This window comes from Nerophis ophidion, linkage group LG29 (assembly GCF_033978795.1).
Source record: "Nerophis ophidion isolate RoL-2023_Sa linkage group LG29, RoL_Noph_v1.0, whole genome shotgun sequence".
In the NCBI taxonomy this organism is placed as follows: Eukaryota; Metazoa; Chordata; class Actinopteri; order Syngnathiformes; family Syngnathidae; genus Nerophis; species Nerophis ophidion.
Genome location: NC_084639.1, coordinates 6,067,876 through 6,139,964, shown reverse-complemented (window position 1 = coordinate 6,139,964; position 72,089 = coordinate 6,067,876).

The window sequence follows — 72,089 nt, the reverse complement described above, 5'->3', positions numbered from 1 at the left end:
TTATTCCCTTTGAGGTTGCGGTGCCTATCTCCGCTACAATCGGGCAGAAGGCGGGGTACACCCTGGACAAGTCGCCACTTCATCTCGGGGCCAATACAGATAGACAGACAACATTCACACTATTTACAAAATATTTCTGCGTAATCAGTTCACATATTTATGGGGGGGGGGGGGGGGGGAAGCCCTAAAATGTAGTGGTGTGCTACATAGTTTGGGAAATATGGTAAACAAATATTGGTTTGGGGAAGCGGAACGTTAAATGTATCGGTATCATCTTAAAACAACAAATCGGATTATATTATATTGTTTGCATTGGTAATAGATGCGATCCTTAAGCCATAGGGGGGCTAGATTTTACTTTTGAACATGTGTATTATAGTAGCAATATGGTTGTGATTTCTGATCGTTTGTGAGGGCACCACAGATATTTACTGTATGTGCCACTGCAAATGGAGGGATTTATCAGGAGGGAAGTGGAGAAGCAACTTCAGCATTATGAACACATTGCTTTCACACTACATCCTGTACAGCTGTCGCCATTGTGTTGCCACTTAGCGAGGGGGAGAATAGCAACAAGCCAAACAGTGTTTCTGCAAAAGAGCCTGAGGGGTCGGGCAGGTGAAACTCAATCCGCCTTCGCCGCACTCCTGTTGGAAATCTATTAGGGAGCAATAGCGATGGCGAAGTGAGAGGGTTGGAGATATTTGGGGGGTCAGCCTCCGAGGTTAATTGTTCAGTCGTCTGTCTGGTCAGTGAGGGGATCACCGTGTGAAACCAATCCGAGAGGCGGGCGGGATGGCATTCGGGAGATTAGAGGCGTTGATGTGAGAGGTGAAGGGGCTGAGAGAGGAGCATGAAGTCCTCACATCTACACTTTCGCATGGCTGCCGCTGCAAAGTGGCTTCATATTTGTTTGCCAGCGTGTTAGCATCGGGACCGGCCAGGCAACGCAGTGACAACTCCAATACTTGCCAATACATGCTAAAGCTGCACAATGTACCGCAAACCTGGATTAAATATCTGCAATCAAGATGAATGCAGAGGAATCTCAAATCAAAACAAGGCATGTTTTACTGTAATAACCTTTTAAAATGCACGTTTGGAAAATAACATTGCATTGCGTGAGTGACAGGGAGAAAAGCTCGGACATGCAAGAGGATGAGGTAGTCTGGTTGCGACTTGTTCATTTACATATACCGTATTTTCCGGACTATAAGGCGCACTGAAAATCATTTTTTTCCGCTCAAAACTCCTTGTAACCCGGTGCGTCTAATGTACCGAATAAATTTGGTAGAGCTTACTCACCATTTTTAAATAGAAATAAAAACTAATAATAATGTAACTTGCTTTGAAATCATTATTATTAGTATTTATTTCTATTTAAAAACGGTTTGAATGTTTGATAGTACTAGATAAATAGTACTTTATTGATGTATCTAGTACTACTATCTATCAAACATTCATACCATTGTTAAATAGAAATAAATACTAATAATAATGTAAATTGCTTTGAAATCATTATTATTAGTATTAATTTCTATTTAAAATGGTTTGAATGTTTGATGGATAGTAGTACTAGATAGATAGTACTTTATTGATCGATCTCATACTACTATCTATCAAACACTCAAACCTTTTTTTAAATATAAATAAATACTAACAACATTGTAACTTGCTTTGAAATTATTATTATTAGTATTTATTCATGTTTAAAAATGGTTTGAATGTTTGATAGTCGTATGAGATAGTACTTTATTGAGCCATCTCAAACTACTATCTATCACACATTTAAACCATTTTAAATACAATAAATACTAATGATAATGTAACTTGCTTTGAAATCATTATTATAAGTATGTATTTATATCTAAACATGTTTAAATGTTTGATAGTCATACGAGATTTATAATACTTTATTGATCGACCCCGTACTACTCTCTATCAAACTATCAAACCACTTTTAAATAGAAATAAATACTATTAATAATGTAACATGCTTTGAAATCATTATTATTAGTATTTATTTCTATTTAAAAAATGGTTTGAATGTTAGATAATAGTCCGAGAAAGATAGTACTTTATTGATGTATCTCATACTACTATCAATCAAACATTCGAACAAATTTAAGTAGAAATAAATACTAATAATAATTATTTTAAAACAAGTTACATTATTAGTATTTTTTCTGTTTAAAAATGGTTTGAATGTTAGATAGTAGTCCGAGATGGATAGCACTTTATTGATGTATCTCGTACTACTATCAATAAAACATTCAAACAATTTTGAAATAGAAATAAATACTACTAATAATGTAACTTGCTTTGAAATCATTATTATTAGTATTTATTTCTATTTAAAAAATGGTTTAAATGTTTGATAGTCGTACAATATAGCTAGTACTTTATTGATCGATCTAGTACTACTATCTATCAAACATTCAAACCATTTTTTTTAAATAGAAATAAATACTAATAATGTAACTTTCTTTGAAATCATTATTATTAGTATTCATTTCTATTTAAAAATGGTTTGAATGTTTGATAGATAGTAGTTCGAGATAGATAGTACTTTATTGATTTATCTTGTACTACTATCTGTCAAACACCATTTTTTAAATATAAATACATACTATCAATATTGTAACTTGCTTTGAAATCATTATTATTAGTATTTATTCATGTTTAAAAATGGTCTGAATGTTTGATAGTCTTATGAGATGGATAGTACTTTATTGATCTATCTCGTACTACTATGTATCAAACATTCAAACCATTTTTTGAATAGAAATGAATACTAATAATAATGTAACTTGCTTTGAAACCATTATTATTAGTGTTTATTTCTATTGAAAAAATGGTTTGAATGTTAGATAGTAATACGGGATGGATAGTACTTTATTGATCTATCTCATACTACTATCAATCAAACATTCAAACCATTTTAAATAGAAATAAATACTAATAATCATGATTTTAAAGCAAGTTACATTATTAGTATTTTTTTTTAAATGGTTTGAATGTTCGATAGATAGTCGTACTAGATAGATATTACTTTATCAAAGTATCTAGTACGACTATCTATCAAACCGATAGATATCCGCCTCGACATCTCTGCGCTGCTGATCCGCCTCCGCTTGGGATGGTTTCCTGCTGGCTCCGCTGTGAACGGGACTCTCGCTGCTGAGTTGGACCCGCTTTGAACTGGACTCTCGCGACTGTGTTGGATCCATTGTGGATTGAACTTTCACAGTATCATGTTAGACCCGCTCGACATCCATTGCTTTCCTCCTCTCCAAGGTTCTCATAGTCATCATTGTCACCGATGTCCCACTGGGTGTGAGTTTTCCTTGCCCTTATGTGGGCCTACCGAGGATGTCGTGGTGGTTTGTGCAGCCCTTTGAGACACTAGTGATTTAGGGCTATATAAGTAAACATTGATTGATTGATTGAAACATTCATACCATTTTTACATAGAAATATATACTATTAATAATGCAACTTGCTTTGAAATCATTATTATTAGTATTCATTTCTATTTAAAATGGTTTGAATGTTTGATAGATAGTCATACTAGATAGATAGTATTTTATTGATGTATCTAGTACTATCTATCAAACATTCATTCCATTTTTAAATAGAAATAAATAATACTAACAATGTAACTTGCTTTGAAATTATTATTATTAGTACTTATTTCTATTTAAAATGGTTTGAATGTTTGATAGATAGTAGTATGAGATAGATAGTACGTTATTGATCTATCTTCTACTACTATCTATCAAACAGTCAAACCATTTTTAAATAGAAATAAATACTAATAATAATGTAACTTGCTTTGAAATCATTATTTTTTAGTATTTATTTATATTTAAAAATGTTTGAATGTTTTATAGATAGTCGTACAAAATAGATAGTACTTTACTGATCAATCTCGTACAACTACCTATTAACATTCAAACCATTTTTAAATAAAAATAAATACTAATAATAATAATTTCAAAACAAGTTATCCATCAAATTGTAGCAATATATTTAATGGTCAAATTGTGAAATCTACTGTGGTTTTTACATAATATATGTTTGCATAATTAGACAATATTTAAATGAACATAATCTAACATTACATGGACTACATATATACATTTTTTCTCCTAAAACAGAAAAATATAATACATTTAGTAAGAAAATTTTACAATACTTTGAAATATATTCATTCCAGGCTTTCAAGGGCCCAATAAAATGAAGTGGCGGGCCACATCTGGCCCCGGGGCCTTGACTTTGATACCAGTGATGAAGATGTTCATATCTACTGTTCATATTTACTTTAGATACGTGTTGGATAATTCTTGTTTTCTTATTTGTATTTGACTCTATTAAATGCTTGGGTTGAATTTTATTAAACAAAACCAGTTTTTATATTTTAAGTAGAAATTAATCAGAGCTGTTTAACTATTCTATGGAGCAGGGGTCACCAACCTTTTTGAAACCAAGAGCTACTTCTTGGGTACTGATTAATGCGAAGGGCTACCAGTTTGATACACACTTAAAAAAATTGCCAGAAATAGTCAATTTGTTCAATTTACCTTTAATAAATAAATCTATATTATAAAAAAATGGGTATTTTTGTCCGTCATTCCGTCGTTCCTTTTTTTTTTCCTTTTACGGAAGGTTTTTTGTAGAGAATAAATGATGAAAAAACGGTTTGAAAGAGGAGAAAACAGGAAAAAAATGGTTTATCTTAAAATAGTTTATCTTCAATTTTCGACTCTTTAAAATTCAAAATTCAACTGAAAAAAATGAAGAGAAAAATTAGCTGATTCAAATCTTTTGGAAAAAAGTAAAAAAAATAAATTATGGAACATCATTAGTAATTTTTCCTGATTAAGAATAATTTTAGAATTTTGATCACATGTTTTAAATAGGTTAAAATCCAATCTGCACTTTGTTAGAATATATAACAAATTGGACCAAGCTGTATTTTTTACAAAGACAAATCATTATTTCTTCTAGATTTTCCAGAACAAAAATGTTAAAATAAATTCAAAAGACTTTGAAGTAAGATTCAAATTTGATTCCACAGATTTTCTACATTTTCCAGAATATTTTTGGGGAATTTTAATCATAATAAGTTTGAAGAAATATTTCGCAAATATTCTTCGTCGAAAAAACAGAAGCTAAAATGAAGAATTAAATTAAAATGTATTTATTATTCTTTACAATGAAAAAAAAAATACTTGAACATTGATTTAAATTGTCAGGAAAGAAGAGAAAATAATTTAAAAGGTAAAAATGTTTAAAAATCCTAAAATCATTTTTAAGGTTATATTTTTTCTCTAAAATTGTCTTTCTGAAAGTTATAAGAAGCAAAGTAAAAGAATAAATGAATTTATTTAAACAAGTGAAGACCGCGTCTTTAAAATATTTTCTTGGATTTTCAAATCCTACTTGACTTTTGTCTCTTTTAGAATTAAAAATGTCGAACAAAGCGAGACCAGCTTGCTAGTAAATAAATACAATTTACAAAATTGAGGCAGCTCACTGGTAAGTGCTGCTATTTGAGCTATTTTTAGAACAGGCTAGCGGGCGACTCATCTGGTCCTTACGGGCTACCTGGTGCCCGCGGGCACCGCGTTGGTGACCCCTGCTATGGGGGAATGTAGTTCATCACAGAACCGGCACCCAATGTTATTAAACTATACATATGTATATATATATATGTATACATGTATATATATATATATATATGTATTGATTTTCATTCAAGAATCGATTCAGACTCGAATCGTGTGTTGCCCAAAGATTCAGTTGGCAAACCCAACCCACTCGTGGCCTTTATTGTTTTGATGAAGGTTAAAGTACAAGTCCAGTATAATTTGGGTCTGTCTGTTCAGATACAGTTAAATATGTGTCCTCCCCTCGTGGGCACTGCGTCTTGTCCTCCATGCCATTCCCTTCCCACCACTTGTTCTACATCTGTGTTAAGCAAACACACACACACACACACACACTAATCCACGGCGACAACGACAAGTCCGACATAGAGAATGTCCCTCGTCACCTTGCTGAGAGATGGATGACTTTTACTGCCGTCCTCAATCATTTTAATCACTTCTGTGGAAAAAAAAAAAAAATGCTCCGTTCCCCACTGCCTGCCAGCTATCTGATGTACGCACATTTTGTCCACAAGCCGTCTCCCCAACTACCCCAAAACACAATACCGCTCCCGCGCCGTGCACACACCTGCCCGCTGCACTGTCGAGTCTGAAAGGTCTTAGGAACTGCTACTATCCATCCATCCATCCATTTTCTACCGCTTATTCCCTTTCGGGGTCGCGGGGGGCGCTGGCGCCTATCTCAGCTACAATCGGGCGGAAGGCGGGGTACACCCTGGACAAGTCGCCACCTCATCGCAGGGCCAACACAGATAGACAGACAACATTCACACTCACATTCACACACTAGGGCCAATTTAGTGTTGCCAATCAACCTATCCCCAGGTGCATGCCTTTGGAGGTGGGAGGAAGCCGGAGTACCCGGAGGGAACCCACGCATTCACGGGGAGAACATGCAAACTCCACACAGAAAGATCCTCAGCCTGGAGTTGAACCCAGGACTGCAGGACCTTCGTATTGTGAGGCAGACGCACTAACCCCTCTGCCACCGTGAAGCTACTAGTGAAATAATAATGGACTGCAGACGTCTAACAGGTCATATTTGGCTTATGTATAATAGAACTAGTTGAAAATGGGTTACTCATTTAGTTATGCTGTGTCCTTTATTATTTTGTCAAAAACTATTTTTAAATTGCATTTCTGTAACAAAGTTCAATTTACACCATATGTGTCGAACTCTGGCCCGCCGTGTAATATCATTTGGCCCTTGAGGCCATATCAAATAACATTAGAGCTGGCCCGATTTCCCGGGAGACTCTCGAATTTCAGTGCCCCTCCCGAAAATCTCCCGGGGCAACCATTCTCCCGAATTCCACCCGGACAACAATATTGGGGGTGTGCCTTTAGCGTCCCCTACAACCTGTCATCAAATCTGTTTTTCCTCCTCACAAACAGCGTGCCGGCCCAGTCACGTAATATATGTGGCTTCTACACACATAAGGCATACTTGATCAACAGCCATACAGGTCACACTGAGGGTGGCCATATAAACAACTTTAACACTGTTACAAATATGCGCCACACTGTGAACCCACACCAAAAAAGAATGACCAACACATTTTGGGTGAACATCCGCACCGTAACACAACATAAACACAACAAAAAAACTTCCGGACCACTACAATATATACCCCACCTCCCCGCTACCAACAAACCCGCCCCCCTAACCCCGCCCACCTGAGCCCCGACATTAATTGAGCAGTAAAAAGGCCTGAATGCTTGATTTATTCATTGTTATTTTATTTTCAAATGTATTAGCCTCTGGAAAAAGTTAATGTTGAAATTTACCTCAGAAGGCTGCAAATACAAAAGAGGCATTCAATTTTTATTTAAATTTGATTTGATATGCCATTGATATGTTTTTAATTATTATTGTTATTGTTATTTGAAACTCAATTTTGCATGTCACTATAAAGTTATATAAGCTTTGCTTGTTCAATATTCAATGAAAAACTTGTTTGGGTCCCCTATTAAAAGGTTAATTTGTTCAACCTCGGCCCGCGGCTTTGTTCAGTTTTCAATTTTGGCCCACTCTGTATTAGAGTTTGAGACACATGATTTACACTTAAAAAAAAAAAAATATTCGGTTTTGCCTATTTCCATTAGTGTTGGGCGATTGGCAGAATAATTGTATCCGAGTTATCACATAACTTTGTGTTTCAATGAGTTCCCGGTGAACAGACAAAAGCTGTCTTTGATCCTACTAATAAAAAGGCTTGGAAAACGCCACTGAGTACAATAGGAAGTGACATGAAGGTGTCGGTTTCTTTCTTCTATTGTAATCTGTCATTTTCAAACATTGATAACATCTATTAAACAGGACAAGAAGTAAATTATTTGGCTCAATTTGAGGAGAAACATCTGGTCTGTACTCTTGTACAGTCTCCAGCACGCTCTAACCCAAAAAAGTTTCACGTCTCCTCTTTTATTTGGATTTTCCCTGACCACATGTAAACAGCTGCTTCCAAAGGGACGGGGGGTCGTAAACACTTCACAGAAAAGGTCGTAAAACAGTTCAAAAAGAGGTTCGTAAAACAATTAAAAAAGGAGGTTCGTAAAACAGTTCAAAAAGGGGAGTCTGGTCCTGCTTCCTCTTTGCTTTTGTAGTTTTTGGGTCAGACTATATCAGGGGTAGGGAACCTATGGCTCTAGAGCCAGAAGTGGCCCTTTTGATGACTGCATCTGGCTCTCAGATAAATCTTAGCCGACATTGCTTAACGCGATAATTATGAATAATTTCGCTGGTAATCACAGTGCTAAAAATAACGTGCAAAATATAAAACATTCTCATGCATTTAAATCCATCCATCCGTTTCCTACCGCACCTGTTCAAGAAGTCACATTAATGGTAAGAAGTATTTTATGTCACAATGCTGCAGGGTCGTTCTTCCAGGATGGCAGACGGACTACTCGGGACATGGCATTTAGGTAAAAACATGATTTAATTTAAACAAAAAAAAAGATACAAACAAAAATCGCTCACAGTGGAGGCACAATTTGGGCTAAGGAACAAAGCTAACGCATAAACAGACTATGAACATAAATCAAACAACACTTACTTGGCATGGCATGAAGCACGAAACTATGGCAAGGCATGAAACAAGTCAGCACAGAGCAAGAAAAGATCACATTGACTGGCAAAGACGAGCTTAAATACTGCCTCTGATTAGTGCTCGGGAAGCAGGTGAGCGGGCATTTTGTCCACCAGGGACAGGTGGAAAAATGAGTAACCAAGGAAACAAGACAAGGGAGTGGAAAAAACAGGAACTTAAAGAGTCCAAAGGACAAACAGCACATGGCCGAAACAAAAACATGATCGACATACATGACATTTGATTTATTATTGGTTAGCTTCAGAATAACAATGTTATTAAAAAGAATCAGAGACTTATTATACTCTAAAAATGTTGGTCTTACTTAAAAATGCACACATTTAGTTGTATTCAGTGTTAAATAATATGATATGGCTCTCACGGAAATACATTTTGAAATATTTGACTTTCATGGCTCTCTCAGCCAAAAAGGTTCCCGACCCCTGGACTATATCTTTGTGTTGATTACAATACATGAAAGAAAGAGAAACACCTTCATGTTGCTTCCCCCCTACACAGTGGAGTTTTACGAGCCTTCTTCTTGGTAGGTTCAAAGACAGCTTTTGGTCTTCTCGCTGGGAACTCACTTCAACACAAAGTGTTTGTGATCATTTAGATGGAATTATTCTAACATGATCCACAGGAAGATTTCGTCTTGACTACGAAGCAGAGAGGAAGCAGGAACAGATTCCCCTTCAGGCGACTTTTTCTTTTAACTGTTTTACAACCTTTTCTTTGAACTGTTTTGTGGCCAAAGGCAGCACCTGTTTACGACCCCCTTCCCTTTAGAAACAGCTGCTGCCATGTAATCAGGGAAAGTCCAAATAAAAGAGGAGGCATACAATCTTTCGTCAGAGTGTGGTGAGACACTGTACAAGAGTACAGGTGTGCGCGCTTTCCTCAATTGAGCCAAATTTAAATGTGTCTCAGTTTAATTCCTTGCTTCTTGTCTTGTTTAATAGACGTCATCAGTGTTTGAACCTGACATCGATACTACAAATTTGGGTTGTACGGTATACCAGTATTAGTATAGTACCACGATACTAATGAATCATATTCAGTACTATACCGCCTCTGGTACATCCACAGTAATGACGCCGTATCTAGTCGATACTACTACGATTACGTCGATATTTTTTGGCATCACAAAACCAGGTTCAGAGAATTTGGAGAAATCACTGCATGTATGCGATAATATTACGGAACTTGGATCCCTCAGGCGGTTCTGCATCACAAACCGACATCAGTGTGTAAAGGATATCACCACATTTGCTCAGGAACACTTCTTTGGGTAGGAACTAAGGTTGTACGGTATACCAGTATAAGTATAGTACCGCAATACTAATGAATCATATTCGGTACTATAACGCCTCTGGTCCATCCACTATAATGATACCGTATCTAGTAAATACTACTACGATTACGTCGATATTTTTTGGCATCACAAAAATAGGTTCAGAGAATTTGGAGAAGTCACTCCACGTATACCATATCACAGACCTTGGGTCCCTCAGGTGGATCTGCATCAAAAACCGACATCAGTGTGTAAAAGATATCACCACATGTGTTCAGGAACACATATTTAGGTAGGCGCTATGGTTGTACGGTATACCGGTATTAGTATCATACCACGATACTATTTAATCATTTTCGGTACTATAATGCTTCTGAAAAGTATCATTACATCCACTGCAATGATATCAAGTATAGGAGCGTATCTAGTCGTTACTAATATGATTACGTCGATACTTTTTGGCATAACACAAATAGGTTCTGAGAATTTTGAGAAATCACTGCACGTATGCGATAATATTACGGACCTTGGATCCCTCAGGCAGTTCTGCATCAAAAACCGACATCAGTGTGTAAAGGATATCACCACATGTGCTCAGGAACACTTCTTTGGGTAGGAACTATGGTTGTGCGGTATACCGGTATAAGTATAGTACCGCAATACTAATTAATCATATTCGGTACTATAACGCCTCTGGTCCATCCACTGTAATGATGCCGTATCTAGTCGATACTACTACGATTACGTCGATATTTTTTGGCATCACAAAAATAGGTTCAGAGAATTTGGAGAAGTCACTCCACGTATACCATATCACAGACCTTGGGTCCCTCAGGTGGATCTGCATCAAAAACCGACATCAGTGTGTAAAGGATATCACCACATGTGCTCAGGAACACTTCTTTAGGTAGGAGCCATGGTTGTACGGTTTACCGGTATTAGTATAGTGTCACGATACTATTAATTTTTTTTCGGTACTATAACGCCTTTGAAAAGTACCATTACATCCACTGTAAGGATACCAAGTATAGGAGAGTATCTAGTCGATACTACTACAATTACGTCGATATTTTTTGGCATCACAAAAATAGGTTCAGAGAATTTGGAGAAATCACTGCACTTATGCGATAATATTACGGACCTTGGGTCCCTCAGGCGGTTCTGCATCAAAAACCGACATCAGTGTGTAAAGGATATCACCACATGTGCTCAGTAACACTTCTCTGGATAGCAAATATGGTTGTATGGTACACCGGTATTAGTATAGTACCGCGATACTAATGAATCATATTCAGTACTATACCGCCTCCGGTCCATCCACTGTAATGATACCGTAACTAGTCGATACTACTACAATTATGTTGATAATACTACAATTACGTCAATATTTTTTGGCATCACAAAAATAGGTTCAGAGAATTTGGAGAAATCACTGCACTTATGCGATAATATTATGGACCTTGGGGCCCTCAAGCGGTTCTGCATCAGAAACCAACATCCGTGTGTAAATGATATCACCACATCTATGGTTGTACGGTATACCGGTATAAGTATAGTACCGCGATACTAATGAATCATATTTGGTACTATACCATCTCTGAAAAGTACCGGTTCATCCACTGTAATGATACCAAATACAGGAGTGTATCTAGTCGATACTACTACAATTACGTCGATATTTTTTGGCATCACAAAAATAGGTTCAGAGAATTTGGAGAAATCACTGCACGTATGTGATAATATTACAGACATTGGATCCCTCAGGCGGTTCTGTATCAAAAACCGACATCAGTGTGTAAAGGATATCACCACATCTGCTCAGGAACACTTATTCAGGTAGGAACTATGGTTGTACGGTATACCGGTATAAGTATAGTACCGCGATACTAATGAATCATATTTGGTACTACGCCAACTCTGAAAAGTACCGGTTCATCCACTGTAATGATACCAAATACAGGAGTGACTCTAGTCAATACTACTACGATTAAGTCAGTATTTTTTGGCATCACAAAAATAGGTTCAGAGAATTCGGAGAAATCACTGCAATTATGCGATAATATTACGGACCTTGGATCCCTCAGGCGGTTCTGCATCAAAAACCGACATCAGTGTGTAAAGGATATCACCACATCTGCTCAGGAACACTTCTTCAGGTAGGAACTATGGTTGTACGGTATACCGGTATAAGTATAGTACCGCGATACTAATGAATCATATTCGGTACTATGCCAACTCTGAAAAGTACCGGTTCATCCACTGTAATGATACCAAATACAGGAGTGACTCTAGTCGATACTACTACGATTAAGTCAGTATTTTTTGGCATCACAAAAATAGGTTCAGAGAATTCGGAGAAATCACTGCACTAATGCGATAATATTATGGACCTTGGATCCCTCAGGCGGTTCTGCATCAAAAACCGACATCAGTGTGTAAAGGATATCACCACATCTGCTCAGGAACACTTCTTCAGGTAAGAACTATGGTTGTACGGTATACCGGTATAAGTATAGTACTGCGATACTAATGAATCATATTTGGTACTATGCCAACTCTGAAAAGTACCGGTTCATCCACTGTAATGATACCAAATACAGGAGTGTATCTAGTCGATACTACTACAATTACGTCGATATTTTTTGGCATCACAAAAATAGGTTCAGAGAATTTGGAGAAATCACTGCACGTATGTGATATTACAGACATTGGATCCCTCAGGCGGTTCTGTATAAAAAACCGACATCAGTGTGTAAAGGATATCACCACATCTGCTCAGGAAAACTTCTTCAGGTAGGAACTATGGTTGTACGGTATACCAGTCTAAGTATAGTACCAAGATACTAATGAATCATATTCGGTACTATTCCAACTCTGAAATGTACCGGTTCATCCACTGTAATTATACCAAACACAGGAGTGTATCTAGTCGATACTCCTACAATTACGTCGATATTTTTTGGCATCACAAAAATAGGTTCAGAGAATTTGGAGAAATCACTGCACGTATGTGATAATATTACAGACCTTGGATCCCTCAGGTGGTTCTGCATCCTTTTGTTCCTGTGTTCAGTACTTGACAACGATCAAAACACGACTTTGGGATAGTAAAAAAATATCAATCTAATCACAGTATTATCGACCACTACTGTATACATGGCTTCTTTCATAGTGATATTTGTAACAACGCTTTGTTTACGTTTATTAACTCTAGCTTAGTAGTTAGCACGGCTTCTAGTATCCTCCTATGGTGTTTAGGTTAGCTGTTCCTTAGTCTCTTGTCCTCCAGTGATAATGGTACATGTAAGAAACAGTATATTGGAGGTGAGGGGGTTAATGACTTAGAAAAGGCTACACACTGTGGAGGGACATTAGCCACGAGGACGCAACATTTGTTTGTTGCAGTCACATTCGCAGGACAGAGCTGGAACTTGTCTAGTCTGCTAGAACTTCATCAAGAAAAAAAAAAAGGCAGAGGGTGCATCAAAAATGCGTGTTTCCGACTGAAATGGTTCAACCTATTATGTCTTTGTGACACATGGACCCGAATGGGACACAATAGGGTCACACCTTGATTTCCTCTTGTAATTAGCGGGGTTATTATTGGATGCATGAGATTTACGGCTCGCCCGCTTCTTGTTAAAGTAATGTTAGTTTAGACAAGGGAAATGGAAAAAAAAGGGGGAATAATAAAGGTATAGTATGTGTTCCGGCAAAGCAACAACGTTACTTTACGGACTACATTTAAAGGTTAAGCGCCGAGAAACAACAAATCCTACAAATACCTATGATCACAAAAATAGTTGTTGTCAAAAAAATGCTGTTTTTGCTGGTTATGATTGAAGGAAACGTTGTATTGATTGTTATGATTTTTACAAAAAATAGTAATAGTGTCAGGTTACCTCATAAAAAAAAAAAGATTATGCTGACACAAACTGGTGGGAAGGCAATGAAGAACATCCAAACTGAAACATATTTCATATTGTCGCATTATGACTTGTGGATCAAACAAAGCCTGGGGCACCAGAAACCACCAGAAACAAAAACAAACTGAATGGTTCAGGATACCAAAACATTTTGGACAAATCCATGCTCTCAACCTTGTGGGAAAAGTTTGGAGCGGGCCCCCAGCATAACTGTACAACAGTGCATCCTTAAAGACATGGATGATGGAGTCTGTTGTGGATGAACTTGACTGGCCTGCACAGAGTCCTGACCTGAACTCGATAGAACACATTTGGGATGAATTAAAACGGAGACCGAGAGCCAAGCCTTTTCGACCAACATCAGTGTGCGACTTCACCAATTCTCTTTTGGAATTATGGTGTGGGGTGGTTTTTCAGGAGTTGGGCTTAGCCCCTTAGTTCGGGTGAAAGGTTCTTTGAAAGCAAAGAAAGGTCCAAAATGCGTAAATGGTGTGGAATAACTTGACTGGCCTGCACAGAGTCCTGACCTGAACTCGATAGAACACCTTTGGGATGAATTAAAACAGAGCCAGGCCTTCTCGACCAACATTAGTGTGTGACCTCACCAATTCTCTTTTGGAAGAATGGTGGAAAATTCCTATAAACACACTGCACAACCTTGTGGACAGCCTTCCCAGAAGAGTTAAAGACATGGATGACAGAGTCTGGTGTGGAAGAACTTGACTGGCCTGCACAGAGTCCTGACCTGAACCCGATAGAACACCTTTGGGATGAATTAGAACGGAGACTGAGAGCCAGGCCTTCCCGACCAACATCACCAGTGCTCTTTTGGAGGAATGGAGGAAAATTCCTATAAACACACTCTGCAACCTTGTGGACAGCCTTCCCAGAAGAGTTGAAGCTGTAATAGCTGCAAAAGATGGACCGACATCAATTTGAACCCTATGAGTTAAGAATGGGGTGGCACTTCAAGTTCATATGTGAGTCAAGGGTCAAGGTAGGTGGCCAAATACTTTTGGCCATTTAGTGTATTTAGACACACACACAAAATAACTCTTTACCGTTTGAACACCTTGTAGGAACAGTTTTGAGCGGGCCCCTGTCCTCTTCCAACATGACTGTGCACTAGTGTATCCATAAAGACATGAATGACAGAGTCTGGTGTGTATGACCTTGACTGGCCTGCACAGAGTCCTGACCTGAACCCGATAGAACACCTTTGGGATGAATTAGAACGGAGACTGAGAGCCAGGCCTTCCCGACCAACATCAACAATGCTCTTTTGGAAGAATGGTGAGAAAATTCCTATAAACACACTCCGCAACCTTGTGGACAGCCTCCCCAGAAGAGTTGAAGCTGTAATAGCTGCAAAAGGTGGACCGACATCAATTTGAACCTTATGGGTTAGGAATGGGATGGCACTTCAAGTTCATATATGAGTCAAGGTAGGTGGCTAAATACGTTTGGCCATTTAGTGTATTTAGACACACACACAAAATAAACTCATTAGTGTTTGAACACCTTGTGGGAACAGTTTTGAGCGGGCCCCTGTCCTCTTCCAACATGACTGTGCACCAGTGCATCCATAAAGACATGAATGACAGAGTCTGGTGTGAATGAACTTGACTGGCCTGCACAGAGTCCTGACCTGAACTCAACTGAATGCATTTGGGATGAATTAGAACGGCGACCGAGAGCCAGGCCTTCTCAACCAACATCAGTGTGTGACCTCACCAAAACGCTATTGAAAATTCCTAAAAACACACTCCACAACCTTGTGGACAGCCTTCCCAGAAGAGTGAAAGCTGTAATAGCTGCAAAAGGTGGACCAAAATAATATTGCATCATATTCACACATAGTGGCATATTCAAAGTCATTAAATACGTTAAATACTAAATTTTTGTACACCGCTTTGGTCAATGTAAGGCCAAAATAATGTATTTTCAGACTGTAAGTTGCAACTTTTTTCCAAAGCTTTGAACTTACAAAATGGTGCGCCTATTTATGGATTTCTCTTCGCTTACGGTCATATTTTTTTATATTCAACAAATGGCTTTCACAGAACACCAACAGATACACTTGAAAAGGTTTGTTATTTTTTTTTGTGCTAAAGCGCCATCTTTTGGATTAGGTTGAAAACGCACATACTGTTTCGTGCCTTGAACCGGAAATATGTCCGTCCATAGCGTTCCTGCTCAAGAATATTCTTCATTCATCACTCCAAGCAACGTTTGTAAGTTTTACAATATAACTAAAACAATTCTTACTGACTAAACCGTCGCATGTGTGATGTCTGCAGCAGTATTTTCATGCATTTTTCTAAGCGCTACGGTAATGTATGGAAGCTAGCGTCGCTAGCATTAGCAAATAAGCTAACACGTTCACAAGTGTCTCTGTTGTATTAACTTACAATGGCATTATTTTTGTGTTGTTTTAAGTTTCGTAAATCGTAAACGTCACCGCATCTGATTGATTGAAACTTTTATTAGTGGATTGCACAGTACAGTACATATTCTGTACAATTGACCACTAAATGGTAACACCCGAATACATTTTTCAAATTGTTTAAGTCGGGGTCCACGTCTGCATGACGATGACTTCTGTTTTGTTTGATCAGCCGTTTTACTGCCGTATTATAGACACCGTTAATAATTAAGATACATAAATAAACAATTGCAAAATATTTCGTACCGGTTTATATATGTAGGTTATATTCCGGTGCGGCTAATATATGTCACAATATTTATTCTTTTTTTAAAATTTGGTGGGTGCGACTTAAATACCCGTGGGCTCTATAGCCCAAACGGTTAGTAAACGGGGCCTTAGACTACAGTAATGGCCTTCTCACTGGGCTCGCCAAACAGGCTGTAAATCAGCTGCAGTGCCTCCTGAATGCTGCTGCTCGAGTCCTGACTAGAACGAGGAAACAGGACCGTAAACGTCCAATGCTTAGGTCAATGCTAAGCTGAGAATCTGGAGAAATCACTCCACGTAAGCGGCATTGCCGGAAACCAACATTGAATGACCGTGACCTTCCATCCCTCAGACGGCACTGTATCAAAAACCGACATCAATCTCGAAAGGATATCACCACATGTGCTCAGGACCACTTCAGAAAAACACTGTCACTAAATACAGTTGGTCGCTACATCTCTAAGTGCAAGTTAAAGCTCTACTATGCAAAGCGAAAGCCATTTATCAACAACATCCAGAAACGCCGCCGGCTTCTCTGGGCCCGAGATCATCTAAGATGGACTGATGCATAGTGAAAAAGTGTTCTGTGGTCTGACGAGACCACATTTTAAATTGTTTTTGGAAATATTCGACATCGTGTCATCCGGACCAAAGGGGAAGCGAACCATCCAGACTGTTATCGACGCAAAGTTCAAAAGCCAGCATCTGTGATGGTATGGGGGTGCATTAGTGCCGAAGGCATGGGTAACTTACCCATTTCTATAGGCACCATTAATGCTGAAAGGTACATTCAGGTTTTGGAACAACATATGCTGCCATCTAAGCACCATCATTTTCATGGACGCCCCTGCTTATTTCAGCAAGACAATGCCAAACCACATTCGGCACGTTTTACAACAGCGTGGCTTTGTAAAAAAGAGTGCGGCTACTTTCCTGGCCCGCCTGCAGTCCAGACCTGTCTTCCATCAAAAATGTGTGCCGCACTATGAAGCGTAAAATCTGACAGCGGAGACCCCGGACTGTTGAACGACTGAAGCTCTACATAAAACAAGAATGGGAAAGAATTCCACTTTCAAAGTTTTAACAATTATTTTCCTCAGTTCCCAAATGTTTATTGAGTGTTGTTAAAAGAAAAAGTGATGTAACACAGTGGTGAACATGCCCTTTCCCAACTACTTTGGCATGTTTTGCAGCCATGAAATTCTAAGTTAATTATTATTTGCAAAAAATATATAAAGTTTATGAGTTTGAACATCAAATATCGTGTCTTTGTAGCATATTCAACTAAATATGGGTTGAAAAGGATTTGCAAATAATTGTATTCCGTTTATATTTACATCTAACACAATTTCCCAACTCATATGGAAACGGGGTTTGTACATTAGTGTTAAGTTTGGTCTAAAAAATAATGCTTGACGTGCATTCGACTCATAAAAGGGACATTTTTTGGGGGGGGTAATATGAACAAGTACATAAACAAAATATCGTATTTAAGAAGAGAATCCAAACTTTGCATCAAACCCTGCAAAGTGAACATTGCCTCTGTGCTTGTATCTATTATTATTTAAAGACCTGCAAAATAAGCAACAGTGGAGCCTAAAAAAAAAAAAAAACAACAACACATGAATGGTAGCCATAGAACAAGTTCAAACAGACATGACTCCTGGCCTTCTTGAAAGTCACGGCACGGGAAAGTGAAAAGAAAAAAAAAAAGTGGAAAAAGATATATGGTCTCCACTCTTTCAAACAGTGTTCTTACAGGCTGGGATTCTACAAGGCATCAAGACGGGAAAAAAAAGAAAGCTCGGGGATCAAACATAAATCTTCATCACAGAAAGTCAATTCAAGGTGGGCTGCCGGTTCAGGGTAGACTCTTGTATCGCACTTTGGTCCCCTTAGAGAGCGCCACCAATATTGTCTCATGTTATCCATCTAAAACTAGGGGTCTGGCAACCCAAAATGCGGAAAGAGCCATATTGGACCATAAATACAAAAAAAGTAATCGGTCTGGAGCCTCAAAAATATAAAGGCCTACTGAAATGAGATTTTCTTATTTAAAACGGGGTTAGCAGGTCCATTCTATGTGTCATACTTGATCATTTCGCGATATTGCCATATTTTTAGCTGAAATGATTTAGTAGAGAATAAAGGTCGCAACTTTTGGTCGCTAATAAAAAAGCCTTGCCTGTACCGGAAGTAGCAGACGATGTGCGCGTGACGTCACGGGTTGTGGAGCTCCTCACATCTGAACATTGTTTACAATCATGGCCACCAGCGGCAAGTGCGATTCGGATCGAAAAAGAGACAAGTTCCCCATTAATTTGAGCGAGGATGAAAGATTTGTGGATGAGGAAAGTTAGAGTGAAGCACTTAAAAAAAAAAAAAAAAAAGAAAGAAAAGGCGATGGCTCCAGGATAATTCTGGAAAATCCCTTATCTGCTTATTGTGTTAATGGGGGGAGGCTGTCCAAAGTTCGCTCGGGATGGTCTCCTGCTGGCCCCACTATGGACTGGACTCTCACTATTAGGTTGGATCCACTATGGACTGGACTTTCATTCTTATGTTAGATCCACTATGGAATGGACTCTCACACTATTATGTTGGATCCACTATGGACTGGACTCTCACAATTATGTTAGATCCACTATGGACTGGACTCACACTACTATATTAGATCCACTATGGACTGGACTCTCACACTATTATGTTAGATCCACTTTGGACTGGACTGTCACACTATTATGTTCGATCCACTATGGACTGGACTCTCACAATATTCTGTTAGATCTACTATGGACTGGACTATCACAATAGTGTTAGCTCCCCTATGGACTGGACTCTCACTATTATGTTAGATCCACTATGGACTGGACTCTCACAATATTATGTTAGATCCACTATGGACTGGACTCTCACTATTAGGTTAGACCCACTATGGACTGGACTCTCACTATTATGTTAGATCCACTATGGACTAGACTCTCACAATATTATGTCAGATCCACTATGGACTGGACTCTCACAATATTATGTTAGATCCACTATGGACTGGACTCTCACAATATTATGTTAGATCCACTATGGACTGGACTCTCACTATTAGGTTAGACCCACTATGGACTGGACTTTCACTATTATGTTAGATCCACTATGGACTGGACTCTCACACTATTATGTTCGATCCACTATGGACTAGACTCTCACAATATTCTGTTAGATCTACTATGGACTGGACTATCACTATAGTGTTAGCTCCCCTATGGACTGGACTCTCACTATTATGTTAGATCCACTATGGACTGGACTCTCACAATATTATGTGAGATCCACTATGGACTGGACTCTCACTATTAGGTTAGACCCACTATGGACTGGACTCTCACTATTATGTTAGATCCACTATGGACTAGACTCTCAAAATATTATGTTAGATCCACTATGGACTGGACTCTCACTATTATGTTATTATGTTAGATCCACTATGGACTGGACTCTCACAATATTATGTTAGATCCACTATGGACTGGACTCTCACCATATTATGTTAGATCCACTATGGACTGGACTCTCACTATTAGGTTAGACCCACTATGGACTGGACTTTCACTATTATGTTGGATCCACTATGGACTGGACTCTCACACTATTATGTTAGATCCACTTTGGACTGGACTGTCACACTATTATGTTCGATCCACTATGGACTAGACTCTCACAATATTCTGTTAGATCTACTATGGACTGGACTATCACTATAGTGTTAGCTCCCCTATGGACCGGACTCTCACTATTATGTTAGATCCACTATGGACTGGACTCTCACAATATTATGTTGGATCCACTATGGACTGGACTCTCACTATTAGGTTAGACCCACTATGGACTGGACTCTCACTATTATGTTAGATCCACTATGGACTAGACTCTCACAATATTATGTTAGATCCACTATGGACTGGACTCTCACTATTATGTTATTATGTTAAATCCACTATGGACTGGACTCTCACAATATTATGTTAGATCCACTATGGACTGGACTCTCACAATGTTATGTTAGATCCACTATGGACTGGACTCTCACTATTAGGTTAGACCCACTATGGACTGGACTTTCACTATTATGTTAGATCCACTATGGACTGGACTCTCACAATATTATGTTAGATCCACTATGGACTGGACTCTCACTATTAGGTTAGACCCACTATGGAATGGACTCTCACTATTATGTTGGATCCACTATGGACTAGACTCTCACAATATTATGTTAGATCCACTATGGACTGGACTCTCACTATTATGTAATTATGTTAGATCCACTATGGACTGGACTCTCACAATATTATGTTAGATCCACTATGGACTGGACTCTCACAATGTTATGTTAGATCCACTACGGACTGGACTCTCCCACTATTATGCTAGATCCACTCGACGTCCATTGCACAGGTCGCCCTAGGGGTCCCCACATCTGCGGTCCTCTCCAAGGTTCCTCATTGTCCCACTGGGTTGAGTTTTTCCTTGCCATGATTCGATCTGAACCGAGGATGTCATCGTGGCTTGTGCAGCCCTTTGAGACACTCGCGATTTAGGGCTAAATAAATAAGCATGGATTGATTGAAGAAGGAGCGGCATGAAACGGGTCTTTCTGTGGCAGCCTCGGAGAAAGTCGTACATGTAAACACAACGGTGAGTTCACAGGCCGCTGAAATTAGTAGGACAAAGCGGCGCCGGTCAAATAGTCTCATCAGTGAAGCATAAACATATTAAACGGTGGGTTTTACTACTACTCAGTGTTGTTAATGTTGTATGTTCTTATTGCTCTGTCCCCTCTTCAATTAAGTACTACTTCTCAGTGTTGTTAATGTTGTTGTTTTATTATTGATCTGTTCTCCTTTCTGTCCCCTCATCAGTGTTGTATTTTCTTATTGCTCTGTTCTTTCTGTCTTCCTCTGTCCCCTCTTCAATGAAGTACTACTAGTCAGTGTTGTTAACGTTGTTGTCTTCTTATTGCTCCGTTCTTCTTTCTCTCTTTTGTCTGTCCCCGAATCAGTGCATTCTTTCATTGCTGTGTTCGGACTTTTTTCCACCAGTCCCCTCTTAAATGAGGTACCGTCCTATCAACTTAGTACTGTTTCAGCTTTTTGCTGTGTTATTGTTTATGCCGTCTTTACCTCTTCTAGCTGTCCTTTTTTTTGGGCTGTGTTTTGCATTGTTGTATCCTCTTAAACTATAACCGTTATATCGTCGACTGGGAATTAAAAAGTGCCTTCCTGCAAATGTATTTTTTGTCTGAGTTCGAAACTTTTTGTATTATTTTCACAGTGATGTTCATCCATCCAGCCATCCATCCATCATCTTCCGCTTATCCGAGGTCGGGTCGCGGGGGCAGCAGCCTAAGCAGGGAAACCCAGACTTCCCTCTCCCCAGCCACTTCGTCTAGCTCTTCCCGGGGGATCCCGAGGCATTCCCAGGCCAGCCGGGAGACATAGTCTTCCCAATGTGTCCTGGGTCTTCCCCGTGGCCTCCTACCGGCTGGACGTGCCCTAAACACCTCCCTAGGGAGGCGTTCGGGTGGCATCCTGACCAGATGCCCGAACCACCTCATCTGGCTCCTCTCGATGTGGAGGAGCAGCGGCTTTACTTTGAGTTCCTCCCGGATGGCAGAGCTTCTCAGCCTATCTCTAAGGGAGAGCCCCGCACCACAGCGGGGGAAACTCATTTCGGCCGCTTGTACCCGTGATCTTATCCTTTCGGTCATGACCCAAAGCTCATGACCATAGGTGAGGATGGGAACGTAGATCGACCGGTAAATTGAGAGCTTTGCCTTCCGGCTCAGCTCCTTCTTCACCACAACGGATCGATACAACGTCCGCATTACTGAAGACGCCGCACCGATCCGCCTGTCGATCTCACGATCCACTCTTCCCCCACTCGTGAACAAGACTCCTAGGTACTTGAACTCCTCCACTTGGGGCAGGGTCTCCTCCCCAACCCGGAGATGGCATTCCACCCTTTTCCGGGCGGGAACCATGGACTCGGACTTGGAGGTGCTGATTCTCATTCCGGTCGCTTCACACTCGGCTGCGAACCGATCCAGTGAGAGCTGAAGATCCCGGCCAGATGAAGCCATCAGGACCACATCATCTGCAAAAAGCAGAGACCTAATCCCGTGGCCACCAAACCGGATCCCCTCAACGCCTTGGCTGCGCCTAGAAATTCTGTCCATAAAAGTTATGAACAGAACCGGTGACAAAGGACAGCCTTGGCGGAGTCCAACCCTCACTGGAAACGTGTCCGACTTACTGCCGGCAATGCGGACCAAGCTCTGACACTGATCATACAGGGAGCGGACTGCCACAATAAGACAGTCCGGTACCCCATACTCTCTGAGCACTCCCCACAGGACTTCCCGAGGGACACAGTCGAATGCCTTCTCCAAGTCCACAAAGCACATGTAGACTGGTTGGGCAAACTCCCATGCACCCTCAAGAACCCTGCCGAGAGTATAGAGCTGGTCCACAGTTCCACGACCAGGACGAAAACCACACTGTTCCTCCTGAATCCGAGGTTCGACTATCCGGCGAAGCCTCCTCTCCAGTACACCTGAATAAACCTTACCGGGAAGGCTTTTCACAGCGATGTTATTTATTTTAAATAATATTGTGTGGGGGGCAGGGAGTGGTGTGCCAGGACCTGTTGCCAGATCAGCGACAGGTGTTTAGACAAACAGGCCCAGCTGGGCCATCTACGCACCTGTCGCTGCATGTCCGCAGGCCACTCCCCCACCAAAAAATATATATGATTATATTTTATTCATACATTCTTGGTATTTCAATTTTTTTATGTTGTGTAATTATGTGCTACTTAATACCCATCTTCACCCACTGGGTTAATAAAAGTGCTACTGACTGGTTTACAGTACAGTTGTCATTCACTTCAATTTCACTCAAAAATTACTTGAATATCGAGTTGAAGTAAAAATATATCGAGATATACTTTTTCATCTACATCGCCCAGCCCTTGAAACCACATAATAAACGCCGAAAATGGATGTCAGTGTTTGGTATTTTCACTTAATTTTAAATACAACTTCATCAACAAAGTCTGCATGGCGTCGCAAGCCTCTCGGCCAATGTCATCAGCAGAGAACATCCTCCCCGATGTGTTTTGACAATCCTGTCCCAGCCCCTGACTGGCACGCAACGGCGGCCAATCCGCCGTCTGGAAACGGCGACAGGGGAACGGGAAAAACAAAGTGTCAAAAAATCACGGGCACTGAAGGCCTCATGCGGTGAGAAAAAGAGTCGGGTAGAGAAGGAGAATGTTCCCTCTCTGCATGACTCCGTCCCTGGGATGCGCATCACGCCCCCCCCCCCCCCACCCACGCCACACTGGGCGACTCTGACAAGACCCGGCCTGTGCAGCACACCCCCCTCTGGGTGATTGATGAGCCTCATTTTGCCAATTAATGGCGAGTCCCCTGTTGACTGCCATCAGATTGCCGTTTGTAATTGTTAGTCTTTCTGACTGTCACACATTCGTTTTAATTAGAGAGCTGGTTCCGGCCTTTCCCCCATTGTGCCTCAAAAATAAAAAAAAATAAAAACAACGTGCCAAGTTGAGTGCGGAGCGACACGCTCGGCGCCGTCATTAATCTCCTCGCAAACGGCGCTCGGCTAAAAAAAAAAAAAAAAAAAGGCCCTTCGAAGGAGCCCAGCCCGGCGCCGGCCCTATGGCGTATCTTGTAATCAATTAGCAAACGTGAGGCAATTAGCGCGCTTAATCTGCATAATGAAGCGCTTAATTGCTTCCAAGCGTGCAAAAAGCAGCCGATAAGATGTGTTTTAGCATCGGTCGAGCCCGCAACACCACAAAAGGCTCAAAATGCTGTTTTATGATAGCGCGGCCTTTTGGGTGCAATACCGCACGTCCTTTTGTTTCTACAACGCCATCCAGAAAAGAAAAAAAAACATGAAAAAATGTCATCCCCCCTTGGGTCTGAACGCTGAAACGCGCTCAGGTGAGATACCAATGAAACAATGACGGGAGGACCGTAACTGATACATGACTGACTACATGGATATCATTAGTGAATTATATTTATATAGCGCTTTTCTCTAGTGACTCAAAGCGCTTTTACATAGTGAAACCCAATATCTAAGTTACATTTAAACCAGTGTGGGTGGCACTGGGAGCAGGTGGGTAAAGTGTCTTGCCCAAGGACCCAACGGCAATGACTAGGATGGCGGAAGCGGGAATCGAACCTGCAACCCTCAAGTTGCTGGCACGGCCGCTCTACCAACCGAGCTATGCCGCCCCATCATTACAGGCTCTTAGAATGATCAAGACAAGCAATTAAAGGCCTACTGAAATGAGATTTTCTTATTCAAACGGGGATAGCAGGTCCATTCTATGTGTCATACTTGATCATTTCGTGATATTGCCATATTTTTGCTGAAAGGATTTAGTAGAGAACATCCACGATAAAGTTCGCAACTTTTGGTCGCTAATAAAAAAAAGCCTTGCCTGTACTGGAAGTAGCAGACGATGTGCGCGTGACGTCACGGGTTGTGGAGCTCCTCACATCTGAACATTGTTTACAATCATGGTCACTAGCAGCGAGAGCGATTCGGACCGAAAAAGCGACAATTTCCCCATTAATTTGAGTGAAGATGAAAGATTCGTGGATGAGGAAAGTGAGAGTGAAGGGCTAGAAAAAAAAAAGGCGAGGGCAGTGGGAGCGATTCAGATGTTATTAGACACATTTACTAGGATAATCCCTTACCTGCTAATTGTGTTACTAGTATTTTAGTGGGATATTATGGTACCTGAAAGTCGGAGGGGTGTGGCCACGGGTGTGGTGACCGCCAGTGTCTCCGGTGGGAAGAGGCAAGAGAGTCCGCAGCTGCAGGAGGACGCAAGCTCCGCTCATGTCTACAGTAAGAGCCGACTTATTACCATAATGTTCTTACCAAAACCTGCCGGTTGACATGTGGTCGGGAACCATGTTCGCTTGACCGCTCTGTTCCATTGTAAAGCTTCACCTTCGGGAATGTAAACGAGGAAACACCGGCTGGGTTTGTGTTGCTAAAGGCAGCCGCAATACACCGCTTCCCACCTACATCTTTCTTCTTTGACGTCTCCATTATTAATTGAACAAATTGCAAAAGATTCAGCAACACAGATGTCCAGAATACTGTGTAATTATGCGATTAAAGCAGATGACTTATAGCTTGGATCGGGCTGGGAAAAAAATGTTTGCTACAACCCGAGACTTCACGCGCACGCGTCATACCGCGACGTTTTCAACAGGACATTTCGCGCAAAATTTGAAATTACAATTTAGTAAACTAAAAAGGCCGTATTGGCATGTGTTGCAATGTTAATATTTCATCATTGATATATAAACTATCAGACTGCGTGGTCGATAGTAGTGGGTTTCTGTAGGCCTTTAACGTAACACCACGCCGTGTATTGTGTCAGTCTACTTTATACCGGCATTGTCCTTTCCATCCTTACCCTTTCCATCCTTTGTAACCGTGCCAATGTGTGGAACAATTTCCCTTGTGGTTAAATAAAGATTGTCTGAGTCTAAGTATTGTACAAAAAGTCCGATATTATGAAACCTGGTATACTGCACACTAGTGTGGTCCCGATACCAATATTTTGGTACCGGTACTAAAATTATGGTGATACTTTTCGATATTGGTTGGAGAACAATAACATGAATGTGGAGGCAAATGACTGTTTCCGTGGTGAATGTGGTTCGTCGCTCCGTGACGGAAACAAACACGCCCGTAAGTTGAGGTAAACGGTGCTTAAAATGTACAGTAAAATTACATTTCCAGTACAAACCGGTCTAAGACCAGACATTGGCAGAACGGGAACACCGATGGGTCTCCAACAAAGGGAGGACATAAGTAAGAAAGAATAAAAAGCAAGTTCCAGACTAAACTACTATGGGTAGAGGGTCCCAGTTTGAGACCTGGAAAAAAAGCACATATCTGCTTATTATATATACATATATACATACATATATATCTAGACAAAACGGCGGGATGTTGGGGGTGGGGTAAGTGTGGGTAAGCCCGACGAGTCACTTTGCTCCTCGACCTCGGTGTTATTGCGATAACACAGCCAGTCAGTCCAACAAAAGTCAACAACCAACAAGTGTGTCCGTGAGATATGGGAAAGGAATTTGCTGCAGTGTCCTCCGAAAAGGGGTGGGGGCGGGGGTGGGGGGGTCTTAAAGCGACGACCTTGCAACGTCCTTCCAGCCAGGGAAAACAATCTAGATTAGAATGTTTGTGTTTGAGGGCGCTTCTTCTTCGAGACACAATATCGGAGAGGGGCAAACTGTTGCGGGATCCCAAAGAAATATTTAAAATAGTTTAATAAATACAATAATATGGGTCTTTTAATCCCCTTATGTTTCCCTGATTATTTACACCATAATGTTTTCTTTGTTTTCCTCACGGAGAGCAAAGCATAACACAGCAGTGGTATAAGTATATACATTTTCCCTACGCTTTGAACCCTGCGGCATATAAAACGGTGCAGCTATTTGTTGGATTTTTCTTCGCTAACAGCCATAATTAAAGTTAAAGAACCGATGATTGTCACACACACACACTAGGTGTGGTGAAATTTGATGTTCTGTGTACCACACACACACATGTTTACCTTATCCCAATAAACATCTGTTCAGTATCATGTTAACATGTTTAGCTTATCCCAACAAAATCCCGTTCAGTATTTCAACATAAAAATGCTTGATTGTGAGGCATTAAAAGTCACAAAATGCAATGGGTCCATCAGACCCACAAACGCAGGCTGAGTAACAACAATATGAACGTTGCAAGGAAAATTTCGCTGTCAGTTTCTGCATCCCACGGGGACTCTACTTTTATGTTTCTGCAGCTGCGGTTCCCACACAAAGTTGCAACATTGGTCGTCAACACTGTCTGCTCTCAATTTCTCGCACATATGACCATCTTATGTTCTGTGTACCTACACTCTGTCCTCCCCTGTCTCTGCCTGCTGTGTGTGTGTGTTTTCATCTGTTCAGTATTTTAACATAAAAGTGTTTGATTGTGAGGCATTAAAAGCCACAAAATGCAACGGGTCCATCAGACCCACAAACGCTGGCTGAGTAACAACAATATGAACGTTGCAAGGAAAAATTTTCTGCCAGTTTCTGCATCCCACGAGGACTCTACTTTTGTGTTTCTGCAGCTGCGGTTCCCACACAAAGTTGCAACATTGGTCGTCAACACTGTCTGCTCTCAATTTCTCGCACATATGACCATCTGCTGTTCTGTGTACCTACACTCTGTCCTCCCCTGTCTCTGCCTGCTGTGTGTGTGTGTGTTTTCATCTGTTCAGTATTTTAACATAAACGTGTTTGATTGTGAGGCATTAAAAGCCACAAAATGCAACGGGTCCATCAGACCCACAAACGCTGGCTGAGTAACAACAATATGAACGTTGCAAGGAAAAATTTTCTGCCAGTTTCTGCATCCCACGAGGACTCTACTTTTATGTTTCTGCAGCTGCGGTTCCCACACAAAGTTGCAACATTGGTCGTCAACATTGTCTGCTCTCATTTTCTCGCACATCTGATGTTCTGTGTACCTACACTCTGTCCTCCCACTGTCTAGGCCTGCTGTGTGTGTGTGTGTGTGTGTGTTCATCTGTTCAGTATTTTAAGTAAAAAGTGTTTAATTGTGAGGCATTAAAAAGCCACAAAATGCAACAGGTCCAACAGCTTCTTTCAACATGCAATGTTTTGCGTCTGGATCCTTCCAGCCCACCATTACAGTTTTTCCCGGTGGTTGGAAAAAACAAAAATAGGTGCTGTTGTCTACATGTGCATCTATGTTGCAGAAACATTGGCACAAATTATAGTTGTGTGCGTGTCTCACCACATAACAAAAACACCAATGGACAGGTTGGAGAATAACATGAATGTGGAGTTAAATGACTGTTTCCATGGTGAACGCTGGCTGAGTTACAACAATATGAACTTTGCAAGAAAAAATTCTCTGAAAGTTTCTACATCCCAAAGGGACTTTACTTTTGTGTTTCTGCACTTGCGGTTCCAACAGACGGTTGCAACATTGGTCGTCAACACTGTCTGCTCTCATTTTCTCGCACATTTGACCACCTGATGTTCTGTGTACCTACACTCTGTCCTCCCCCTGTCTAGGCATGCTGCGTGTGTGTGTGTGTGTGTTCAGTATTTTAACATAAAAGTGTTTGATTTTGAGGGATTAAAAGACACAAAATGAAACAGGTCCATCAGACCCACAAACGCTGGCTGAGTGATAACAATATGAACGTTGCAAGGAAAATTTCGCTGTCAGTTTTTGCATCCCACAGGGATTCTTCTTTTGTTTTTCTGCCCCTGCGGTTCCCACACAAGGTTGCAAGATTGTTCGTTAACACTGTCTGCTCTCATTTTCTCGCACATTTGACCCTCTGATGTTCTGTGTACCTAGACTCTGTCCTCCCCCTGTCTAGGCCTGCTGTGTGTGTGCTTGTGTGTGTGTGTGTTCAGTATTTTAACACAAAAGTGTTTGATTTTGAGGGATTAAAAGCCACAAAATGCAACGGGTCCATCAGACCCACACACACTGGCTGAGTAACAACAATATGAACATTGCAAAGAAAATTTCGCTGTCAGTTTCTGCATCCCACAGGGATTTCTTATTTTGTGTTTCTGCACCTGCGGTTCCCACACAAGGTTACAAGATTGTTCGTTAACACTGTCTGCTCTCATTTTCTCGCACATTTGACCCTCTGATGTTTTGTGTACCTAGACTCTGTCCTCCCCCTGTCTAGGCCTGCTGTGTGTGTGCTTGTGTGTGTGTGTGTTCAGTATTTTAACATAAAAGTGTTTGATTTTGAGGGATTAAAAGCCACAAAATGCAACGGGTCCATCAGACCCACAAATGCTGGCTGAGTAACAACAATATGAACGTTGCAAGGAAAATTTCGCTGTCAGTTTCTGCATCCCACAGGTATTCTTCTTTTGTTTTTTTGCACCTGCGGTTCCCACACAAGGTTGCAACATTGTTTGTTAAAACTGTCTGCTCTCATTTTCTCGCACATTTGACCCTTTGATGTTCTGTGTACCTACACTCTGTCCTCCCCCTGTCTAGGCCTGCTGTGTGTGTGCTTGTGTGTGTGTGTGTTCAGTATTTTAACATATAAGTGTTTGATTTTGAGGGATTAAAAGCCACAAAATGCAACGGGTCCATCAGACCCACACACGCTGGCTGAGTAACAACAATATGAACGTTGCAAGGAAAGTTTCGCTGTCAGTTTCTGCATCCCACAGGGATTCTTCTTTTGGTTTTTTTGCACCTGCGGTTCCCACACAAGGTTGCAACATTGTTTGTTAAAACTGTCTGCTCTCATTTTCTCGCACATTTGACCCTTTGATGTTCTGTGTACCTACACTCTGTCCTCCTCCTGTCTAGGCCTGCTGTGTGTCTAAGTGTTTTCATCTGTTCAGTATTTTAACATAAAAGTGTTTGATTGTGAGGCATTAAAAGCCACAAAATGCAACGAGTACATCAGACCCACAAACGCTGGCTGAGTAACAACAATATGAACATTAAACCAGGGTTAAATAAGCGGTACTTTTCAAAGCCCGGAAATTACGGTATGTTCCTTCTTGAAAGCAAACTTATCAGATCTTTTACTCGACCAATTAAAAAGTCTGCTCTGCATGCAAACACCATTGTGCCAACTCTTTTAGTAATTAACTTAAGGACTAGTGCTGGTATTACTATTAGAAAGAGTGAATAGATATCACACCTGCACCCATTTTAATAATTGCCATCCAGTCTTTAAGCTATTCCGCTGGCCCGTTTAACTTCAACCACCCTCCACCGTCGCCGGTGCAAATCCTTAAAGGCCTACTGAAACCCACTACTACCGACCACGCAGTCTGATAGTTTATATATCAATGAGGAAATATTAACATTGCAACACATGCCAATACGGCCGGGTTAGTTTACTAAATTGCAATTTTAAATTTCTGTGACGTCACGCATTGTAGAGGACATTTTGTTACAGCACCGTTCACAGCTATAAGTCGTCTGCTTTAATCGCATAATTACACAGTATTCTGGACATCTGTGTTGCTGAATCTTTTACAATTTGTACAAATAATAATGGAGACGTCAAAGAAGAAAGATGTAGGTGGGAAGCGGTGTATTGCGGCCGCCTTTAGCAACACAAACACAGCCGGTGTTTCCTTGTTTACATTCCTGAAAGATGACAGTGAAGCTTTACTATGGAACAGAGCGGTCAAGCGAACATGGTTCTACCGGCAGGTTTTGGTGAGAAAATGGTGGTAATAAGTCGGCTCTTACCGTAGACATGAGCGGAGAACTTGCGTCATTCCTCGTGCACCTGTCAAAGGGGCAGCTGCGGACTCTTTTGCCTCCTCTGACCGGCCGCCCCAGGACGTGGGATGCTTCCACTGTGGAGGAGGGGGGAAAAAAGCTCAGCCTGGCCCCAACGGCTGCCTTCGATTCGCCTCGTCGAGAAACGTGGCTTCCCTCAGAGACACTGGCGGTCACCACACCCCTCCGACTTTCAGGTACGACCGTATAATCTCACTAAAACACTAGTAACATAATAAGCAGATCAGGGATTTTCCAGAATGATCCTAGTAAATGTGTCTAATAACATCTGAATCGCTCCCACTGCCCTCGTCTTTTTTTTCTTCTTCTAATCCATCACTCTCACTTTCCTCATCCACGAATCTTTCATCCTCGCTCAAATTAATGGGGAAATCGTCGCTTTCTCGGTCCGAATCGCTCTCGCTGCTGGTGGCCATGATTGTAAGCAATGTTCAGATGTGAGGAGCCCCACAACCCGTGACGTCACGCGCTTATGGCTGCTACTTCTGGTACAGGCAAGGCTTTTTTATCAGCGACCAAAAGTTGCGAACTTTATCGTGGATGTTCTCTACTAAATCCTTTCAGCGAAAATATGGCGATATCGCGAAATGATCAAGTATGACACATAGAATGGACCTGCTATCCCCGTTTAAATAAGAAAATCTCATTTCAGTAGGCCTTTAAAAGGCTGGTATTTACCCGACAGATAACCCAAGTCACATTTCTTTCACTTTCACCACGGAGTTAGGCGCCAACAATGGGTCCGCCATTCAACTAAGTCGGGGATTTCGTTTAAACATCCAATGAGAGGGAAATCATGAGGCGTGACGACGGGGGAGCGGCGCGGCGTGGCCGGCGTCTACCGCGGGATTAGATTTAAGCAACAAGTGCTCAAGGGTGGGCTTTGCGTCAAGCCCAGGAGCCTGTGACAACCAGGGCGGCCCGGGCGGCTGTCGATCACGCCGCACTAAGCCCGGGCCCTTTGGGGGAAGTAATGAGGTGCATATCGGCGCCACCGGGGCGGGAGCGTAAATACTCAGAGCCCCCGGCCCGCTTCTGCACGGGTCCGCAGACCCAGAGAATGGAGAAACAATCATATTCCCGGTTAAGTCCCTGGACTTGACCTCACACATGCAGACTAAAAAGGGCACGAGGGGGCTTTGAGCCCGGCGGCATCCCGAGAGGGCTTTTTCTGCTCCGGTGCCAGCCCCCGCCCCAAGGGAGCTACCGCCCGACTCTGGCTAATGGAGCTGTCAGCGCCTATAACAAGACCTTCATTACGTTCCAAGAACTTAGGCTTATTGGTGATTCTATAGAACGTTTTCTATTCGGGCTCCAGTACTCTGGAACGCCCTCCTGGTAACAGTTAGAGATGCTACCTCAGTGGAAGCATTTAAGTCCCATCTTAAAACTATTTTGTATACTCTAGCCTTTAAATGGACCTTTTTAGATCTGCCGTTTTTCTTTTATTTCCTCCTCTGCCCCCCTCTCCCTTGTGGATGTTAGATCCACTATGGACTGGACTCTCACTATTATGTTAGATCCACCATGGACTGGACTCTCAAAATTTTGTTAGATCCACTATGGACTGGACTCTCACTATTATGTTAGATCCACCATGGACTGGACTCTCAAAATTTTGTTAGATCCACTATGGACTGGACTCTCACTATTATGTTAGATCCACTAGGGACTGGACTCTCACTATTATGTTAGATCCACTATGGACTGGACTCTCACTATTATGTTAGATCCACCATGGACTGCATTCTTACTTTTATGTTAGATCCACCATGGACAGGACTTTCACAATATTATGTTGGATCCACCATGGACTGGACTCTCAAAATTATGTTGGATCCACTATGGACTGGACTCTCACTATTTAATGTTAGATCCACTATGGACTGGACTGTCACTATTATGTTAGATCCACCATGGACTGGACTCTCAAAATTATGTTGGATCCACTATGGACTGGACTCTCAAAATTATGTTAGATCCACTATGGACTGGACTTTCACAATTTAATGTTAGATTCACTATGGACCGGACTGTCACTATTATGTTAGATCCACTATGGACTGGACTTTCACAATTTAATGTTAGATCCACTATGGACTGGACTGTCACTATTATGTTAGATCCACCATGGACTGGACTCTCAAAATTATGTTGGATCCACTATGGACTGGACTCTCACTATTATGTTAGATCCACTATGGACTGGACTTTCACAATATATGTTGGATCCACTATGGACTGGAATCTCACTATTATGTTAGATCCCCTATGGACTGGACTTTCACAATTTAATGTTAGATCCACTGTGGACTGGACTCTCGCTATTATGCTAGATCCACTATGGACTGGACTCTCACTTTTACGTTAGATCCACTATGGACTGGACTTTCACTATTATGTTAGATCCACTATGGACTGGACTCTCACTATTATGTTGGATCCACTATGGACTGGAATCTCACTATTATGTTAGATCCACTATGGACTGGACTTTCACAATTTAATGTTAGATCCACTGTGGACTGGACTCTCGCTATTATGCTAGATCCACTATGGACTGGACTCTCACTTTTACGTTAGATCCACTATGGACTGGACTTTCACTATTATGTTAGATCCTCTATGGACTGGACTCTCACTATTATGTTAGATCCGCTATGGACTGAACTCTCGCTATTATGTTAGACCCACTAAGGACTGGACTCTCACAAATATGTTAGATCCACTATGGATTGGACTCTCACAATATTAAGCTTGATCCACTATGGACTGGACTCTCACTATTATGTTAGATCCACCATGGACAGGACTTTCACAATATTATGTTAGATCCACTATGGACTGGACTCTCACTATTATGTTAGATCCACCATGGACAGGACTTTCACAATATTATGTTAGATCCACTATGGACTGGACTCTCACTATTATGTTAGATCCACTATGGACTGGACTTTCACAATATTAGGTTAGATCCACTATGGACTGGACTTTCAGAATTTAATGTTAGATCCACTATGGACTGGACTCTCAATATTATGTTAGATCCACTATGGACTGGACTCTCACTGTTATGTTAGATCCACTATGGACTGGACTCTCACTATTATGTTGGATCCACTATGGACTGCATTTTCCCGATATTATGCTAGACCCACTCGACGTCCATTTCATCCGGTCTCCCCTAGAGTGGGGGTGTCACCCACATATGCGGTCCTCTCCAAGGTTTCTCAGTCCATAAGTATATTCTCACTAATAACAAGTGCACTTTTCTTGGTAGAAAAAAATGAGACCTTTTTGCTCAATATGTTGAAAAATATTTTGAAATTAAGTAAATTCTAGTGCCAGTATCTTGACTTAATGATTGACATCATGATTTTTTTTTTTTAAGCTTGAAGTAAAAAATGATTACTTTAAAAAACTGTTTTACACGTGTGAGTGTTGATGACAGAGCTTTGCAACAGTTGATATTCTAGTTTCAAGCATGTTATACTCAATATTGGTCATCAAATCTCAGCAACAATCTGTAATATCTTACTGAGATCATTTAGGACCTAAACACTTACAAACCCCGTTTCCATATGAGTTGGGAAATTGTGTTAGATGTAAATATATTAGATGTAAATATAAACGGAATACAATGATTTGCAAATCATTTTCAATCCATATTCAGTTGAATATGCTACAAAGACAACATATTTGATGTTAAAACTGATATCACCACATGGGCTCAGGAACATTTAAAAAAACTACTGTCACTAAATACAGTTTGTCGCTACATCTGTAAATGTAAATTAAAGCTCTACTATGCAAATCAAAAGCCATTTATCAACAACATCCAAAAATGCCGCCGGCTTTTCTGGGCCTGAGATCATCTAAGATGGACTGATGCAAAGTGGAAAATGTTCTGTGGTCTGACGAGTCCACATTTCAAATTGATTTTGGAAATATTCGACATCGTGTCATCCGGACCAAAGAAGAAGCGAACCATCCAGACTGTTATCGACGCAAAGTTGAAAAGTCAGCATCTGTGATGGTATGGGGGTGCATTAGTGCCCAAGGCATGGGTAACTTACACATCTGTGAAGGCACCATTAATGCTGAAAGGTACATACAGGTTTTGGAACAACATGTGCTGCCTTCTAAGCGCCGTCTTTTTCATGGACGCCCCTGCTTATTTCAGCAAGACAATGCCAAGCCACATTCAGCACATGTTACAACAGCGTGGCTTTGTAACAAAAGAGTGCAGGTACTTTCCTGGCCCGCCTGCAGTCCAGACCTGTCTCCCATGGAAAATGTGCGGCGCATTATGAAGCGGAAAATAGGACAGCGGAGACCCCGGACTGTTGAAGGACTGAAGCTCTACATAAAACAAGAATGGGAAATAATTCCTCTTTCAAAGCTTAAACAATTAGTTTCCTCAGTTCCCAAACGTTTATGGAGTGTTGGTAAAAGAAAAGGTGATGTAACACAGTGGTGAACATGCCCTTTCCCAACTACTTTGGCACGTGTTGCAGCCATGAAATTCTAAGTTAATTATTATTTGCAAAAAAAAAATAATGTTTATGAGTATGAACATCAAATATCTTTGTAGTGCATTCAACTGAATATGGGTTGAAAATAATTGACAAATCATTGTATTCCTTTTATATTTACATCTAACACAATTTCCCGACTCATATGGAAACGGGGTTTGTAGAAGCAAGAAGAAAAAAAAAATAATTGAACTGATTCAGGCAATCTAAAAAAAAAAAGCCGGATTTATTTGTTGAGCGAATTAAAATAATAACCGGTTTAAAATGTGAAGACAAGCGAAATAAACCCAACGACATTGTGACTGTTACCATGGAAACACAACCCCCCCCCTGTCTGAATAGTTTAAGAGTAAAATAAATGCAAGGTCGCTTTTGTTGAACCCAATCTAACTTAACGTTCCTGAAAGTGGCCCCTGAAGACAGCTCCTTGTCACTCAATATGTGGAGACTCGCCGTGAACGCTGCTCCGCCGCGCCGGCCTTGTGGGAAATAAGATGTTAAACCAAATAGCGGGAGGCGGGTTTAGCGCATTTAGTCTCGCCGTTGAAGACGTATTGGACATGTCCTTGAATCTATCAAGGTTCAATCCCGGGCCTCTCATCGCCATGCCAACCGAGCCACCTCAGCGTCACATTAATATTCCAGTATGCAGAGTCCCTGCTCTTAGGCCCCGTTGGCGCTCGCCTCGGCGGTGAAATAGGGCTCCCCGGGGACTCATGGCTCAAACCCCGCAGCACCCATTTGTGGCCGCCCATTTATTCCACGAAACTGCTGAACAAAACATTTGCATACATCACGGCGATGAAAAGAGGGAAAAAATTATCAATAATGACAAATGTAGGGGTCCAGTTGGGCTTCGATTTAGGAACTTAACTGATAAATGTTTGTATATTGAAGCACTATAAAAACAATATAAATATTAACAATTGGTTCCAGCCTGGACGAAAGTTCACATTTCAGTTAAAGTTTGTGCACTTTGAACACAATATAAAGGTTTTGAATTAATTGCGATTGTGGAGAGGCGGAGCCGACGGTCAACATGGAGGCAAGGAGGCGGAGGATGCGAGCGAGCGGCGAGGCGGGGCGTGCCGGGAGCGACGCCACAGTCAAGTGCAGGTGCGTGGATCGCGCACCGGTACACAATTAACATTTCTCCTCACACTGTTTAAAAGGGGAGAAGGAGGAGAGAACGGGGCAGAAGGAGTTGGAGAGCCTGCAACAACGGATGAAAGGTAAAGTTAAAGTTCCAGTGATTGTCACACACACACTAGATGTGGCGAAATTATTCTCTGCATTTGACCCATCAGCCTTGATCACCCCCTGGGAGGTGAGGGGAGCAGTGGTCAGCAGCGGTGCCACGCCCGGGAATCATTTATGGTGATTTAACCCCCAATGAAGAGCGGAAGCGAGAGAGAACAAGACGGCGACGACTAAAGAGTGACACGGATGAGCGAGCAGCGGCAGCGGCGACGGCGCAAAATACCTTCTTTATTGCAAAATAAACGAGTCAAACCTGCAAAAGCAGTGTCCTTCCTTGGTGGTCAGTGGAACCCGCACGACGACGGCAAGAGAATGCCATAGCGATTTATTTGATCGAGTCAAAAAAATCGAATATTGACTTCCCTCAGGCAAATTATATTGGTGATGTACATTTAAACCAGTAGGAGTGGCACTGGGAGCAGGTGGGCAAAGTGTCTTGCCCAAGGACACGACGGAAGTGACTCGGATGGCGGAAGCGGGGAACGAACCTGGAACCCTCAAGTGGCTGGCACGGCCTCTCTACCAACCGAGCTGTACCGCCCCAAATTGTCCAAAAGGTTTTGGTATCCTGGAGCAAAATACGTTCACTGGAACTAAGGGGCCAAGCCCAACTCCCGAAAAACAACCCCACACCATAATTCCTCCTCCACCAAATTTCTCACTCGGCACAATGCAGTTTGAAATGTACCGTTCTCCTTGTAACCTCCAAACCCAGACTCCATCCATTTCTACCGCTTGTCCCTTTTGGTGTCGCTAGAGCCTATCTCAGCTGCATTCGGGCAGAAGGCGGGGTACAACCTGAACATGTCGCCACCTCATCGCAGGTCCAAACCCTGACTCGTCCATCAGATTGCCAGATGGAAAATCGTGATTCATCAGTCCAGAGAAGGCATCTCCGCCGCCCTAGAGTCCAGTGGCGACCTGCTTTACGCCATTGCATCTCACACTTTGCATTGAACTTGGTGATGTATGCTGCAGAAGGCGGAGTACACCCTGGACAAGTCGCCACCTCATCGCAGGGCCAAACCCAGACTCCTCCATCAGATTGCCAGATGGAAAATCGTGATTCATCACTCCAGAGAAGGCGTCTTCACCGCTCTAGAGTCCAGTGGTGACATTGTTTACGTCACTGCATCTCACACTTTGCATTGGACTTGGTGATGTATGGCTTGGATCAGGGGTCTCAGACACGCGGCCCGCGAGACGTTATTTTGCTACCCCCACCTTAACATGAAAGTTTAATGGTAGTGCAGCCCGCGAGTTTTATATGAATGGCGCTTGACAGCGTTGTGTTATTTGGGTCCAAAATGGCTCTTTCAACGTTCTGGGTTGCCTACCCCTGCATTGGTGGAAAAGCGGCAAGTGAGTGAAAGCGACTGAGACGTTGCCATTGAGACGAGGGTTTTCTTACGAGCCCGGCTGCAGTCACACCGCGACACCTGTCTGTCAGTAATACTGTAACAGTCCCCGATAACCTGGACCAATTCAAACCGTTATTTGTTTTTTTTATTATTTAATTTGCATTGCCTCACAAGGTAAACACTACATATATTTCTATATGACGCCGGATAACACTCCGGGAGGCGTCACTTTTTTTGCGCTCGCTATCCAGGTACTTTACTATTATCCGCCGACCGCCGTGTTGCTGTAGGGAGGAAAAGCGGAACGACACACATTGCGGAAAAAACATTATTCTCCGTGGGTCGGCTAAACGCAAATATATTCCACAACCCCAAACATGTCTTTTTCAAAGCCTGCAGTGAAGAGAAAGGTTCGTGATGAGCAAAGACAATTCCATGGAAAGTGGGAGATGCAATATTTCTTTGTTGAGCACAGGGGGACCCCGACATGTCTTATTTGCACAGAGAAAGCTGCGGTGCATGAGGGATACAATTTGAAACGTCATTATATGCTGAGGCGTATGCACATTTTTTTTTTGGAAATATTTTCTTGCCGCCCAGCCTCACCCAGACTCTGCATCCAGTGGCGCCCAGGTAAAGTGAGTTTGAGACCCCTGTCTTAGATGCAGCCGCCCGGCCATGGAAACGCATTTCACGGAGCTCTCTGCGTACTGTACGTGGGCTAATTGGAAGGTCACCTGAAGCTTGGAGCTCTGTCGCAACTCACTGTGCGCTTCAGCATCCGCTGACCCCTCTCTGACAGTTAACGTGGCCTACCACTTGGTGGCTGAGTTGCTGTTGTTCCCAAAATCGTCACTTTTCTTATAATAAAGTTGACTTTGGAGGGAATTTCACAAACCTGATTTTTCGGACTGGTGGCATCCTATGACTGAGAGCGGCCCATTCTTGCACAAATGTTTGTAGAAACAGTTTCCATGCTTTAGTGCTTGATTTTATACACCAGGCCAAGTGATTAAAGCACCAGATTCTCATCAGTTGGATGGGTGGCCAAATACTTTAGGAAATATAGTGCACCTCGCTGAGTATGTACATTTTTTTTTAGGAAATATTTTCTTGCCGCTCAGCCTCACCCAGACTCTGCATCCAGTGTTCCCCAGTTAAAGTGAGTATGTAACCCTTGGCTTAGATGCAGCCGCCCGGCCATGGAAACGCATTTCACGGAGCTCTCTGCGTACTGTACGTGGGCTAATTGGAAGGTCACCTGAAGCTTGGAGCTCTGTCGCAACTCACTGTGCGCTTCAGCATCCGCTGACCCCTCTCTGACAGTTAACGTGGCCTACCACTTGGTGGCTGAGTTGCTGTTGTTCCCAAAATCGTCACTTTTCTTATAATAAAGTTGACTTTGGAGGGAATTTCACAAACCTGATTTTTCGGACTGGTGGCATCCTATGACTGAGAGCGGCCCATTCTTGCACAAATGTTTGTAGAAACAGTTTCCATGCTTTAGTGCTTGATTTTATACACCAGGCCAAGTGATTAAAGCACCAGATTCTCATCAGTTGGATGGGTGGCCAAATACTTTAGGAAATATAGTGCACCTCGCTGAGTATGTACATTTTTTTTTAGGAAATATTTTCTTGCCGCTCAGCCTCACCCAGACTCTGCATCCAGTGTTCCCCAGTTAAAGTGAGTATGTAACCCCTGGCTTAGATGCAGCCGCCCGGCCATGGAAACCCATTTCACGGAGCTCTCTGCGTACTGTACGTGGGCTAACTGGAAGGTCACACGAAGCTTGGAGCTTTGTAGCAAATGACTGTGCGCTTCAGCATCCGCTGACCCCTCTCTGACAGTTAACCTGGCCTACCACTTGGTGGCTGAGTTGCTGTTGTTCCCAAAATCTTCACTTTTCTTATAATAAAGTTGACATTGGAATATTTAGGAGCGAGGGTAATTTCACGGACCGGATTTTTTTCGCACAGGTGGCATCCTATGACTGAGAGCGGCCCATTCTTGCACAAATGTTTGTAGAAATAGTCTCCATGCTCAAGTGCTTGATTTTATACACCAGGCCAAGTGATTAAAGCACCAGATTCTCATCAGTTGGATGGGTGGCCAAATACTTTTGGAAACATATTGCATTTTGCTGAATCTGCACAACGTTTTGGGTCGAACCAAACATAACTAATTGGCTGTGAGTCATCTTATGGTGATGAAATGTTGAAATACACCTGCACCGCATGTATAAAAGCATGATTTTTTTTCCCCCACTTGTGGTTCCACATTTATACACGACTTAGTAGGAATAATGCAAGAGCGACTCAAACATTCATCGTGTTGTTATGCACACACAAAATCATCCTTAATGTTCATCTCAAAAACAACACCACTGGGTTACGTAACAAGCTCACCGCAAACAATCGGCTCTGAATCTTCCTCTATCGCCTTGAGTGGCAGACCCAGGAGACATGCTGGAAAACCAAACAGGCTACCAGAGAAAAAAGAAAAAAAAACATCAAAGAAAACAGCAAACTCACAACGCAAAAGTCGAAGTAAAAATGTGATAATTGCACACTTTGGTTGTTCCGCTGTTATTACACACAGGTGAGAATGTGCAAATTAAGCACACCGAAGAGCTAAGAGAGACAACCAGTGTTCATCCTTTGCACCAATTTGTCAGGATAGGAACAAAAAAAAAAAAGGTAGAAAGCACGAGGAGCCACACGATGGGCTCGTGGGTAGCATGTTGGTCGGAGGAGACCGAGGGTTCGACTCTCAAAAGACTCTTAAACCCAACCTTCAGACCTCCGAATTCGGATGTCTGAAGGTTATATATATATATATATATATATATATATATATATATATATATATATATATATATATATATATATATATATATATATATATATATATATAATAGTAGAAGCATTTAAGTCTCATCTTAAAACTCATCTGTATACTCTAGCCTTTAAATAGACCTCCTTTTTAGACCAGTTGATCTGCCGCTTCTTTTCTTTCTCCTATGTCCCCCCCTCCCTTGTGGAGGGGGTCCGGTCCGATGACCATGGATGAAGTACTGACTGTCCAGAGTCGAGACCCAGGATGGACCGCTCGTCGGGACCCAGGATGGACCGCTCGCCTGTATCGGTTGGGGACATCTCTACGCTGCTGATCCGCTTGAGATGGTTTCCTGTGGACGGGACTCTCACTGCTGTCTTGGAGCCACTATGGATTGAACTTTCACAGTATCATGTTAGACCCGCTCGACATCCATTGCTTTCGGTCCCCTAGAGGGGGGGGGTTGCCCACATCTGAGGTCCTCTCCAAGGTTTCTCATAGTCAGCATTGTCACTGGCGTCCCACTGAATGTGAATTCTCCCTGCCCACTGGGTGTGAGTTTTCCTTGCCCTTTTGTGGGTTCTTCCGAGGATGTTGTAGTCGTAATGATTTGTGCAGTCCTTTGAGACATTTGTGATTTGGGGCTATATAAATAAACATTGATTGATTGATTGATATATACAATATATATATATATATATATATACATACAAACCCCATTTCCATATGAGTTGGGAAATTGTGTTAGATGTAAATATAAACGGAATACAATAATTTGCAAATCATTTTCAACCCATATTCAGTTGAATATGCTACAAATAAAACATATTTGATGTTCAAAATGACAAACATTTTTTTTTTTTGGGCAAATAATCATTAACTTTAGAATTTGATGCCAGCGACACGTGACAAAGAAGTCGGGAAAGGTGGCAATAAATACGGATAAAGTTGAGGAATGCTCATCCAACGCTTATTTGGAACATCCCACAGGTGTGCAGGCTAATTGGGTATAAAAGCAGTTTCCATGAAATGCTCGGTAATTCACAAACGAAGATGGGGCGAGGGTCACCACTTTGTAAGCAAATTGTCGAACAGTTTTAGAACATTTCTCAACGAGCTATTGCAAGGAATTTAGGGATTTTACCATCTACGGTGCGTAAAATCATCAAAGGTTCAGAGAATCTGGAGAAATCACTGCACGTAAGCGATATTACGGACTTTTGATCCCTCAGGCGGTACTGCATCAAAAACCGACATCAGTGTGTAAAGGATATCACCACATGGGCTCAGGAACACTTCATAAAACCACTGTCAGTAACCACAGTTGGTCGCTACATCTGTAAGTGCAAGTTAAAACTCTACGGGGACGGCGTGGCGCAGTGGGAGAGTGGCCGTGCGCAGCCCGAGGGTCCCTGGTTCAATCCCCACTTAGTACCAACCTCGTCACGTCCGTTGTGTCCTTGAGCAACACACTTCAACCTTGCTCCTGATGGGTGCTGGGTAGCGCCTTGCATGGCAACTCCCGCCATCAGTGTGTGAACGGGTAAATGCGAAATTAGTGTCAAAGCGCTTTGAGTACCTTGAAGGTGGAAAATCGCTATACAAGTACAACCCATTTATCATGTATTTACTATGCAAAGCCAAACGCATTTATCAACAACATCCTGAAACGATGCCGCGTTAGCTGGGCCCAAGCTCACGTAAGATGGATTGATGCAAAGTGGAAAGGTGCTCTGTGGTCTGACGAGTCCACATTTCCAATTATGTTTGGAAACAGAGGACGTGGTGTCCTCCGGAACAAACAGGAAAATAACCATTCAATTTTGTTATAGGCGCAAAGTTCAAAAGACAGCATCTGTGATGGTATGGGGGTGCATTAGTAACCAAGGCATGGGTAACTTACACATCTGTGAAGGCACCATTAATGCTGAGTGGTCCATACAGGTTTTGGAGCAACATATGTTGTCATCCAAGCAACGTTATCATGGACGCCCCTGCTTATTTCAGCAAGACAAGTGTTACAACAGCGTGGCTTTGTAAAAAAAAGAGTGCGGGTACTTTCCTGGCCTGCCTGCAGTCCAGACCTGTCTCCCATGGAAAATGTGCGGCGCATTATGAAGCGTCAAATACGACAGCGGAGACCCCGGACTGTTCAACGACTGAAGCTCTACATAAAACAAGAATGGTAAAGAATTCCACTTTCAAAGCTTAAATGATAAATGGGTTGTACTTGTATAGCGCTTTTCTACCTTCAAGGTACTAAAGCGCTTTGACACTACTTCCACATTTACCCATTCACACATACATTCACACACTGATGGAGGGAGCTGCCATGCAAGGCGCCAACCAGCACCCATCAGGAGCAAGGGTGAAGTGTCTTGCTCAGGACACAACGGACGTGATGAGGTTGGTTCTAGGTGGGATTTGAACCAGTGACCCTCGGGTTGCGCACGGCCACTCTCCCACTGCGCCAGCTTCAACAATTAGTTTCCTCAGTTCCCAAACGTTTATTGAGTGTTGTTCAAAGAAAAGGTGATGTAACACAGTGGTGAACATGCCCTTTCCCAACTACTTTGGCACGTGTTGCAGCAGTGAAAGTCTAAGTTAATTATTATTTGCAAAACAAAATAAAGTTTATGACTTTGAACATCAAATATCTTGTCTTTGTAGTGCATTCAATTGAAAATGGGTTGAAAAGGATTTGCAAATCATTGTATTCCGTTTATATTTACATCAAACACAATTTCCCAACTCATATGGAAACGGGGTTTGTATATCAGACTTCTCCATTGAACACGGTGGCCGAACGGATATATATACACACACACATATATATATATATATATATATATATATATATATATATATAGTTATATATACATATTCAATAGTATCGCGGTACTATACTAATACCGGTATACCGTACAACACTATTCAGATGTTTGTACGCTTTGGTCCTTGGTCTCCACGGTACCACTTCAAACTTTTGAGGGTTTTTTTCCCCGGACTTTCCGCTTATCTCGTCCGCGGAGGGCGGGGAGAGTCGGAGAGACTCACTTTGAGGTCACGATCAGACAACCTCTCGCAGTCAATCACCAGGGAGGAACAAACTCCAGACAAGTGAGGGACGGCCATGCTGCAGTACATCCACACTTCTCAGGTTGCACTCACTCAAAAACCTCCGGTTCTCCGGGTAGAGCCGCGGAAATCAATACCGACGTCGAGGGTGCACGGAAGCGCCATCGGGCCGCTTTTAATTACGCAAATAAAGATTGTTTATTAGTTTTCCAATGCCAATATTTGGCTCCTAAAAGAAAACATGTAGGATATTGACTTAATTCTATTTTAGGTGGTTGAGTGGACGTGATGCGGTCCCGTTATGGAAGCAGGGACAGGTGCCATGAGAGAAGAGGGTCAGAAGATGAAATCTGGCGATGGATAAGTTGTATGGGGGGGGGGGGGGGGGGGGGGGTGTTGGAGCCACCATTAAAGAGACCCCCAGGGGGACAGGCAGCAATGGCAGACCCGCAGTAAAAAATAGCTGCAGGCATGATTTCACTCCTGGGACCCCTGGAGACATGAAGAGGGAGATGCGATCGACATCTCACCCGGCGAGGCAGCCCGATCCGCTCCCTTCGGGTCCCTCGGGTGCCACCCATCACACCAAGTGACTTTAAGTGCGAGCAGGACACAAACAGCGCGCCTTGGCTCCAACAACGCATGCATAGGCGCCGATAATAAAGTGGGTGCTTTGGGATTAATGGCAACTTTCAATCTTTAAAATTATTATTAATTTTTTTTTTAAAAATTCAAATTGCAGCCTAAACCTTGTCTTTATTACTAAAAGTAATAATAATAATAATAATAATAATTATGCATTTAAAATTATAACACACTTTTTATTTCTAAAATCGCCAACTGCGACATTGTCTTTTATTGTCTTGTGACGCATTGAAAAAAAGGTGTTTAAACAACAAAAGTAAATAAAATAAAATAAAAATTAAAAAAAGGAAATAAATATGACTTTTTTATAAATTATTTTTGATAAATCCATGTTGTTGTTATTAATCTAACGGCAAGTTTATATTCATATATATATACATATATATACACTTTATATTTCTAAAATCTCAAAATGCGACAATGTCTTTTATTGTCTTGTGACACATTGAAAAAAAGGCGTCAAAACAACAAAAGTAAATTAAAAAAAATAGGAAATAAATAGGAAATATTTTTCTGAATTATTTTTGATGAATCCATCTTGTTGTTGTTAATTTAGCGGCAAATTTATATATATATATATATATATATATATAGATTTTATACTACTAAAATATCCAACTGCTACATTGTATTTTCTTGTCTTGTGTCGCATTGAAAAAAGGCATTAAAACAACAAAGGTAAATACAATTTAAAAAAATGGAAATAAATATGACATTTTTTAATTTATTATTTTTGATAAATACATCTTGTTTTTGTTAATCTAGAGGCAAATTTATATTTATATTTATATAAAAACACTTTATATTTCTAAAATCTCCAACCACGACTTGTCTTTTATTGTCTTGTGACGCATTGAAAATATGCATTAAAACAATAAAAGTAAATAAAAAATTAATAAAAAATGGAAAAAAATATGAATTTTTTTTTTTAATTATTTTTGATGAATCCATCTTGTTGTTGTTAATCTAGCGGCAAGTTTATATACACACATATATATATATATATATATATATACTCCTCTCTGAGCTGCAACCTTATCGTGGTAGAGGAGTTTTCATGTCCCAATGATCCTAGGAGCTATGTTGTCCGGGGGCATAAAGCCCCCTGGTAGGGTCTCCCAAGGCAAACAGGTTCTAGGTGAGGGATCAGACAAAGAGCAGCTCGAAGACCTTTATGAAGAAGAAACATCATGGACCCAGATTTCCCTCGCCCAGACGCGGGTCACCGGGGCCCCCCTCTGGAGCCAGGCCCGGAGGTGGGGCACGATGGCGAGCGCCTGGTGGCCGGGCCTGTTCCCATGGGGCCCGGCCGGGCACAGCCCGAAGAGGCAACGTGGGTCACCCCTCCAATGGGCTCACCACCCATAGCAGGGGCCATAGAGGTCGGGTGCATTGTGAGCTGGGCGGCAGCCGAAGGCAGGGCACTTGGCGGTCCGATCCTCGGCTACAGAAGCTAGCTCTTGGGACGTGGAACGTCACGTCACTGGGGGGGAAAGAGCCTGAGCTAGTGCGCGAAGTCGAGAAATTCCGGCTGGATATAGTCGGACTCACTTCGACGCACAGCAAGGGCTCTGGAACCACTTCTCTCGAGAGGGATTGGACCCTCTTCCACTCTGGCGTTGCCGGCAGTGAGAGGCGACGGGCTGGGGTGGCAATTCTTGTTTCCCCCCGGCTCAAAGCCTGTACGTTGGAGTTCAACCCGGTGGACGAAAGGGTAGCCTCCCTCCGCCTTCGGGTGGGGGGACGGGTCCTGACTGTTGTTTGTGCTTATGCACCAAACAGCAGTTCAGAGTACCCACCCTTTTTGGGAACGCTCGAGGGAGTACTGGAAAGTGCTCCCCCGGGTGATTCCCTTGTCCTACTGGGAGACTTCAACGCTCACCTTGGCAACGACAGTGAAACCTGGAGAGGCGTGATTGGGAAGAATGGCCGCCCGGATCTGAACCCGAGTGGTGTTTTGTTATTGGACTTTTGTGCTCGTCACAGTTTGTCGATAACAAACACCATGTTCAAACATAAGGGTGTCCATATGTGCACTTGGCACCAGGACACCCTAGGCCGCAGTTCCATGATCGACTTTGTAGTTGTGTCATCGGATTTGCGGCCTCATGTTATGGACACTCGGGTGAAGAGAGGGGCGGAGCTTTCTACCGATCACCATCTGGTGGTGAGTTGGCTGCGATGGTGGGGGAGGATGCCGGACAGACCTGGGAGGCCCAAACGCATTGTGAGGGTCTGCTGGGAACGTCTGGCAGAGTCTCCTGTCAGACAAAGTTTCAATTCCCACCTCCGGAAAAACTTTGAACATGTCACGAGGGAGGTGCTGGACATTGAGTCCGAGTGGACCATGTTCCGCACCTCTATTGTCGAGGCGGCAGATCGGAGCTGTGGCCGCAAGGTAGTTGGTGCCTGTCGGGGCGGCAATCCTAAAACCCCTTGGTGGACACCAGCGGTGAGGGATGCCGTCAAGCTGAAGAAGGAGTCCTATCGGGTCCTTTTGGCTCATAGGACTCCGGAGGCAGTGGACAGGTACCGACAGGCCAAGCGGTGTGCAGCTTCAGCGGTCGCGGAGGCAAAAACTCGGACATGGGAAGAGTTCGGGGAAGCTATGGAAAACGACTTCCGGACGGCTTCGAAGTGATTCTGGACCACCGTCCGCCGCCTCAGGAAGGGGAAGCAGTGCACTATCAACACCGTGTATGGTGCGGATGGTGTTCTGCTGACCTCGACTGCGGATGTTGTGGACAGGTGGAAGGAATACTTCGAAGACCTCCTCAATCCCACCAACACGTCTTCCTATGAGGAAGCAGTGCCTGGGGAATCTGTGGTGGACTCTCCTATTTCTGGGGATGAGGTCGATGAGGTAGTTAAAAAGCTCCTCGGTGGCAAAGCCCCAGGGGTGGACGAGATCCGCCCGGAGTTCCTTAAGGCTCTGGATGCTGTGGGGCTGTCTTGGTTGACAAGACTTTGCAGCATCGCGTGGACATCGGGGGCGGTACCTCTGGATTGGCAGACCGGGGTGGTGGTTCCTCTCTTTAAGAAGGGGGACCGGAGGGTGTGTTCCAACTATCATGGGATCACACTCCTCAGCCTTCCCGGTAAGGTTTATTCAGGTGTACTGGAGAGGAGGCTACGTCGGATAGTCGAACCTCGGATTCAGGAGGAACAGTGTGGTTTTCGTCCTGGTCGTGGAACTGTGGACCAGCTCTATACTCTCGGCAGGGTTCTTGAGGGTGCATGGGAGTTTGCCCAACCAGTCTACATGTGCTTTGTGGACTTGGAGAAGGCATTCGACCGTGTCCCTCGGGAAGTCCTGTGGGGAGTGCTCAGAGTGTATGGGGTATCGGACTGTCTTATTGTGGCGGTCCGCTCCCTGTACGATCAGTGCCAGAGCTTGGTCCGCATTGCCGGCAGTAAGTCGAACACATTTCCAGTGAGGGTTGGACTCCGCCAAGGCTGTCCTTTGTCACCGATTCTGTTCATAACTTTTATGGACAGAATTTCTAGGCGCAGTCAAGGCGTTGAGGGGTTCCGGTTTGGTAACCGCAGGATTAGGTCTCTGCTTTTTGCAGATGATGTGGTCCTGATGGCTTCATCTGACCGGGATCTTCAGCTCTCGCTGGATCGGTTCGCAGCCGAGTGTGAAGCGACCGGAATGAGAATCAGCACCTCCAAGTCCGAGTCCATGGTTCTCGCCCGGAAAAGGGTGGAGTGCCATCTCCGGGTTGGGGAGGAGACCCTGCCCCAAGTGGAGGAGTTCAAGTACCTAGGAGTCTTGTTCACGAGTGAGGGAAGAGTGGATCGTGAGATCAACAGGCGGATCGGTGCGGCGTCTTCAGTAATGCGGACGTTGTACCGGTCCGTTGTGGTGAAGAAGGAGCTGAGCCGGAAGGCAAAGCTCTCAATTTACCGGTCGATCTACGTTCCCATCCTCACCTATGGTCATGAGCTTTGGGTCATGACCGAAAGGATAAGATCACGGGTACAAGCGGCCGAAATGAGTTTCCTCCGCCGTGTGGCGGGTCTCTCCCTTAGAGATAGGGTTAGAAGCTCTGCCATCCGGGAGGAACTCAAAGTAAAGCCGCTGCTCCTTCACATCGAGAGAAGCCAGATGAGGTGGTTCGGGCATCTGGTCAGGATGCCACTCGAACGCCTCCCTAGGGAGGTGTTTAGGGCACGTCCAACCGGTAGGAGGCCACGGGGAAGACCCAGGACACGTTGGGAAGACTATGTCTCCCGGCTGGCCTGGGAACGCCTCGGGATCCCCCGGGAAGAGCTAGACGAAGTGGCTGGGGAGAGGGAAGTCTGGGTTTCCCTGCTTAGGCTGTTGCCCCCGCGACCCGACCTCGGATAAGCGGAAGATGATGGATGGATGGATGGATATATATATATATATATATATATATATATATATATATATATGGTATATATACTTTATATTTCTAAAATCTCAAACTGCGACATTGTCTTTTATTGTATTGTGACGCATTGGAAAAAAGGCGTTAAAACAACAAAAGTAAATAAAATAAATTAAAAAAGATAATAAATATGAAATTATTTTTTTATTATTATTTTTGATGAATCCATCTTGTTTTTGTTAATCAAGCGGCAAGTGTATATATATATATATATATATATATATATATATATATATATATATATATACTTTATATTTCTAAAATCTCCAACTGCGACATTGTCTTTTATTGTCTTGTGACGCATTGTAAAAAAAAGCGTTAAAACAACAAAAGTTTAAAAAAAAATAAAAAAAAACGAAAAGAAATATGAATTTTTGTTTTTAATTATTTCTTAGAAACCCATCTTGTTGTTGTTAATTTAGCGGCAAGTTTGTATTCATATATATATAAACGCTTTTTATTTCTAAAATCTCCAGCTGCTACATTGTCTTTTATTGTTGTGTGATGCATTGGAAAAAAAGCGTTAAAACAACAAAAGTAAAAAATAAATAAATAAATAAATATGAAATAATTTTTTAAATGATTTTTTATAAACCCATCTTGTTGTTGTTAATCTAGCGGATAAAAAATCATATAGTCCGTAATTAATGAAGCCTAACCACAATTTTGGCCCTGCGATGAGGTGGCGACTTGTCCAGGGTATACTTCCGCCCGAGTCCAGCGACCCCCTCGCGACCCCGATAGGGACAAGTGGTAGAAAATGGATGGATGGATGGATAACCACAATTTCAACTAATGACAGAATCATATTGACTTATATCACATTGCGCACATGTGAATGAAGGGCATACTTACTCAATAGCCATACGTGTCACACTGAGGGTTGAAGTATGAACAACACCGACATTCATAAACATGTGCCATATAGTGAAACTCCACTAAACCACAACGACAAACACATTTTGGAAGAATATTTGCACCGCAACACAACAAAAACACTACAGAGCAAATTCCCAGCACCATTGGCGGTCCACTGTAATGATACCACATTCAATAACGTATGTTGTTGATACCACTATGATTACATTGATATTTTTTTTAACATCAGTATTCCTTCGTTTTTTGCTACACAATGTAAACGAACGCCATTGGTGGATCTACACCTTGCATCCACTGTAATGATATCAAGTACAGGAACGCTTGTAGTCGATACTACTATGACTACATCGATAATTGTTAGCATCACAAATTTTTTTTTTTTCGTTTAAAAAAAATGTATATTCTGTTTATAAACTCAGGAAATATGTCCCTGAACACATGAGGACTTTGAATATGACCGATCTATGATCCGGTAACTACTTGGTATCGGATTGATACCTAAATGTGTGGTATCATCGGCGGATCTACACCTGACATCCACTGTAATGATACCAAGTACAGAAGCGTATCTAGTCGATATTACTACAACTCTGTCCAGGAGGCGGACCGAATGTAGTACACAGAAAAGCGGAGGGTCAAATGTGCGACAAAATGAGAGCAGACAGTGTTGACAAACAATGTTGCAACTACTGGACAAATGAGGACTTTGAATATGACCAATGTATGATCCTGTATCTACGTGGTATTGGTAGAGTACCTAAATGTGTGGTATCATCTAAAACTAAAGTATCAAACAACATAATAATAAGTGATTATTACATTTTAACAGAAGTGTAGATAGAACATTTTAAAGAGAAAATAAACAGATATTAACAGGTAGGTTGATCATTCATTTTCTACCACTTGTCCTTAATAATGTAGACAACATAATAGAATGATAAATGACACAATATGTTACTGCATATGTCAGTTTTGTTTGCTTACTTCCTAATAAAATTAAGTTTTCTTGTATGTTCACTTTTTTATTTAAGGACAAACTTGCAATAAGAAACATTTGTTTAATGTACCCTAAGATTTTTTTTGTTAAAATAAAGCCAATAATGACCTCTTTTGTGGTCCCCTTCATTTAGAAAAATACCGAAAAGTACCAAAATAATTTTGGTACCGGAACCAAAATAGTGGTACCGGGACAACACTAATACACACACACACCGACCAACAACTGGCAGAAATGTACGCATGCAGTGTGACCTCGTGTTCCGCGCCCCCGTGTCTGAGTAAAGTGGGACAACCAAGAGCACAGAAAAGGATATGGACATTTTTTCCACAAACTTATCTTGCGCGTCGTCCGTTTTGGGGAAGTTCTCGATGTCGTTCTCCAGGCGCACGATGTGACGCTCCATGGTGGTCAGGCTGCTTTTCAGGATCTCAGCGGACACTGTCGGGGGAAGAAAATACACATTTCATAAAGGAATAGGCGTGGGGCAAGTCTTGGAGAGGTCTAACTTATTTGCTCCTTGGCGCCGCCCTGGTGGCTGTTGTAAATTTTTTCAGAAATGTATGAAAAATACATTTTTTTGGGGAACTTTAGAAAGTTATATGGTTGAAACTGATAATTAAGCCATAAAAACATAAACACATGGTTTTTGGGCTGGTGCACTAAGTGTATCTTGTGTTTTTATGTTGATTTTATAATTTAAAAAAATAAATACATAGAATTAAATTAAAAATTAAAAAAAAAGATGGGGAGAAAATATATTTTTTGTTTTTATATGGTTTCTGTAGTAGGACAAAGATGACACAACCCTTCCTAATTGTTAGAAAGCCTGCTGTTTAATATGTTTATGCTTCACTGATGAGTATATATATATATATATATATATATATATATACATACATATATATATATATTATATATACACATACATATATATATATATTATATATACACATATATAATACATATATATATATATACATATACACACACACATATATACTCATACATATACACACGTACACACACATACATATATATATATGAACACACACACACATTTATACATTCATATATACACATATCTACATATATATGCACATATATAAATATGGATATATATATATACATATATATATATATATATATATATATATATATATATATATATATATATATATATATATATATACATATACAGTATATATATATACACATATATATACAGGATGTCGTAGTGGTTTGGTTTGTGTTGTGGTTTGTGCAGCCATTTGAGACACTAGTGATTTAGGGCTATATAAATGAACACAATGATTGATTGATTTTATATATATATATTTTTATATATATATATATATATATATATATATATATATATATATACACACACACATATACACACACATATATATATATATATATATATATATATATATATATATATATATATATTTTATACACACACATATTTATACATATATACATACATACATACATACATATATGGAACTGAAGACAGCCACACATTTAAATATTTTACTTTTAATAATAGTTATTTTACTTCTAAAGTCAGCCTTCCGAAGACAATGACAGACTGAGGGGTCGAGTATAAAAAAAACGGCATATCAAATAAAGCACCACATTTAGATATTTCCCTGATATATCTGTACTCAATACACCTATACACAAATATGACTTTTGTATTAAACAAAACACATTTAGTTATGTTCCTTATACGACTACGTTTAGAGCACATTGATGAGGAACTGAGAAGTATGGAAACTTTATTCAATAAAACCCCTGATTTAGTTCCATATCAAAACTGTTAAAACTGGGGGGCGGAAAGGACCCACACGTCATAATTTATCATATTCGCCCTTTTTTTAAATCGTATTAGTGTCACGGCCAGGGCGCATTACAACGCGTCCACATCTGTGCCTCATGACGAGCGCACCGTGGGCCACGCCCACATGGGCTCTCTCAGCTGACAGCGCGCTCGGACACACCCCTGCTCGCGCTGAGAGCAGCACGCCCACGCAGCTACAAGCCTGCAGACGATTACCTTTCTACACACCTTGAATTGATGAGGGCGAGCTGCTTAAAAGACCAGTGGACCCAGGGATCCTCGCGGGAACTTAGTTTCTCATATGGTGAAGCGTAAGCAAAGCTTTATGCTGTATTTTTTTGTTTCCTCTCCGTGGCTTGATGTGTCCTTTGTCTTCTCCCGTGTTTCAGCAGTGTTTTCCTTCCGTTTTCTCCCTCGTTCCTCGACTCCTCGCTCGCCCCTGGACTCTGACGCCTCTCTCTCGCCTCTGATCCTGCCTGCCCATGGACTTCCTCGTTCCTTCGCTCTCGTCAACACTTTGGTAACACACACTTCAGCTAATCTACACACATAGTCACACGCATACACTCTTGGATTTTGTCACACTCCATTATATAGTTCAGTAGTATTGTTTGTTATTATTATATATAAATTGACTATAAATATAATACATTTATGAACATTACTGCCACCTGGTGTCAGTCTACCGTCATCTCCCCTTAGTAGACCATAACAAATAGAGGGGGGAAAAACAAAAAAATAAAAACATCACCAACCCACACTAGACTTGCCAACAACACATGCCTTTCAAAATAAAACGCTTTTCAAAGTCCACCTAAAACAGGTCTGCGTCACACTTTTGTGTCCCAATCCATTTGGTTTAAATAGCACAACAACCTTCTAGATCAGGGGTAGGGAACCTATGGCTCTAGAGCCAGATGTGGCTCTTTTGATGACTGCATCTGGCTCTCGGATAAATCTGAGCTGACGTTGCTTAACACGATAAGTAATGAATAATTCCACTTGTAATAACTGTTAAAAATAATGTTCAAAACATAAAACATTCTCATGCATTTTTAGTCCATCCATCCGTTTACTACCGCACCTGTTCAAGAAGTTGGGGTAAGTTATTTATTTATTATTGGTTTGTGTGGGGCTTGTTTTCCTGGGGGTTCTTCAGACCACCAAGCACCGACATGAGAGCCCATTTCAGGGTTACACTATTATTTTATTTTTCAATAAGTCTCTCAGTTGCTTTCCAGCAATCGTATTTTTCTCTTTCGTTCTTGCTCGCGCTCTGGCCCCAGCCCCAACCCCATCTCTCCTCCTGGCTGCTGCTTATAACCGAGCGACAGGTGATTAGATAACAAGGCTCAAGTGAGCCATCTACGCAGCTCTCACTGATTTCGAGGCTGGTCCTGGCACACCCCAGTTCGCTGCAGGCCCGCGGGCCACGCCCCCTCCACAGTTAGCTTCAGAATAACAATGTTATTACAAAGAATAAGAAAAATATTACACTCTAGAAATGTTGGTCTTACTTAATAATGCACGCGTTTAGTTGCGTTCAGTGTTAAAAAAAAATATTATATGGCTCTTACGGAAATACATTTTAAAATATTTGGCTTTTTGGCTCTCTCAGCCAAAAAGGTTCCCGACCCCTGTTCTAGATGCTTAATAACAAGAAAGACACGCAGAGTTGTGAAAAGTTAAATGTTTGTGCGGCCTAGAGAGCGATGCACGAGTAGTGTGTGTGTGTGTGTGTGTGTGTGTGTGCAATGTGTGTGTTTGTTGTGGCTCATTAATCAGTCCGTAATCACTGTTTGCAGAGTTGCTGCCGATTTTCCCAGCATTCAGATCAGCCTTTCCAAGCAGACACTTCAAACAGCCAGCGGAGTCTTCAGGGATCAGATAGGACAGCGGCGGGGATGTGTTTAGGTTGATGCTAAAGGGTTTACGCTCGTCGACACACACAACAAACGCACTTGTGAAGTTGAAAAAAAAAAAAAGGGGGGGGGGATAGCGTCATTAAAAGAAAGTGTGGCTTACAGTACGTCTCGCTCCGTGTTGAATTATACACCTTGAATTTATGAACCCGGGCTATAAATACGATTTGTATCTTCCCTTTTGTCGCTGCAAAGGAACACACCATGGGGTTTCACATGACGTGGCGGTTTACCTGACACATGAAACGTGACAAATTGGGTGTGCACTTTGTCTTTTTACGCATTGAAATCAGAAAGGACGCGCAATTCCCGAAGCCCAGATTTATATTTGTATTTTTTGTTTGTTTATTGTGGAGAGGCGCAGCAGACGGGCCGATGGCACGGAAGGGCACGTTGCACCCCTGCTCAAGATGGCGGCAAGGAGGCGGAGAATGAGGCGGAGCGTGCAATCAAATTCATGTGCGTGGCTCCCACACTGGGAAACGATGAACATTTCTCCTGACACTGTATAAAAGGGGAGAAGGAGGAGACATCGAGGAGGAAGGAGGATAGTCCGCAGCGCATGAATAGCGAGAGCAACACAGAGCGCAAGACGAGCACGACGACGACGGCGGCTGAATGAGCAGTGGAGGAAGGAGCTGAAAAGCGATCCGAGCGGCAACCCAAACTTTATTGCAAAATAAAGAAGTCAAACCTGCTCAAAAGCATGTCCTTCCTGGGTGGTCCATTGAACCCGCACAACGACAGCAAGAGACTGTCACATTTATATTTGTCGAGTCAAATTTTCGTCCCCTTTTATTGGTCGTAAATTTTGATTTGCCTTAAGTTTTATCAATGACACATACCGCCTCAGTTTGCACCGGGGGAAGTTTAGCGCGAGGGTCCGTCAGGATTCAGGATGCTTTTTATTGTCCATTCTTTAACATGTACAAGACACGTAAGAACTGAAATAATATTTTCAGCAAAGTCGCCCAAATTTGTATTTGTATTTTTTGTTTGTTTATTGTGGAGAGGTGCAGCAGACGGGCCGACGGCGCGGCAGGGCACGCTGCAGCCCTGCCCAAGATGGCGGCAAGGAGGCGGAGTGGAGAGGCGGGGCGTTCCGGGAGGGATGCCGCCGCAATCAAACTCATGTGCGTGGCTCCCACACCGGGAAACGATTAACATTTCTCCTGACACTGTATAAAAGGGGAGAAGGAGGAGAGATCAAGGAGAAAGGAGGAGGAGAGCAGCGCATGAGAAGCGAGAGCAACACAGAGCGCAAGACGAGCACAACAACGACGGCGGCTGAAAAGCAGACCGGGAATGAGCAGTGGAGGAAGGAGCTGAAAAGCGATCCGAGCTGCAACCCAACCTTTATTGCAAAATAAAGAAGTCAAACCTGCTCAAAAGCATGTCCTTCCTGGGTGGTCCATTGAACCCGCACGACGACAGCAAGAGACTGTCACTTTTATATTTGTCGAGTCAAATTTTCGTCCCCTTTTATTGTGTTTTTATTGGTCGTACATTTTGATTCGCCTTAAGTTTTATCAATGACAAATACTGTCAGGATTCAGGATGCTTTATTATTGTCCATTATTTACCATGTACAAGACATGTAAGAACTGAAATAATATTTTCGGCAAAGTCCCACTAAGAGCAGACATACGTTACAGGAAGACAAGAACTAGACCACCAACGGGTCAGCCACTTACGGCGCTCCTTAAAAAAAGTGGGAAAAAGGTGATATTGGAAGGGGGGTGCCAGGGGTGAGTAAAAAAAATGTCAGTACACCTCCGCATAAAATTATCTTCTTAAAGAACACACGGCAGAATTTAACTCATTTTTTATATACAAAAAACCTAAAAAAAATGTTTTACTTTTTTAATTGTGTTCGTTAATTTATGAATAAAGGGGGCATAAATAAGTTGAATTTAACTCCTTTTTATATACAAAAAACATGATTATTATTATTTTTTACTTTTTCAATTGTGTTCGTTAATTTATGAATAAAGGGGGCATAAATAAGTTGAATTTAACTACTTTTTATATACAAAAAACATAATTATTATTTGTTTTACTTTTTCAATTGTGTTCATTATTTTATGAACAAAGGGGGCATAAATAAGTTGCAATTAACTCATTTTTATACACAAAAAAATTTAAATGTTTCTTTACTTTTTCAATTGTGTTCGTAATAAAGGGCGCATAAATAAGTTGAATTTAACTCCTTTTTATATAAAATAAATTTATACATTTTATTTTTTTACTTTTTCAATTGTGTTCGTTAATTTATGAATAAAGGGGGCATAAATAAGTTGAATTTTACTCCTTTTTATATACAAAAAACATAATTATTATTTTTTTTTACTTTTTCAATTGTGTTCGTTATAAAGGGCTCATAAATAAGTTGAATTTAACTCCTTTTTATATAAAAAAAATATATATATTTAATTTTTTTACTTTTTCAATTGTGTTCATTAATTTATGAACAAAGGGGGTATAAATAAGTTGCAATTAACTCATTTTTATACACAAAAACCTAATTATTATTTTTTTTTACTTTTTCAATTGTGTTCGTTAATTTATGAATAAAGGGGGCATAGCTAAGTTCAATTTAACTCCTTTTTATATACAAAACACATTTTTTTTAATCTTTTTCAATTGTGGTTGTTAATTTATGAATAAAGGGGGCATAAATAAGTTGCAGTTAACTCATTTTTATATACAAAAAACCCTCTTTTTTAGCTTTTTCAATTGTGTTCGTAATAAAGGGTGCACAATAAAGTTGAATTTAACTCCTTTTTATATACAAATTTTTTTTAATTTATTTTACTTTTTCAATTGTGTTCGTTATTTATGAATAAATGAGGCAAAAATAATTTGAATTTAACTTGTTTTTATATGCAAAATATATATAAATATATATTTATACTTTTTCAATTGTGTTTGTTAATTTATGAATAAAGGGGGCATAAATAAGATGAATTTAACTCCTTTTTATAAACAAAAAACCTAATTTTTTTTTTTTTTTTTTACTTTTTCAATTGTGTTTGTTAATTTATGAATAAAGGGGGCATAGCTAAGTTTAATTTAACTCCTTTTTATATACAAAACACATTTTTTTTCATCTTTTTCAATTGTGGTTGTTAATTTATGAATAAAGGGGGCATAAATAAGTTGCAGTTAACTCATTTTTATATACAAAAAACCCTCTTTTTTTAGCTTTTTCAATTGTGTTCGTAATAAAGGGTGCACAATAAAGTTGAATTTAACTCCTTTTTATATACAACATTTTTTAAAATGTATTTTACTTTTTCAATTGTGTTCGTTATTTATGAATAAATGAGGCATAAATAAGATGAATTTAACTCCTTTTTATAAACAAAAAACCAAATTTTTTTTTTTTTTTACTTTTTCAATTGTGTTTGTTAATTTATGAATAAAGGGGGCAGAGCTAAGTTTAATTTAACTCCTTTTTATATACAAAACACATTTTTTTTATCTTTTTCAATTGTGGTTGTTAATTTATGAATAAAGGGGGCATAAATAAGTTGCAGTTAACCCATTTTTATATACAAAAAACCCTCTTTTTTTTAGCTTTTTCAATTGTGTTCGTCATAAAGGGTGCACAATAAAGTTGAATTTAACTCCTTTTTATATACAATTTTTTTTTAATTTATTTTACTTTTTCAATTGTGTTCGTTATTTATGAATAAATGAGGCATAAATAATTTGAATTTAACTCGTTTTTATATGCAATATATATATATATATATATATATATTTATACTTTTTCAATTGTGTTTGTTAATTTATGAATAAAGGGGGCATAGCTAAGTTTAATTTAACTCCTTTTTATATACAAAACACATTTTTTTTCATCTTTTTCAATTGTGGTTGTTAATTTATGAATAAAGGGGGCATAAATAAGTTGCAGTTAACTCATTTTTATATACAAAAAACCCTCTTTTTTTAGCTTTTTCAATTGTGTTCGTAATAAAGGGTGCACAATAAAGTTGAATTTAACTCCTTTTTATATACAACATTTTTTAAAATTTATTTTACTTTTTCAATTGTGTTTGTTATTTATGAATAAATGAGGCATAAATAAGATGAATTTAACTCCTTTTTATAAACAAAAAACCAAATTTTTTTTTTTTTTTACTTTTTCAATTGTGTTTGTTAATTTATGAATAAAGGGGGCATAGCTAAGTTTAATTTAACTCCTTTTTATATACAAAACACATTTTTTTTATCTTTTTCAATTGTGGTTGTTAATTTATGAATAAAGGGGGCATAAATAAGTTGCAGTTAACCCATTTTTATATACAAAAAACCCTCTTTTTTTTAGCTTTTTCAATTGTGTTCGTCATAAAGGGTGCACAATAAAGTTGAATTTAACTCCTTTTTATATACAATTTTTTTTTAATTTATTTTACTTTTTCAATTGTGTTCGTTATTTATGAATAAATGAGGCATAAATAATTTGAATTTAACTCGTTTTTATATGCAATATATATATATATATATATATATATATATTTATACTTTTTCAATTGTGTTTGTTAATTTATGAATAAAGGGGGCATAAATAAGATGAATTTAACTCCTTTTTATAAACAAAAAACCTAATTTTTTTTTTTTTTTTACTTTTTCAATTGTGTTTGTTAATTTATGAATAAAGGGGGCATAGCTAAGTTTAATTTAACTCCTTTTTGTATACAAAACACATTTTTTTTATCTTTTTCAATTGTGGTTGTTAATTTATGAATAAAGGGGGCATAAATAAGTTGCAGTTAACCCATTTTTATATACAAAAAACCCTCTTTTTTTAGCTTTTTCAATTGTGTTCGTAATAAAGGGCGCATAAATAAGTTGAATTTAACTCCTTTTTATATAAAAAATATATATATTTTATTTTTTTACTTTTTCAATTGTGTTCGTTAATTTATGAATAAAGGGGGCATACATAAGTTGAATTTAACTCCTTTTTAATATACAAAAAACCTAATTATTATTGTTTTTACTTTTTCAATTGTGTTCGTTAATTTATGAATAAAGGGGGCATAAATAAGTTGCAGTTAACCCATTTTTATATACAAAAATCCCTCTTTTTTTTAGCTTTTTCAATTGTGTTCGTAATAAAGGGTGCACAATAAAGTTGAATTTAACTCCTTTTTATATACAAAAAAACATTTTAATTTATTTTACTTTTTCAATTGTGTTCGTTATTTATGAATAAATGGGGCATAAATAATTTGAATTTAACTCGTTTTTATATGCAAAAAAAAAAAAAATATATATATATATATATATATTTATACTTTTTCAATTGTGTTTGTTAATTTATGAATAAAGGGGGCATAAATAAGATGAATTTAACTCCTTATATACAACAAACATGATTTTTTTTTTTTTACTTTTTCAATTGTGTTTGTTAATTTATGAATAAAGGGGGCATAAATAAGTTGAATTTAACTCCTTTTTATATACAAAAAACCCAATTATTATTGTTTTTACTTTTTCAATTGTGTTCGTTAATTTATGAATAAAGGGGGCATAAATAAGATGAATTTAACTCCTTATATACAACAAACATGATTTTTTTTTTTTTACTTTTTCAATTGTGTTCGTTAATTTATGAATAAAGGGGGCATACATAAGTTGAATTTAACTCCTTTTTATATACAAAAAACATAATTATTATTGTTTTTACTTTTTCAATTGTGTTCGTTAATTTATGAATAAAGGGGGCATAAATAAGTTGCAGTTAACTCATTTTTATATACAAAAAACCCTCTTTTTTTTTAGCTTTTTCAATTGTGTTCGTAATAAAGGGTGCACAATAAAGTTGAATTTAACTCCTTTTTATATACAAAAAAACATTTTAATTTATTTTACTTTTTCAATTGTGTTCGTTATTTATGAATAAATGGGGCATAAATAATTTGAATTTAACTCGTTTTTATATGCAAAAAAAAAAAAAATATATATATATATATATATATTTATACTTTTTCAATTGTGTTTGTTAATTTATGAATAAAGGGGGCATAAATAAGATGAATTTAACTCCTTATATACAACAAACATGATTTTTTTTTTTACTTTTTCAATTGTGTTTGTTAATTTATGAGTAAAGGGGGCATAAATAAGTTGATTTAACTCCTTTTTATATACAAAACCCTAATTATAATTTTTTTAAATTTTTCAATTGTGTTCGTGAATTTATGAATAAAGGGGGCATAAATAAGTTGAATTTAACTCCTCTTTATATACAAAATACCTAATATATATATATTTTTTTTTTTTCAATTGTGTTCTTATTTGAAGGTATCTGTTTCTATATCTGTCCTAAACTGTGCTGTTATGATTATTATCATGTCCATTATTTTTCTTTAGTTTTTAAGAGGTCCCAAATGACGGCATGAGTACTGCCAGGAGAGGTGGGGACATACATGTGTCCTCCAAACAAATGTGTGCAGGGACATATTTCCTGAGTTCACAAACATAATATATATATTTTTAAACGAAAATGCTAAAATGATATGCTAAAAATGATTAATGTAATCATAGTAGTATTGACTACATACGCTCCTGTACTTGGTATCATTACAGTTGAAATTTTGACGCCGGTGAGTTACGGTGTGTAGTGAAGCATGTTTAGCCATTACTAGTCCTGCAGTGATAATGATACTTGTAAGAAACGTACTTTATTTGTCGCCATGGAGGCGAGGATTAGTGATTTAGAAGTAGCTAAAACACTGCCGACTGTGGCTGGACTTTAGCCACTAAATCGCCATGTCTTAAAACACTTCTTCAGTGTCATAACCTTTATCGTTAGTTTTTAAGCCAAAATGTGTCCGTTCTCCCTTTTTCGTCCAAGCACTGTGTCTGCTTGTAAGTACACTGTGATTGTGCGCTGCCGAACATGCTCCTCCGCTCCTAAAACTAGCAATGACACGACGTGATGACGACAGGTGAACACCAGTGGGGCAAATCCACCATGAACACACTACAGCAGGGGTCACCAACGCGGTGCCCGCGGGCACCAGGTCGCCCGTAAGGACCAGATGAGTCGCCCACTGGCCTGTTTTAAAAATAGCTCAAATAGCAGCACTTACCAGTGAGCTGCCTCTATTTTTTTAAATTTTATTAATTTACTTGCAATCTGGTCTTGCTTTGCTTGACATTTTTAATTCTAAGAGAGACAAAACTGAAACAGAATTTGAAAATCCAAGAAAATATTTAAAGACTTGGTCTTCACTTGTTTAAATAAATTCATTTATTTTTTTTACTTTGCTTCTTATAACTTTCAGAAAGATAATTTTAGAGAAAAAACACAACCTTAGAAATGATTTTAGGATTTTCAAACACATGTACCTTTTTAACTTTTAAATTCCTTCTTCTTCTTTTTTGACAATTTGAATCAATGTTCAAGTACATTTATAGTTTTTATTGTAAAGAACAATAAATACATTTTAATTTAATTCTTCATTCTGGCTTCTGTTTTTTCGACAAAGAATATTTGTGAAATATTTCTTCAAACTTATATGATTAAAATTCAAAAAAAATATTCTGGCAGATCTAGAAAATCTGTAGAATCAAATTTAAATCTTATTTCAAAGTCTTTTGAATTTATTTTAAAATTTTTGTTCTGGAAAATCTAGAAGAAATAATGATTTGTCTTTGTTAGACATATAACTTGGTCCAATTTGTTATATATTCTAACAAAGTGCAGATTGGATTTTAACCTATTTAAAACATGTCATCAAAATTCTAAAATTAATCTTAATCAGGAAAAATTACTTATGATGTTTCATAATTTTTTTTTAATTTTTATTTTTCCCAAAAGATTCAAATTAGCTAGTTTTTCCTCTTTTTTTAGGTAGAATTTTGGATTTTAAAGAGTCGAAAATGAAGATAAACTGTGTTTCAAAATAACATTTTCATTTTTTTATATGATTTTTTTTATATGATTAAAATTCAAAAAAAATATTCTGGCAGATCTAGAAAATCTGTAGAATCAAATTTAAATCTTATGTCAAAGTTTTTTGAATTTATTTTAAAATTTTTGTTCTGGAAAATCTAGAAGAAATAATGATTTGTCTTTGTTAGAAATATAGCTTGGTCCAATTTGTTATATTTTCTAACAAAGTGCAGATTGGATTTTAACCTATTTAAAACATGTCATCAAAATTCTAAAATGAATCTTAATCAGGAAAAATTACTTATGATGTTTCATAATTTTTTTTGAATTTTTATTTTTCCCAAAAGATTCAAATTAGCTAGTTTTTCCTCTTTTTTAGGTAGAATTTTGGATTTTAAAGAGTCGAAAATGAAGATAAACTGTGTTTCAAAATAACATTTTCATTTTTTTATATGATTTTTTTTATATGATTAAAATTCAAAAAAAATATTCTGGCAGATCTAGAAAATCTGTAGAATCAAATTTAAATCTTATGTCAAAGTTTTTTGAATTTATTTTAAAATTTTTGTTCTGGAAAATCTAGAAGAAATAATGATTTGTCTTTGTTAGAAATATAGCTTGGTCCAATTTGTTATATATTCTAACAAAGTGCAGATTGGATTTTAACCTATTTAAAACATGTCATCAAAATTCTAAAATTAATCTTAATCAGGAAAAATTACTTACATTTCATTAAAAAAATATATTTTTATTTTTTCCAGAAGATTCGAATTAGCTAGTTTTCCCTCTTTTTTTGGGGAAGAATTTTGGATTTTAAAGAGTCGAAATTGAAGATAAAATATGTTTCAAAATAAATTTTTCATTTTTTTCGTGTTTTCTCCTCTTTTAAACCATTCAATTAAGTGTTTTTTTCATAATATATTCTCTACAAAAAACCTTCCGTAAAAGGAAAAAAAAATGTACGACGGAATGACAGACAGAAATACCCATTTTTTTATACACTAAGATTTATTTATTAAAGGTAAATTGAGCAAATTGGGGCTTCACGGTGGCAGAGGGGTTAGTGCGTCTGCCTCACAATACGAAGGTCCTGCAGTCCTGGGTTCAAATCCAGGCTCGGGATCTTTCTGTGTGGAGTTTGCATGTTCTCCCCGTGAATACGTGGGTTCCCTCCGGGTACTCCGGCTTCCTCCCACTTCCAAAAACATGCACCTGGGGATAGGTTGATTGGCAACACTAAATTGGCCCTAGTGTGTGAATGTGAGTGTGAATGTTGTCTGTCTATCTGTGTTGGCCCTGCGATGAGGTGGCGACTTGTCCAGGGTGTACCCTGCCTTCCGCCCGATTGTAGCTGAGATAGGCGCCAGCGCCCCCCGCGACCCCAAAAGGGAATAAGCGGTAGAAAATGGATGGATGAGCAAATTGGCTATTTCTGGCCCTTTATTTAAGTGTGTATCAAACTGGTAGCCCTTCGCATTAATCAGTACCCAAGAAGTAGCTCTTGGTTTCAAAAAGGTTGGTGACCCCTGCGCTAAATATTCACACCAAGAACACAACTTGGAATTCATGTTTTCATTTCCGACAAAACCGCAGCTCCGGACTGTCTATTGAGAAGCTTTGCTGTGATAAAAAAAATAATAATAATTAGCGAGGGGTTCACTCGGATATCGTGAGTGATATTCCCCGGGTTTAGATCTTCAGTACGAGGGGAGAAGGAACATCTCGTTATCTTTTGGTGCAATTTCAAGGTCAGTTCAGACTCTTCCGCGCGTGCATCAGGGCCGCCACTCTCTTTTGCCGCGCAGAATGCAGAGTGGATTCTTTAGGGATATCATTAGTGGAATTAGCACCGAAAATAACGCGGCTATTTCCAGGGGACAAACCACGGCAGCGCTGTTATCTTCTGAATACACGCTTCAAGAGGAGGTGCAGGGGGGAGGATAAAGGAGATGTGTACTTTGCATCTTTTCAGACGGCAAAGAAGGTGGTGTTGGGGGGCGGGGGGGGCGAGTTTCTGAGATGTTGCAAATTATTCTAATGACGACCGTGAGTGAGACCCTTTCGGTGTCTTTTGTGAAAAAGAGAAAAATTTGTGAAAATGTCCTCAGGTTTTTGGAGAAAAGACACAAGAAGAGATGCATGTACGAGCCAGTCTGCCCCACAACAAGAGGATTGATTTCAATGGCAGACTGGCCGCAAAGCACTCTGGGTAGAACTCTCTAGAATAGGGGTCATCAACGCGGTGCCCGTGGGCACCAGGTAGCCCGTAAGGACCGGATGAGTCGCCCGCTAGCCTGTTTTAAAAATAGCAGCACTTACCAGTGAGCTGCCTCTATTTTTTAAATTTTATTTATTTACTAGCAAGCTGGTCTCGCTTTGCTCGACATTTTTAATTCTAAGAGAGACAAAACTCAAATAGAATTTGAAAATCCAAGAAAATATTTTAAAGACTTGGTCTTCACTTGTTTAAATGAATTCATTTATTTTTTTACTTTGCTTCTTATAACTTTCAGAAAGACAATTTTACAGAAAAAATACAACCTTAAAAATGATTTTAGGATTTTTTTTTAACACATATACCTTTTTATCTTTTAAATTCCTTCCTCTTCTTTCCTGACAATTTACATAAATATTCAAGTATTTTTTTTTTTTTTATTGGAAAGAATAAATACATTTTAATTTAATTCTTCATTTTCAGCTTCTGTTTTTTCGACGAAGAATTTCTGTGAAATATTTCTTCAAACTCATTATGATTCAAATTCCCCAAAAAATTTTGGGCAAATCTGGAAAATCTGTAGAATCAAATTTAAATCTTATTTCAAAGTCTTTTGAATTCCTTTTAAAATGTTTGTTCTGGAAAATCTAAAATAAATATAAATCGGACCAAGCTGTTATATATTCTAATAAAGTGCAGATTGGATTTTAACCTATCTTAAACATGTCATCAAAATTGTAAAATTAATTTTAATCACGAAAAATTACTGATGTTTCCAAAAATTTTTTATTTTTTTCAAAAAGATTCTAATTAGCTAGTTTTTCTCTTCATTTTTTTCGGTTGGATTTTGAATTTAAAAGAGTCGAAATTTAACATAAACTATGTTTCAAAATTTAATTTTCTTTTTTTTCCTGTTTTCTCCTCTTTTAAACCGTTCAGTTAAGTGTTTTTTTCATCATTTATTCTCTACAAAAAACTTCCGTAAAAGGAAAAAAAATGTACGACGGAATGACAGACAGAAATAACTAATTTTTATATATATATATATATATTTATTAAAAGGTAAATTGAGCAAATTGGCTATTTCTGGCAATTTATTTGTGTATCAAACTGGTAGCCCTTTGCATTAATCAGTACCCAAGAAGTAGCTCTTGGTTTCAAAAAGGTTGGTGACCGCTGCTCTAGAAAGTGTGAAGGAAGGCAAGATTGTTTTATAAACATCTCTGCCACACGATTTGAAATTATCAGGACTTATGCAGATCCCAAACACACAAGAACAGGTACGAAGAGGTAAGAAAAGTTGGTTTCGCGTAATAAGTAGAGTTGTACGATAATGGCTTTTTTTGACGATATATTGTCCAAATCTTAATAACCGTGTGGGAAGGCGCAGCCGACGGGCCGACGGCGGGGCAGGGCACGCTGCATCCCTGCCCAAGATGGCGGCAAGGAGGCTGAGAATGCGGCAGAGTGGAGAGGCGGACCGTGCCGGGAGCGACGCCGCCGCAATCTAATTCAGGTGCGTGGCGCACACACCGGGAAACGATTAACAGTTCTCCTGATGATGCATAAAAGGGGAGAAGGAGGAGAGATCGGGGCGGAAGGAATTGGAGAGCCTGCAAGAACGGAGGAAAAGCAGCAGCAGCGAAAGAGAGAGAGAACAACGCACGAGAGACGACGATGCGACCGGCTGAAAGAGCGACCGAGGAGAGGAGCTGAAAGAGCGATCTGAGCTGCAGAAAAGCTTTATTGAAAAATAAAAGCGTCAAACCTTGTGCAAAAGCGATGTCCTTCCTGGGTGGTCAGTGGAACCCGGGCGGCGACAGGGAATGTCGGTTACATACCGATTCTGATATCAACCGATACCAATATACACAGTCGTGGAATGAACACATTATTATGTCTAATTTTGTTGTGATGCCCCGCTGGATGCATTAAACAATGTAACAAGGTTTTTTTCAAAATAAATCAACTCAATTTATGGAAAAAATGCCAACATGGGACTGCCATATTTATTATTGAAGTCACAAAGTGCATTTTTTTGTTTTTAACATGCCTCAAAACAGCAGCTTGGAATTTGGGACATGCTCTTCCTGAGAGAGCATGAGGAGGTTGAGGGGAGGGGGGAGTGGTTGAGGTGGGGGGGGGGGGGGAGCGGGGGATGTATATAGTAGCGTCCCGAAAGAGTTTGTGATGCAAGGGGTTCTGGGTATTTGTTCTGTTGTGTTTGTTGTGTTACGGTGCGGATGTTCTCCCGAAATGTGTTTGTCATTCTTGTTTGGTGTGGGTTCACAGTGTGGCGCATATTTGTAACAGTGTTAAAGTTGTTTATACGACCACCCTCAGTGTGACCTGTATGGCTGTTGACCAAGTATCCCGATACCGATAATTTCTGATATTACATTTTAAAGCATTTATCATATCGGCAGTCCAGTATTATCGGATATCCCCAGACACGAGTGTGACTTAAAGTGTCTTCACTATACTTGCCAACCCTCACAATTTTCCCGGGAGACTCACGAATTTCAGTGCCCCTCCCGAAATCCCCCAGGGCAACCAGTCTCCCGAATTTCTCCCGATTTCCACCCGGACAAAAATATTGGGGGTGTGCCTTAAAGGCACTGCCTTTAGCGTCCTCTCTCAGGTTTAACAATGGCCTTTACTCAAAGATGTCACGCAATGCTGACACGTTGTATGATCTGTTACCTAGTTTAATGATAACATTAATGTGAAGCGCACACACACACAAAAAAAAACACACACACAAGTGAATGCAAGGCATACTTGGTCAACAGCCATACAGGTCACTCTGAGGTTAGCCGTATAAACAACTTTAACACTGTTACAAATATGCGCCACACTGTGAACCCACACCAAACAAGAATGACAAACACATTTCGGGAGAACATCCGCACCGTAACGCAATATAAACACAACAAAACAAATACCTGGAACCCCTTGCAGCACTATCTCTTCCGGGACGCCGTATAGCACTTTATACTGCGTTTAAAGTGTACAGACCTTCACTAAATTATAGACTTTATTCATGTTCATATGGTTTAATAAAGGCTAATTTGCTTCAATATACAGTATAAACATGATTCATATGGCCCCATACCTGGGGTTAATCTTTTCACAATGCAGTCTGCTGAACATAATGAAAAGTGTAAATGTGGTCAAACACATTTTAAGATATTAACTTTACTGCCACACGGCGGCCTAAGTGGATAGTGCGCACCCCAGATTTGTCACGTTTCATGTGTCAGGTAAACCGTGATGGATGGGGACATATTAATCCCCCTTCCAACTGTACATACTTTTTTATTTATTAGGTTTATTCAAAGACCATTTAGGTTTGTAAATCGAGGTTCCACCGTACAAGATGTTTTTAAACCGAGTGCACTACATAGCTAGTGATAGTGAAGGGATTTATATTCATATAGCGTTTTTCTCTAGTGACTCAAAGCGCTTTACATAGTGAAAACCCAATATCTAAGTTACATTTAAACCAGTGTGGGTGGCACTGGGAGCAGGTGGGTAAAGTGTCTTGCCCAAGGACACAACGGCAGTGACTAGGATGGCGGAGGCGGGGCTCGAACCTGGAATCCTCAAGTTGCTGGCACGGCCACTCTACCAACCGAGCTATACCGCCCTTGTGTGTGTGTGTGTGTCTCGGTTAATCTGGTTGTTGTTTTGAATTTGTTATAAAACACTACAGTACTGTATAGCACTTTGTGTTGTGTTTTCTGCGCAAAAACATTCACTAAAATATAGACTTTATTCATGTTAACGTGTTAAATATAGATGCATTTGCTTCAATATAAAGGAGAAACGGGATTCACATGGCCCCATTCCATGCATCCATCCATCCATCCTTCCATCCATTTTCTACCGCTTATTCCCCTTTGGGGTCGCGGGGGGTGCTGGCGCCTATCTCAGCTACAATTGGGCGGAAGGCGGGGTACACCCTGGACAAGTGGCCACCTCATTGCAGGGCCAACACAGATAGACAGACAACAGTCACACTCACATTCACACACTAGGGCCAATTTAGTGTTGCCAATCAACCTATCCCCAGGTGCATGTCTTTGGAAGTGGGAGGAAGCCGGAGTACCCGGAGGGAACCCACGCATTCACGGGGGGAACATGCACCATTCCATGCAGTCTGCCGAAAATAATGCAAAGTGCCACTGTGGTCAAAACACATTTGAAGATATCCACTCTACTGCCACCCGGTGGCTAAAGTGGATAGTGCACGCCCCAAATTTGTCACGTTTCATGTGTCAGGTAAACCGCGATGGTTCCAACTGTACACACTTTCCTATTTATTAGGCTTGTTCAAGGACCATTTACGTTTGTAAATCGAGGTTCCACCGACCCCAGCAAATACTTCAACTAGTTTCCTCTCAAACATACGGTCTTAAGTAGAAACATTTAAGTCTCATCTTAAAACTCATCTGTATACTCTAGCCTTTAAATAGACCTCCTTTTTAGACCAGTTGATCTGCCGCTTCTTTTCTTTCTCCTATGTCCCCCCCTCCCTTGTGGAGGGGGTCCGGTCCGATGACCATGGATGAAGTACTGACTGTCCAGAGTCGAGACCCAGGATGGACCGCTCGTCGGGACCCAGGATGGACCGCTCGCCTGTATCGGTTGGGGACATCTCTACGCTGCTGATCCGCTTGAGATGGTTTCCTGTGGACGGGACTCTCACTGCTGTCTTGGAGCCACTATGGATTGAACTTTCACAGTATCATGTTAGACCCGCTCGACATCCATTGCTTTCGGTCCCCTAGAGGGGGGGGGGGTTGCCCACATCTGAGGTCCTCTCCAAGGTTTCTCATAGTCAGCATTGTCACTGGCGTCCTGTGAATTCTCCCTGCCCACTGGGTGTGAGTTTTCCTTGCCCTTTTGTGGGTTCTTCCGAGGATGTTGTAGTCGTAATGATTTGTGCAGTCCTTTGAGACATTTGTGATTTGGGGCTATATAAATAAACATTGATTGATTGATTGATTGATTGATTGATTGATTAAGCAGCCGACAATACTATTCCAGACGTGCTTCGTCGAACACTCCCAAGTGCAATTACAGCGCCGCCGCAAAAAGGAAATTGAGATTTATTTAGAACTCCATCGCATTGTCTCCAAGTAAAAAAAAAAATATATATATATATATTTATATAATAATCCACATGGAGAAGAAAACGACAAACGCAGCCAAAAGACAAAAGCAGAGTTCCATCAAGCCATTCATCGCCGTATGAGCCAACGTCTGCGGGTACTTGAGAACGATGATAAGGAGTGAAGAGTGAGTAATGTGTGCATCGCGTTTGTCATCTACTCCTTTTGTCGCCGTTAGCGAGGTCCCAGTGGTCATACAATTGGATATCACAGCAACATTTTCATGAAAAAAAGAGCCCAGGCGTTGCTATTTATATACAGTAGTACACAGAAAGTACAGCTATCTCCAGGTGCTGGAGACGTATATCACTCCTCATACATCAAAGGAAACCGACCGAGCCCCACATTAGAAAGCACTTCAAAGACAGAGGCAATGAAATACCTTCTTTTCCAAGGAATAAACATAACGTATTTTACGGACCATAGGGGGAACCGGATTATAAGGCGCACTGCCGATGAATGGTCTATTTTTTTTCCATATATAAGGCACACCGGATTATAGGTCACATTAAAGGAGTCATATATATACATTATATATATGTGAAAATCACTGGTACTTTAACTTTGCACTGATAGAGAAGTACTACTTCAACACAATTGATAATAACTATAGCAACGGCCCTTAAGCACAAGAGTTGTCTGATCATTTATACATAATTAATCATTATTCTAACATGCAATTGATTGAAGTAAAGTCTGAATGTCATTAAAACAGTCTGCTCCATCTTTTGACACGTCTTTCGCTCCCGTCCTTGCACGCTACACCGCTACAACAAAGATGACGGGGAGAAGACGCTGCCGAAGGTGAGCCGCGTAAATAAGACGGCCCACAAAACGGCGCATACGGATTGTCAGAAAGCGGTTTTTATATATATATATATATATATATATATGTGACAATCATTGGTACTTTAACTTTGCACAGATAGAGAAGTACTACTTCAACACAATTGATAATAACTATAGCAACGGCCCTTAAGCACAAGAGTTGTGTGATCATTTATACATAATTAATCATTATTCTAACATGCTATTGATTGAAGTAAAGTCTGAATGTCATTAAAACAGTCTGCTCCATCTTTTGACACGTCTTTCGCTCCCGTCCTTGCACGCTACACCGCTACAACAAAGATGACGGGGAGAAGACGCTGCCGAAGGTGAGCCGCGTAAATAAGACCGCCCACAAGACGGCGCATACGGATTGTCAGAAAGCGGTTTATATATATATATATATATATATATATATATATATGTGTGACAATCATTGGTACTTTAACTTTGCACTGATAGAGAAGTACTACTTCAACACAATTGATAATAACTATAGCAACGGCCCTTAAGCACAAGAGTTGTCTGATCATTTATACATAATTAATCATTATTCTAACATGCAATTGATTGAAGTAAAGTCTGAATGTCATTAAAACAGTCTGCTCGCTCCATCTTTTGACACGTCTTTCGCTCCCGTCCTTGCACGCTACACCGCTACAACAAAGATGACGGGGAGAAGACGCTGCCGAAGGTGAGCCGCGTAAATAAGACCGCCCACAAGACGGCGCATACGGATTGTCAGAAAGCGGTTTATATATATATATATATATATATATATATATATATATATATATATATATATATATATATATATATATATATGTGTGACAATCATTGGTACTTTAACTTTGCACTGATAGAGAAGTACTACTTCAACACAATTGATAATAACTATAGCAACGGCCCTTAAGCACAAGAGTTGTCTGATCATTTATACATAATTAATCATTATTCTAACATGCAATTGATTGAAGTAAAGTCTGAATGTCATTAAAACAGTCTGCTCCATCTTTTGACACGTCTTTCGCTCCCGTCCTTGCACGCTACAC